The sequence below is a fragment of the Amblyomma maculatum genome, chromosome 3 (genome assembly GCF_055883805.1).
Source record: "Amblyomma maculatum isolate TAMU_Amacu chromosome 3, ASM5588380v1, whole genome shotgun sequence".
NCBI classification, from domain to species: Eukaryota; Metazoa; Arthropoda; class Arachnida; order Ixodida; family Ixodidae; genus Amblyomma; species Amblyomma maculatum.
The window spans coordinates 73,626,742-73,698,830 of record NC_139346.1 but is presented as its reverse complement, the minus strand read 5'-3'; positions in this window follow the sequence as shown (position 1 = coordinate 73,698,830).

Genomic DNA, 72,089 nt, shown 5'->3' with positions numbered 1-72,089 from the left:
CTGGCTACAATGTGGATTGGCGTGCGAAAACCCCTTATGAGTGTTTTATACACGCATACAAGGAGTTCTATAAAATTTCTGATAAAGTATTTTAGTAATTCTATAAGATATGTTGTCCCTAGAGCATTCTTATTCCACCATGAACCACAGGCCGCAGCACAAAGCGGTATATTATATATTAACCAACTCTTAGCTACTGTTTTGGAGAAACAGATGGCTGATCGCGATTTCCGCTGGAAAGTAGTAGCAGCAAGAGGTTAGACATAATTAAAAATGAAATCAGGGGTTCGCATTTCTATATATTATTTCATGCATGCTAAAAGCCATTTCATGGAATTCTAGAGAAAGCATATAAACGCATTCGTAGCATGGCTGCAAAGCCGAATTTTGCTTTGACCAGCCCACTATTTGATGCTCGACTGGTATTCAAATGCCACGTTAATATACAGACACTTGGTTTCCTGAGCGCAGCGCGTGAGTCCTCGTTACACCGAATAGTTGTTGAAGAATGTTAAAAAACATGCTACGATTAGGGTCTTTTTCTTGCATGGTGGTGGCCAGGGAGGTTGGAATGACAATGTTTGCATATAAAAGCCTATTCCTCCGGACGTCATGAAATATAAAATGGGCTGCAAGCTGATGCGCCCAGTGGTTCATATGCATCTGTATTGCTTATCATGAAATGATAGAATTCCCTTCTCCAACATCGTAATGTTCCATCAACACATATCAACACTTAGCGGTTTGAAACCGCCTTGTATTTAGAGCTGTATTTTGCCCAAGTTTCAGAAGAGGTTGCACTGCAGCCATTTTCGGAGCACGCATATAAGTCACGAGAAAGTATGTGAGTCACCCCATGCACGCAATAAAATTTCATATGTCGCGCCATGTAACAACGCACATTCCTGCGTTCTTTGACGAAGTATTTCGTCTTGCTTCCTGATGATGATGTAGTAATTGCACTCTTGAGGAGTGATTATCAGTTGGTACTGGCAGAGGCTTTTGCGTCTTTGTAGTGTGTTCTGGCTAGGAAATGTGGATTTTATTGAATAAATGCATCAGGAGAAGCTAATAGTAGTTGTAATTGTGATAATTTTTGGTCATTTTGGTTGTTTCTTGCATGAAGCTGTAATACATTTGGAATCAGTACCTGGTAAAGCGCACCACTCAATTTATATGTAGATGAGCGACGCGTGGACAGGCAAAATAGTGATCAAATTCGGCCGACCTGCCCCCCTCCCCCCCCCCCCCTCCTGTTGCCTTGATGGCTCTTCTCAGAATATATGCATCGCATGGGGAGCTCTCTGGATTCTGTCCGGCGCATCGGAATTCGTGTCCGTTCGGAAGGCAGTGCTCGCTGCTGCAAACCCAAGATCCGGTTTTTTTGCCAGTGGCTGCGGAGCGCGAGAGAAAGGGCAATGTACTAGCCCATCTACTCACAGAGGCGCTCACTCGCGGATCCCTGAACCCTTCATTTACACTTGCCTTTTGGACGGGAAATACGTTCGTGCAATGCCTCTGGCCGACGGCCTCTTTTGCAATTCCAAAGTTAAATAGTTTTCGTTGTTTGTTTTAATGAACGCGTCCCCGTGTCGTCTCTGCATCTTCCACAAGATCAGCGGGCGAACGATTCAACTCAGCACATTCGGAGTTGTTCGTGGACTGTGGAAACGAAAAGCCTCACCTCGCACGTTCTGGGAGCGCCAGCGATCCTCAAACGTTTTGCCTGGAATAACCTATATGTGACTAACACATCTTTTTATCTCATTATTCGTTCGCAAAATACTACAATATATGGGACACTGTATTTTTTTCGGCAGGAATGGAGAATTAGAATGCTGGGACGAGTTCTTGATAACTTTTTGAGAACCGTAAAGCTTAACATGTGCGGAAAACAGCGAATGGTGAGAATTTCAATTTTTGTCTTTGGTAAGACCGATCCTCCGAGTACAGACCATCTCTGTCATGTCGTTTGCCATCCATTGTGTCAGGGAGCACGTCGGTCATCCATCGGAGATCGGAAGCACTTGCTCTTGAAAAGCAGCAGTCCAGATAAGCTAGTTCGCAACCAACTGATAGTCAATTTCGTCATAAGCCGCGGCATTGAAACCAAATATTTCGGACTTGTTGGAACCATGTTCTCTCTGCTTGAGCCCCCGCAATCGCTCAGAATATGTTTTTTTGCAATGTGGCGGCCCAAATGGCGAGCTTTTTCATTTGCATTTAATCTCTTAACAGAAGCACGTAGTGCTTACGTACTGTATATTTTTACATGACCAATCATAGGCGCACATGAATTGCTTCAGGTGTATAATTTATGTTTCCAGCTTATTCTGCCGAAGTTTTCTTTCCATGAGAAACCCATAACTGCGTTGACAGGAGGTTGTCGCATGTGATTTTTCCAATCCATTTTTTCTCCTGAGCTACGGCATGAGGAGCGACAGAGATTTGTGTTTAAGAAGGACTTTTTGTTGGGCTAGTTGGTGCAGCATTTTTAAAAAATGGACGAAGCGCTAACAACAGATTTACATGTCTTCTTTCATGTGAATGTGTTGTTAGTGCTTCGTCCAATTTTGAATAAAAAATTGTGTTTCCTTTAAATTATGCTGCACAAAACAAAGCTGCATTAAAATTCATGCGTTCCGCGGATTCAGGTGCTTCTGCGAGGGTGTTTTCATGAAATTAAAAAAAGAAACTGTTCAAAACAAGGCAGAACATTCTTCCTCTTCTCTCTCTATTTAGAGCAAATCGGTACCAGACGACTGTCTATTTTGATAATTAGCGTAGATATGAATTCCAAAAATACCAAGACGTCTACTGGTTTTTTCATTTCGCATGTATTCCTGCAATTTTCTTCCTGTTCACCATCAATTTTTATGACCCATATGTCGTTTTGTATGAGGAGATAAATAAGACCTTTATGTAATAAATTATGGAGATTTTAGAACTCGAAACAAGTCAAAGGTGGAAGAGCAGATGCCCTAAATTCGGCTGAGTTCCTCTACCATTAGAGTCCATCTGTTGTCAACGCGCTATTGCAAATTTCCAGCCGCCTACAATGCCACCTTGACAATATCAAACACAGCATACCAACCAGCGCAAGAATAACGAAATCGTGGCAATAGCTCTTAGCACCTTTTTATGAAAGAGCTTTACCACATTTTAAAATAATATTTGACTGCTTTATATGGTTGCAGCTTGTTACTCATTGTTAGAAATAACATGTATTGTCCCATTTCTTGCTTTTGTATTTCAACATTTCACCATATTTTCTGCATGGTTCAGTCATGCTTGTGTTTCTTTTTTTTTTTTTTTTGCAGATGCATCAGTGAAAGGAAGGAATGGCTGCTTCTGATTCCGAGGATTTCATCTTTAAATGGTTGCCGGATATGCACGCATGGGTACTTTTTTCGTCCCTGGAGAGCGTCTGAACTCCTTGGCGCCTCATCATGCACCTCCCTACATGACTCAAGCCACCTCCCAAGAGCTCATCCTCCATGCATTGCATTTTATAGATAGCGCATGTTCTCTTATAAGTTTTGGGTTACTTTGAATTGTCAGCAGCTGAATGACACAAGACAGGTATACAATTTAGTGCAACATTTTTTTTTTTTCTGAATCAATTTGCAACCTCTTTTTTGAATGTGTTGTTGCTTGAGAGTAAAAAGGTTTATTGCACTGGTTGCCACAAAAAGATAGAAATGACAGGTTTATCAGTGAGTGGGTGCTTAACTGTGTGCCCTCCTTACACTGTAAAATAGAAAACATTTGTCGCCTAATCATGCAGTATAAACTGCTGCAAGGCTTGTCAACGCCTACGAGATGCGCAGGTTTATGTTGGGTATTGAATGGGAAAGCCACTGATATGACACTATAAGGGAGACATTCTTTTCCCAACCTTGAAATGCCAGTGGATTAGGAAAAGCGTCATGATTGGGCTATGAATGTACATGCCAATAATAAACTAATATTGCGAGTGCCATAGTGGATTAATGATGAATCCGCGATGACATTAACGATTGTCCAATGTAGAGCCAATGTAAGTCTCTTATTTAAACACTGGTTGCTTGGGCCGTTTGGGCTCCTCCCTGTTCGTGCTGCATAAGCGATGAATGAGTGCTGCACAAGCGATACTAGAGTTAAATCATGCCACATTTCTTCACGCGGAACACAAAGGTCCCTTCTCGGATATTTGTGGGCAGATCCAATCTATTTATGGGCTCCAGGAGGAAGGGCCCATGTGATGCGAAATTAGGCAGCAAACCTTAAACCGTTGTGGGTCCTACAAAGGTCATAGTGTGTAAAGCAGGCTTGCCTACATGCTACCCCACTCGATCTCTTGTGAGTTACTTAAAGGCAGGACAAACATCACTGAAAGCTCAGTGGGAGCAAGCCCTCGTGAAGCCTTAGTGAGACCGGCCACGATAAACTGTTCTAGCGGCCATATCGGTCGTAATAGGGCTGAAAGACATGCGCGCCCACACGATTAGCAAACCGGTCCCTTGCAGGCAGTTTCAGTATGCTCGCATTGCTATGTGGCCCTTAAATAAAAACACAACACCCCGCCCAATTGATGCTACCTACACGAAAATGCTGCAGATTATTTTTAAAAATAGCTCTAGCCATGTAGGTCGTATATTTAACTTATGTCTGAACACACCGCAGTATGCGCTTACTACTGTGCACGCATTATTTCTACCCTGTACTTATATTAGACTTTGCAGTTAATTGGCATTATATTTATAGCAATGCTAAGCCTCTTAAGTTGGTTAGAAACATTTATTTGCATTGGTTAACGCTGTCACCTCAATTTCGCTAAAATAAAAGGAGATTGCAGATTAGTAAGTTGTAGCCATTGCTCCTTACGTGGTCACCCTGGACACCCTCCAGCTCTGTACATTAGCACTCAGAACACGCAAATGTCTGACCTAAGTGCAACCTGAATTCAATGAGACTACATTGAAGGCGATGGAAAGTATTCGGGTAATTTTGAATGGATTTACCTCTGTAGAACCTGCATCGGTGCCTCGCCTATATATGGAGGGGCTAGCCAAAATCAAAAGTACTATCCAGATGGGCTGCCCAAATCTATTCGAAATAGGACCATTGGGGGAAATTAGCTGGGCGTGCAAATCGGCACTGGCCCCAACTGAAACACACCGGGGCGTTTGTCGGTAGCTGAACTCGCTAGGGATTAAATGTCGAAGAAAATTGAACTCTGTTACTTCGGGAGGAAACATTGTTACAGTACTGAAAATGAAGTTGAAAAGACGAGGGCAGGATGAATATCACTCAGAGCTCAATATTGGCAGGCCCTCGTGAATTCCAAATGAGGTTGTCCTCCCGAAACTGTTCTAGCTCCTACATCGGCTGTAATCGTCAGGAAGACGATGCTGGGCTAAACTCTCGGGCAGGACGCGCAGCCGTTATCAGCCAAGCTATCAGACCTTTTCACAACTTCAGCGCTCCGGCAACAACTCGCGTTCGTAACTAATTGATGGCAGGTGCAGCGTACGCCTACCTATATGATGTGTCCTCAACCACCCACGCCTCCCACAGCTATCGCCTCGGTAAGTCTCCCTGCTGTTCCCGAGAGAATTCAGCAGACCACGGAGCAGTTCCCGACATCAGCGCGGGACTATCCGCCAACCACCACGAGCAGGATGTTACCGTTCCTATAGCCCCGTTCCTTTGCCTGTCTAGCAAGGGACGATGCTAGGTTTATCACTCGTTACGAGTGCCTGAGCCGCTATAACCGGCTTCAATCTAAGACTGAGCTATCGAATATAGTGTAAGTTTTAACACACCGCGCCTGGATGTAGTATGACAACCACGAACATTCACTCAGCACTTGAGAAAGATTTCTAGAAGACATAAAGGAATGTTTGGGTTATTTACTGGGAAAAAAAAGGCCGAGCAAGCACGCACAGAGGACAAAGGCAGCAGTTGAAATTTGAATGTGCTATATTGAGGAAATAACTAAATTTTGCAAGACCATAAACATGCTAATCACGGAGGAAGAAAAAGTAGACCCTCTGCACGCGCTTTGCGAAAGATGCCTAGTTCCACCTGATTATCAAGGACAAGTTGAGCGGCCTCCGGCATAATGTGACACTGTCGGATTTTTCAAACCATGAAATTCGCCGCATCACATCGATGTTTGGAAGCCAGGCAAATAGTTACTGTCGAAAAAGCTCCATCTCAACATCCCGTGCATCATCCATGAGGTATTTTTTAAGATGTCATAAAACGAACAGCTTGCCCGCCCCTCTGGCTCCGCAAACGACTTAAATTCTCCTACATACATGTGCTTACAGAACCATTGATGTTAAAGCATACATCGTTCAATGTCACTGATATCGCTTGGCGTAATTACCTCGAGAACACGCAACCAAGACATGACGACTTTCATCAAGAGTTATCTAACCATCGGTGTAGGGGCCTTCGCCTTTTGTCATGTTTAACGCACTGAATGCCGGACAGCTATGTCGCCCAGTAACCACTGTGTGGATATTCATCACGTCCTACCAAGCAGTAGACCGCCGACGCGTTTATTTTTATTGACCATTTCCCATGTGCTATTGGTGTTACGTCGCGGATACATTTTCCGCTATTGCAATCGCCACTCGGCTATCAGGTTCAGTTATCCCACGGCCTCAGTCAGACCAGCCTTCTATTCTACGTGGACACTTATCGGCCAGAGAATCCTATACGGAGTAGCCTTTTGCAGAACTAGGTTTTTTATAAGCATTGTGGTAGCTGCGATTATAATAATTAACCTTCCGGCTGAACAAAATTTATTAACATTGCATAACGTGACTGCTATGTTGCCGACAGAGGACATCCAGGCCATCCACTAATTTCCAATTCTCTGAAATCGGAGTTGCAACGCTTATCTTATTTTTTTCATTATTTTTTTAGCTCCTTAGTGAAAACAACTGTTCAACATTGATCATCCGCGTTTCTGCGAAAATATTGTTGCTGACGTAATACCTCACGCATCAATGAAAGAAAAACTTACTTTCTGAATTCCTCTTCTTTGTACTGGCAGGCGTACTTTTGGGCAACGGTGTTGATGTTTGTGAGAAATCCCCCAGGCGCAGCATCATCCCATTCGGGCAATTCACCGCCACACGCCTATATGAACAATCGACGCGTTAGTCTTCATCTAACCTCACCTACAACCAAGTCACATGTACGAAGGCGTTTTTACTAGCTATTTGAGGCGCTGTGCAAAGAGCTGCTGATTATTAGTGATCCCGTATCCGTCACCGGTGCCATGTTACGAAAGAAGCGAACTGGTGTTCAGCCACCGTATGTTACTTTCATCTACATTTTGATGGGCAAATGATAACAACTGATTTCTAATTCGATCCGTTTATACTCAGCACTACGGCCACCGAAAATATCTATGCCGCATTTTTAAGATCTTCGCAAAATTTCTCCAGCTTTGCGATTTGAACCCCGCTACCAAGGACCATCAGCGGCTCTCACTAAACAAAATGCCAGCAGATCAGATCGTAGAGAGAAATTGAATTATTCAATAAATCGAAGCGCGATATTCTAGCGGGACCAGGACAAAATTAGCTTCAACTGCGAAGTTTGCGAGAGCTGCTTGAGTTTGAAATCTGCACGACTTTAATCTGTAGAAGCATTTATGCGACTAGGTGGTTGCCAACGCCAATTTTTTCGTATTACAAAATTCGCTGCATCCTCAGTAATTCTGGCTACCTTTGGACTAACTGATTAGGGTAGGTTTGTTACTGCTCAATTGATATGCACGTGCCGTACAAATCGAACATGCTCTCCAATAGAGACGTTATCCACAGTTTGGAAGAAACCTCGCCAGTACTTCCATATAACTTCCATATAACGCTAAGCCGCTCAAGACTGTATTGCCTGAGCGGGAATGTTCGCATTTGTTACTGTTCTCAGCAATATCGTCGCGTAAAAGGCAGCATGACCACTGGCGAACAGCACCTGCGACCCCAATTTACCTTTCCCGTATCCGTCACCGGTGCCCCATGGAGAGGCACCCCTAATCGCACACAATATTATTTCTTTCAGAATGCCAACAGCGAGGACTCATATTTCATATTGGTAATTTCTCAGTTTCTGCAGTGACTGGCGATCTGCCTGCGAGGCAACACACGGTACCAAGGAATTCATTGACTTTCATGTACAGTTTTTGTCAAACGTTCAAAGCCCAGAACTTCTGCTTCTGTGCTACTCCGTGCGGCTTGTTAAGCATTTCCTGTGTTCCGAATATCTTGATGGTAAGAGGTTTTGTCCTACCCTCCCCATTGGGAAAGACCGCCACTAATGCTAAATCAGCGCCACTACACGGCTCAGAAGTAGACCCCATCGGCTGTACACTTTTGAGAAACGCTGTACCTGCACTGGCGTTGTCTGCTACCAAGGGTGATATAATGAGCAGCCGTCGACTCCTCTCGCCAATATCCCCCAATCCTGTCAGACCCTGCCGTACATCGTCGAGGACACGGCCATTAAAAAAATGAGAAAAACCCCTGGATTGTAAGCGCTTTGCGAAAAAAAATATATAAAACTGGGACGAAATACAGCGCCCAATGTTGCTTACATTTCCAAACGTGATACATAATACAGCTATGACGCAAGCCACATATATATTGTCCACGTAATAAATAAACTCACTTTCTATCAAATTGCTTGTTTACATTGCAGCTCCTCTCAATATATTGCACTTCTTTGAATTAGAACATTTCTATTACTAATAAAATCACTTACGCCGCAATATTCTTCCCCACCAAGGTATTGGCATCGACCACATACTATAAACGGTCTCTATTCGCATACAGCGCTTCGTTTATCCTACAGCCATATGAGAATTGGTAATTTTGTAAACGTTGACTTATTTCACGAAGGCAAACAAAATAGGACAAACATTTCGTCTGGACCGCTCGTACTTCAAGCAGGTAGAATTCATGAACGAATCTTTCCCTAGATAATCGCTTAAAAGCAAAGTATACTTACAAAGTAATCGTTGGAATGTTTAGCGACGTCGTGGAAGGTGAAGTAGTGCACAGCTGCAATGTCTCCGGTAATCTGCAAACGCGAGTGCAGAAGTGAAACAATAAGAAAAAGTTGTTTTAAAAGAATAATCGTGCAGGCAGTGCGCTATAAAAGCAGGCAGAACAACAACAGAAGCCGGTTAGTTTGCTTTAAGACACTTCTGCGTCATGACAGCATAATATGCAAATTTCTTGGTACACCACGTGAAAAATATGGCGATCCGATAGGTGGATGATAAGCTGAGTTGTGGAGGAATGACGTCTGTATGCGTGAACCCGTTCACAAAACTCGGCAACACCCAACTATTGAAGTGTACAATGTTCGTATGCTCAAATGAGAAAAAAATTGTAATCTAGAGCAAAGCGTAAATTCTGCCTTTAATAGGACGACACATCACGATTGCTGGCTCCTTTGAAAACTATGTACATGTCACTGCTACTGTAAAGCTACACATCCCAATTTAGCGCGAAAGGAAAAGAAGGTACATTTCATAAACAATTACTGCACAGATTAACAGCTCCCTTTCAGCGCTTTAACCGCGGCTTTAACGGCCGATCTCTGCAACCAAAGATGCGATATTGCTCATCTGTCTACTCCTGCCCAAAAAATCTCATATGCTTCCTCACAGACCCTGCCGGGCATTGTCATGGACTCACAGCCATTTAGGAAATTGAGTAAATCTAAGCACAGAGTGCTTTGCGAAAGAAATATGAAAAATGGAACGAAACGCAAAGCCTATTGTTGCGTTCTTTTCAACCGCTGAATAAATATTTGCATCGAAAAGGTGTCTTTGCGCATTAATTTGTTATTTTGTCTGTTATTTTGTCTGTTAGCCGTTGTCTTTCACGGGTATTCGGATGCACTCCCTATAATGAGTATCTTATACTGACGATTATCAGTGTGTTTAGTCCTCGTGCACACTGTATATTTGTCTTGAACAAGTGCACTATAGCCAAGGAACAGGATACACACTACGTAAAATCAGCTGGGGGTGGCCTGCTTGAGCTTCCTTTAGCACAGAGCAAAGAGGCCGTTTTTGCAATCATCTCCTGATAGTAGTGAGGTGCTTGTTTTCACACTGCGAAATATATCTAGACAATTTTTCATGGACTCCGCCAATTCCACTCACAGCCATTAACCTGGTAGACGGTTTACAGCACAATTGTTGTCACCGCTCAATTCCAAGTCAGCAAGCATTTATAATACGTTTGAGCAAATTGTGTTACTAATTCTTGCTCAAAAACTCAATATTTGGGCCTTGGCAGAGTAATAGAGTTTATGTCGATTACCGTTTCGTGATTATTCTAAACTTTATTTCGCCAGACAAATATACTGCACCATTCCAAGCCGATGCAGTGTTTTGGTACACAAGACAATGAAATCAGAGGTATCTATATCATCTCTTTTCGCTGTCTTCACTGCAATTTATAGCTGCATTTCATCACAATTAAGTATCTGTGTCGGTCAGACTGTTTTAATCGGCTCCTGCACATCGCGGGAAATTTAGCAAAGCAAAGCATTTATTTTTTAGATGTTATGGTAACTGGCGAGTAATTTGCTCAGACTCTCATTTGACGATTGCAAGATTTAAAAAATGGTATGGTATGGCAAAATGTATGGTAAAAATGTATGGTAAAATGAGCGTAAGTCAGTTGTCGAAGCGTTTGCGTCTAATAAGAATATGCGTAAGGTACTTCCGTAAAATGCGTAGGAGGAATGGCATAGCATTTGTTTACGTTCTCGTACTTTTTTGGGCGATATAAATTAGCCATCCCTAGCGTGCTGCCATTCATTTTTGCTAGCGGTGGATGTTCCCTCCTGCATTTACTCTTGTGATCCCTAAAAACTACAGACCCACGCAGAAGTGACGCTCGTGCGAACTCGTGGCTGCGTGTGTGAAGTCACACAGTGGCCCTCATTGGCAACAGATACCGGCTTCGGCTGAACATTGTGGAGCTACAACGGGCCCTCTAAACCGTTTATAAGATGCGAACAAATTTTGGTCACCTATTTGCGGGCGTGCGGGCGCAGCGCAACTTCTGATGGGCAATGCTGTTCGGTGCGTGGCGTGTGATGGTGCTCTACAATGACATCTCCAATGAAGCTAGACAGAGAGGCAAGAGCGTAACGTCAGACGGCGTGCTTCTGGAGCGCTGCTACGATACGGCCGCACTACTGAGTGTCCTCTTGGTGGCGTTAGCTGATTTGCGTGGCGGAGACATTGCCGGACAACGCTTGGGAAAGCGGTCCCCTTCCTGTTCATGCAACGAGAGCCTGTCGGTGACCTACATCGAGATGGATCCTGATGTAGTACTAGGTGTTGGTGGCTACTTATCGACAACAGTAGTTTAGTACTGCAATGCTTTTTCTTAGCATACCACTCAATTTCTGGTGATCCTACTCGCTTCTAGGCGCAGTTTTGTGTATATTGCTCCACAATACCCAGAGCATGGCTACAGGGATCGCGGGTGTCGAGGCGTGCCACTGCCCGTTTAGTCGAGAATATGACTCATGCCTCGTGTAGGTCGATCACAGCACCGTTTGCCTGCAGAAAGTCGAGCCCCAGAATCAAATCTCTCGAACATTCGCGCAAGACAACAAATTCCCCGACGTAGACGAAACCGCGGATGCCAATTCGGGCTGTGCACCTTCCGGCCGGGCTGATGAGGTGACCTCCAGCGGTGCGAATGCTGGGGCCCAACCATGGCGTCACAACTTTGCTCAATTCCTGGGCGAGGGCGTGGCTCATCACTGAATAGTCTGCACCGGTGTCAAGTAGAGCGATCGTGTTAGTTCCGTCAAGTGTCACGCACAAATCAGAAGTAGCGCGTCGGATACTGTCGCCACCCTGCCCCTGTGAGAAGTCAGCGTATCGGTGTATCGGCGGCGGAGGATCTTCAATGTTTCCGACAGCGGCGGCCCTGCCTCCGGAGACCGCTGGAATTAGTTTTCCCGGTGTGGACTGTGAGAACGCCGCTCAGTATTGCTGGCGTCTCTGCGAGGGCTTGGGGAACGGTACCGCAGCGGAGATGACCATCCTGAGTCATAGCGCCTGTATCTCCCAGGCCTCTGACTGGCCGACAGATGAGCTTCTATTTCGAGCGACCGTTCGCCGTTCCGTGGACAGGGCGCATCGGGTGCGAAGCCGCAAAGTCCCACTCGGCGATACGGACATGCACGGTAAAGGTGGCCGGCCTCCCCGCAGTGGTAGCAGATTGGCCTGTGGTCCCGCGTACGCCACACGTCCGACTTGCGAGGGCGTGTGACAGGCACCACAGCTTGAGCCGATGCGTCATACGGTCTAATGTGGCTAACCACCGGTGTCGGGTCAATAGGCCTACAGGCAGCTGCTTGGCGTGCAACGATCGCGTACGTTCGTTTGTCGTCGATCCGTGGAGGCATGGTAGCGACAGGATCGTAGGCAGCTGCCTGACGAACAACGGATGTGTGCGTGGGCATTTCATCGACGCGCTGCAGTACGTTGGTGACCGCGACTTCACGTGCAGCCTGGCGCACTTCATCTCTGACGACTTCGGTCAGTGATGTCACTGGCGCACTCTGAGGCAGACGGAAACGTTGGAGTTCCTCCCGAACAACCGACCGAATGAGGTCACGTAAGGCGTCCACACCTCCTCCATGGCACGACGAAAAAACATCTGGGGCCAGGCTGCTGACATCTCGGTTGTACTGCTGGGCCCGTTGTTGGAGCATCGTTTCCATGGTCGTTGCTTCCGCGAGGAATTCAGCAACGGTACGGGGTGGACTGCGAACGAGGCCCGCAAACAGCTCCTGCTTAACTCCACGCGTGAGGTGGCGAAGCTTCGTCTCCTCTTTCATATTGGGGTCTGCGCGCTGGAAAAGACGGGTCATGTCTTCACAGAACATGCGTACACTTTCATTTGGCCGCTGGTTTCTGGACTGAAGTGCAGCTTCAGCTTTCTCGCGGCGGTCGGCGTTTGGGAAGGTGGTCAGAAGTTCACGGCAAAATGCTTGCCGAGGTGGTAAGGGCGCCCTCGTGGTTTTCGAACCACGTACGCGCAGACTCTTCTAGGGCGAAGTAAACATTATTGAGCTTTCGCTCGTCACTCCAGCCGTTGTACCGAGCCACTCGCTCGAAGGTCGCCAGCCAATCCTCAGCGTCTTCGAAGACGTCGCCGTGAAAAGATGGTGGTGTTCGCGGCAGGTGGCAAAGGATCGGATCTGAGAGCCTGGGATCAGTGGCCATGTCGAGGTGGCTCGAGAGTTGCGGCTGCGTGATCCTCGTAGGGGTGGAAAGGGGCCCAACCTCAGGCGACTGTCCGCGGAGGCTGCGACTGAGTCGCTGGTGGACCGAAGTCAGATCCGTCGTGAAGCGTTTAAACGTGGGAAAGCGTACCCAGCACCTCCACCAGACTGTAACGGGTATTGAGCCAAACGTTCAGGCAGCGCCCTGAGCCTAGAAGACTGCTAAAGTCCGAGAGCGGTTCTAGCAGCGGTCTGAGCGCGGTTCCAGGCAACCAACTTCGTCGTCTACGCCAACTAGCAACCACTTCATCGTCTACGTCAACTAGCCACTGATTGTCTCCGCTTCGTCATCGACTATAGTTTGTATCACTGCCCCCCTCCTCTGTAGCATCGACTCGATGCGACGAGGTGCTACTAGGAAGAAGTCAGCGAAAGGGTGCACTAAAGTGTCACAAGGACCCAGCGGCCTTGACGAAAAGTTCAGTCATGTACGATCATGATAGGGCTTCAGCCGAACCACGTGCACAACTTCAGGACGCTGTGACCTTCGGGATGGAGCTGAAGCTACGGGAACAACGGCGTAGGTGACTTCACTGATACGGCGAACAATCTCGTAAGGGCCGAAGTATCGGCGCAGTAATTTTTCAGATAGGCCGCGATGACGAACAGGTGTCCAAACCCAGACGAGGTCGCCCGGTTCGTAAGTGACGATTCTTCGGCTGGGGTTATACCGAGCAGCGTCATTCGCCTGTTGTCGGTGGATTCAGAGGCGTGCTAGTTGCCGCGCTTCCTCAGCACGCTAAACAAAGATGTCGGCGTCAAGTTCGGCGTCAGAGCCGCAAGGACTAAATGGCATCATGGCATCCAACGGCGTGCTTACTTGGCGACCGAAGACAAGTTGGAACGGGGTCAGTCGCGTAGTCTCTTGAGTGGCGGTATTGTACGCGAAAGTTATATAGGGCAAAATCGCATCCCAGGTGCGATGTTCTGCATCCACATACATAGAAATCATGTCGGTGAGGGTGCGATTGAGGCGCTCCACCAGCCCGTTGGTCTGAGGGTGATACGCCGTCGCACGTCGATGGCTAGTGTGAGTCAGAGTCATGACCATCCGGATTAGGCGAGCCGTAAAAGCTGTTCCACGGACAGTGATTACCACGGCGGGGGCGCCATGACGTAGGACAATGTTATGAACGAAAAATTGAGCAACTTCGGCTGCAGTACCTTTAACAAAGGACGCGGTCTCTGCGTACCGTGTTAGGTAGTCTGTCGCGACGACTACCCAACGGTTGCCAGACGAGGACTTCGGAAAAGGACCGAGAAGATGCATGCCCACTTGATGGAAAGGGGTCTTCGGCGGAGCAATAGGCTGAAGAAATCCAGCGGGTTTCAATGGCGGAGACTTGCGACGTTGGCAGAGCGTACATAAGCCCGCACCGATGAGAGTAACCTGGGCCAGTAATACTTTTGACGAATTCGTGCAAGTGTACGGCTCACCCCCAGGTGGCCGGTGGTGGGTTCATCATGACAGGCCCTCATTATATCTCGGCGCAACTCGGGGGGCACAACAAGGAGAAACGTCTCTTCACTGTTAGCGAAATTTCGCTTGTAGAGCACGTTACCACGCAGAGTGAACGTTTGAAGCCCAAGATGAAAAACACGGGGAATACGGGCGTCGACGCCCTGCAGATAGTCGACGAGTGGCGCTAACTCTGGATTCATTCTCTGCAGCTGCGCCATTTGGGTTGTACTAATTGCCCCCAGAAAGGGAAAATCATCGGCCATTTCTTCTGGACATATGGTGATGGGCGAGCGCGACAGACAGTCAGCATCCTGATGCTTCCGTCCTGATTTGTATACGACTGTTACGTCATACTCTTGTAATCTAAGGGTCCATCTAGCCAATCGTCCTGAGGGGTCTCTGAGGCTCGCGAGCCAGCATAATGAATGGTGGTCGCTTATAACGCGGAAAGGTCGGCCGTAGAGGTATGGTCGGAACTTGGTGAGGGCCCATATTACCGCCAGACATTCTTTCTCAGTTGTTGAATAGTTGGTTTCGGAGCGGGTAAGTGTTCGGCTCGCGTAAGCGATGACCCGTTCTGCACCGTCTTGCCACTGAATTAGTACTGCACCAACCCCAACGTTGCTGGCATCAGTGTGAACGTCAGTGTCGGCGTTTTCGTCAAAATGGCCTAGTATCGGAGGATTCTGCAGGCGGCTGCGAAGCTCAAGGAAAGCGGCCTCTTGTTCACTTCCCGACAGGAACGGCGTGTCATCTCGAGTCAGTGTGGTTAGCGGTTCTGCGATGTGCGAAAAATCTCGTACAAAGCGTCTGTAATAGGAGCGCTAGCCTAAGAACCGTCGAACCCCTTTCTTCTCAGTAGGGTGCGGAAAACCAGAAACGGCAGCTGTCTTTTCAGGGTCCAGGCGAATAACTTTGCGCTGACCACGTGACCAAGAAAGCGAAGTTCCTCAAAGTCGAAGTGACATTTCTCCGGTTTGATTGTCAGATTGGCGTCTCGGAGAGCTTTTAACACAAGGCGTAACCTTTCTAGGTGTTGGTCGAAGGTGGTCGAAAATATGACGACATCGTCCAGGTAAACCAAACACGACTGCCACTTCAAACCGGACAGAACGGTGTCCATCATGCGTTGGAACGTGGCCGGTGCCGAACATAGGCCGAACGGTAGCACCTTAAACTCATACAAGCCATCAGGTGTCACGAAAGCAGTCTTCTCCCGGTCTCTCTCATCCACTTCTATTTGCCAGTACCCACTTTTTAGGTCTAGCGACGAGAAGTATCGTGCATCTCGCAGTCGATCGAGTGCGTCGTTTATGCGGGGAAGTGGGTAAACGTCCTTTTTAGTGACGAGATTAAGTTTTCTGTAATCGACACAGAACCGCAGAGTATTGTCCTTTTTTCTGACGAGAACAACCGGCGAAGCCCACGGGCTTGTAGACGGCTGAATGACATCGTCGGAAAGCATTTCGGTGACCTGTCTCTGAATCGCTGCTCGTTTCGTTGGAGAAAACGCGGTATGGGCGTTGGTAAACGGGGCGCGTGGTCTCGTCTGTTATTATACGGTGCTAGGCGACCGGAGTTCGGCCCACTTTGGAAGACGTTGCGAAGCAGTCTGCAAAATCTGCCAAGACAGCCAAAAGCAGATCCTTCTGAGCCGCTGATAACTCGGTGTTTATTTTGACGGGTGGCAGAACATGGCGAGGTCCAGTGCCATCTTGAAGGGCTTCTTCCACGGTGCGCAAATGTGGACACTCCGTGACGTCTTGGAGGAAGGAGATCACCGTGCCTTTGACGAGGTGCTGAAATTCGTTCGAAAAGTTGGTGAGCAGAACGGTAGTGCAGCCATCCCGTAGGTGCACGAGACCTCGGGCAACAATGAGACCCTTCTCCAGCAGCAGCGGAATATGACCCTCCGCCATGCCCTCAAAGTTATGAAATAGGTCATTCTGTACGCGCATTACGACACTGCACCATGGTGGGACCGTGAAAATATTATCGTTCGCTCTTTTGTTACTGTCTCTAAGCGGCACCTAGTACCTTTTTTCTTCTCCCGAAATAAAGCAGTGTTTTATCCCTTAGTCATGGTGTTTCTTTCGTCGGAGGATACTACAGCTCACGCAATGCGGGGCTGTCATCTGGCGCCTACAGTATATTTTATACTTACTTGGTTCGTCCCTCGAGTATAGTTTGACCTACAGAAGTCTGGAGAGATATCATGTCACAGTCTTCTAAGTTGTCATTTGAGACTCATCCCAGGTAGCACAGAATGTGGGGCCCCAGTAGGTCCGACGTAGGCAAGTGGGGCTGGGGCAACCATCATAAAACCTGCATCGGTCCCCGATGGGGCAAAAGTGGGCAAGCCCCATTTAGGCTTGCCCCTGCTCCTCCTGCATGGGTCCCATAGCAGCGTTTCTTGGGCTAATGCAGAGCACATTCCTGCATCCAGACCACAAGGGTCCCTTGCCGGATATTTGAGGGCAATTCAGCCTAAATGTGGGCTTTTTATGGGAAAGCCCTCATAGATCAGAAGTGAGACCGCCCCCATTAAATCTTTGTGGGAGCAACATCGGCCGTAGTGGGGCATGAAAACGGACATACCCGCATGCTGGCTCAATCGGCCCCTTGTAGGTTATTTGAGGGCAGGTGAAATATGAATAAGAGCTCGATTTGGGCAAGCCCTCGTGAAGCCCAAATGAGGCAGCCTTAGCTAAACCGCTTTAGGTCCCACATAGGCTGTAATGGGGCTGGAAGGCGGGCGCGCCCGCATGGTACCAAAATCGGTCCTTTGTGGGGACTCTGAATTAAGGCCCGTGCAACAGCAGGTGGGCTCTAGGTTCAAAACCAACGTCCAGCCCAATCGGGGCTGCCCACATAAAACTGTTTATATCCCACATGGGCCGTAATGAGGCTGGAAGGCGGGAGGGCCCGCATGATACCAAAATTGGTCCCTTGTGGGGAATTTGAAGGCACGTGCAACAGCAAGTGGGCTTTAGGTTCAAAACCAACACCCAGCCCAATTGGGGCTGCCCGCACAAAACCGTTGTAGGTCCCACATCGGCCGTAATGGGGCTAGAAGGCGTGCGTGCAATTGCGTAATCATTGTTTCCAACCTTTATTTGCATTAGACGTCGCCCTAAATTACTAATATAGATAATTTGTGTAACAGTTGTTGCCATGTTTAGTCGATTAGAAATTTACATGGCTTTAGTTCTCGCGCTCATGCAAATTGCGCTACAAATACTAAAACAAACTGATTGCTAACTGTTGCCTCTTATGTGGTTGCTTTGGACAGCCTGCAACTCGCAGCACAATATTACTGTTCAGAACACACATCTCCATAGCCCGAACAAGATGTACATGAAGTCATTTCGGCTAGATGAATGTTATGAATTATTGTAAAATTTAATAATGTGGCTGTTTAGAAAGTGCAGACATGTATAAAATATATACTTAATTATGTGCATAAATATTGATTGGGAAAACTTGGACTAGGGCTTTCCATCAATTTCCTACGTCGGACCCCTATGAGAATAATGGGGGCAAGTGCGGCTGGCGCTATAGAACCCGCATTGGTCCTATGTCATTACCTTTATCTGAGGGGCTGACTGAAATAAAAAAAAATTCCTTCAAAGCGGCTGCCCAAATGGGTCCAAAGTAGGACCTTCGCGGGGAGTTGGCGGGATGTGCCCTTTTAACAATGCCGGAAAAATGTGGGCAGCCCCGCAAGGGCTGCCTGCATCGGCCCCTAGTGGGGCCCATTGGGGCTTAGTCGACAGCCCCCTTCGGGCCTACGTCGGCCCCTCTTGAAGCACCCACATTGAGCCCACCGGGGCTGTCCTACATTGCCTACATCGGGCCCACCGGGGCCCACCCTTCAGAGCCCACTTTGTGTTACCTGGGGTGCGCTACATGCGTAGTCATCGGGAATAAAATGGACATTGAGTTTATACACAAAGTCTAGAGGGGAAGCTGCCCATTCAGTCAATTCATTCGCGTGTTGACCATGGGATTTCCACCATCATATTGTTTAATTGTTGCCATATTGTTTTATTGTTGTTTAATTGGTCCCAAACTTCTCAAAAACGGCGACATGATTCTTGTCATCGGGATGTCCGCTACTCTCCGGGATCTTCCGTTTTGCTCTGGACTCCCGCTCGTAAAGTTGAGCTGTGTGAGGTCTTGCCACGCTACGCAGGACCCTAGCGTATTTTACGGCCAGTCACTCATGTGACAAACGAGATCACCGCAACAGTCCGGTATGCCACGCACCGAGATTGTTCATGTCGCCCGAATGGAGCCATACTACACGTCCAGTAGTTCGACCTAGTGCGCACCGGGACTGTGCTTTTCGTGGGGAGCTAGTGTGACATATATGCCCTATATGTTACATATCAGCAGCATTGCCACAGAAAAAAACGAAGTGGTAGCAACGCCTGGTGCTAGGTCGACGCTGCTGTGTTTGTGTGCTGTATGCTGTGTCATCTCAAGCTAACCTTCTTGGACTAACCTTGCCACGTATCAATATATACTTGCTCAATGTGGCCGACGAACGAGGTTTGAACGTGGCAACATAGATCATGGGAAGACTGCGGCAAGTATTAAACTGGTGACTGCTGTATAGCAGCTGCTGTCAAGGTAAAATCGCTGCGTCTGGAGAATCTCTAATTGTATGTTGCGCCGGGTATCCACCGTAAACTCATTTAGATGACAAGCTCATTCATGCTTTTATCTTAAGGCCTGCTAGCCCTGTTATTGCTACGCGCTCTCGTTCATTTTGTCCGTCACGCACACCCGCTTTTTATCTGTCTGGCTTATCCTTGATGACCAGTGCTACGTACAACAAATATCAAGGGGTGACCGCCTGTCTTTACTGTTCACTTCATTTACCCACTGTTCTTTATGAATAACAGTTGAGAATGCTGCGAGCAGAGTGCCATGTTGAATCCGTGGCGCTGAAACACTTGTCCAGTTGTTACACTACGGAAATCAGCGTATTAAAACGTTCAGTTAGCTTGGTGTCATTTTTCTCAGAAATGGTTTTTTGCTCACGAGCATTGCAGCTCATAATGCACTAATAACGGTCGTTGCGGAAGGTAACACGCGTCGTCTGCTTACACGTGCGTGAGATGATCTCCCTGATATTTTTAGTATTTCCCTTGATGCATGAACACATGAGGTAACCATCATGATGGTTGAAAGTGCAAGCGGATATTTGCGATGAACTGATTATTTTTCTGAATGCTGTGGTCTTACAACTGCACGTTGAAGCGATGTTCCAAAACTGAAATTTCAAAGCGAAATTCAAATGGTACCTGCTCACGAACGCGGTTCACAATCGTCCTTATGCCCGAAACAATGTCTACAATGTCTGAAATGCGTTGTGAAACTTGAAAATATGTAAAGATTTGTAAAGTTTCGTTATTAAACAGATTTTTAAAAATTATTTCCTAACTGTGTTCATTTTTTAATTAGCGTGGTAAAACGATGGTGGCAACGCTGATGTATTGATGACGGCGGCACTACTTCTGGAAACTTCATTTCGGCCTCAGCTTAACTCCCTGGAAATAGTGGACACGAAAGCGATTATCACGTACATGAACAGATTCGATAAGCGTGGTTTTCCTAAAAACTATTAACCAAAAAAATTTTCAACAAACATGAAGCCTTTCAACCACCTCCCACATGTGATTCCTGGAGAGACCATAAGTCTTCAACTGGAAACACATAAATCATCTTTGACCTACGCGTGATAGATTATTGAAGAGCCTTTCAAACACTGCACTCATATTGAATGCAAATAGCTTCCAGGCTGCATTTAGAACACTAATGCTAGGGCGTAGAATTTTACCGTCTACATTATTTCATTTTTGAGCATTGTCCCTATTACCAGCTTTTCAATGTGCTGTGTGCCACAAGGAGTTTTTGCCGCAGCCTAGTTACTTCTAGTCTGCTCGCCCGGTTTTACGTTTTATTTCGCGGCGCTCTCAAGTCTGTTTGCCCCTCTTACCAGAATGCCCACATCGGCTACCTAGTAAGAAACCAAATTGATAGTTCAAAAACTTTGAACATTTTTTGGTTTCATCAACTCTAAGGCCCCTTTCTGTTTACAGAAATAGCGTGCTCCGTTTAATTTTGTCCGCACCGGTGCATACCACGCCGATAGTAGCGATTACGGATTTGAGTACACATCTCGAATACTTCCGCGTGACCAAGCGGCAAATCGGCAGGAAAATGCATGAGTATTAGGGAGAGCAGATGGCGTGTAAGTAAGAGAAGCCATTTTCGCCCACTGGAGTTATAGTTGGGTTAATAAAGGGATATTGCAAATTTTAAAGTGGGAAGCTTAGCGGGCACGGACGTGCCAAGTTGTAATTATCAAGAGGTTCTACAGGTAGTCATCAACGATGACTGTCCATGAATCATGCTTTCTTAGGCGGGCATACCACTGACGTACAGAGAAGGCGCCCCACATTCGTAATTGCAGGAGCTATCAAGATGGGCCGATAGCCGTAGGAGGCAGCGAGGCAAAGCATCAGCATTATTCTTCCGGTCAGGTTGGTAGATAACTTTTGTTTAATCGAAGACTCGCCGTGTGGCATCGAATGAGGCTGTCTTCTAACTTAAAGGACGTCATGCAGTCCATTTTCTACCAAGAACTGGAGCACGCTCCGGCTTTTTATAATGTTCATTAGCAACAAGTTTAAATGTTCCTCCTTTGTAGCCGACAGTCCAGCTTCTTTCAATCGTCTTATTGTTGATGGCTGCATTTCTGGGCGTGTCCATAAAAGGTGGCGAAGGTCCATCTCGGCAGCTGGCCTTGGACAGTTAGGGCATGTGCTCTGCACTGGATGTTGTTTTCGTGAAGTCGATGAGCCCATCGGGACAAGCGGTGGGATGGGTCCCTTAATGATGAAAGCCAGAAAAGGGAGCAATAATCTGTGACCTAGTCACTCTTATGGCTTTAGTGAGAATGCGGCTGGTATAGGCCACTGTGTATTCACTGATGGCACATGGGCGCTTAGGCCGATATCACTTCCGTCCAAGTGAACATCGATAAGGACTTGGACGTCGCAATGGCGCAAGATGGGTAGTGCTGCCAAGAGTTTGTACAAGGTGTAGGCGTCTTCGCATTTCGGAGTGCACAACGAAACATCTACGCTGCTGCTGAGGCGCTGCGTCAGAGCAGCGACAATGGAGGCCAAGGTCTATATGAGACTCACTCCTAAAATATTAGGAGAGGCCGAAAAAATGTCACTGCTTATAGATTGCAGTAGTTTCGGAAAGGCCGTCAGAGGAAGAAGTTAGCGCAGCTGGTGCAGATACCCAGCTTTGACATAATGTAATCTAAAACTGCCAGCTCGCTAGCAGCAATACGATGCTTTTGCAGGTTGAGCTTCAGGCCGGCGTTCGTTAGAGGAATCAATACCTCCTTGATCCGCGAAAAATTAGTCGCTGAGCGCTTGCTGTACGTAGAAAGAATCACAAGAACGGTATTTTCAGAGAACTTGCAGAATCGTGTCCACAATACACTCTTATGTACCAAAGCCATTGCAAGCGCCTAAAGGCTATGGCCGTAATCTAAAAGGACGTCAGAGGTGACAAATACGGCTTTAAGGCTATCAAAGGCTGCCATAGGAATCATCAAGTAAGGTGAGCGTAAATCGATTGCAGAAAAGCGCTGCTTTTCTCCGTCAAGAGAGCATCTATGCGCGGAGCAGGATCGACGTTTTTCCATCTTTTTAGGCCACAGTATTCCACACTGAAGCGAATAGAACTGTCTCCTTCAGCAGAATAGCGTGAGATGTCTACGGGATATTAGTCTCAATAATGCGATTTGCAAGCATAGTATGAACGTAGCCTTCAATAACGTAGTGCTCGGTGACAGACGCACGATTATGGTGGTGACAATGAGGTCAATGGCATTCTTTCTTCATGTTGTGGGTGGTATCTGATGTGCCGTTCAAGTAGGCTCATGAAAATTGAAAGACAAAAGGAAATCAAGAAGCATTGTGGAAATGTAGCGCCGTCATGCCCAGGACGACTGACATCATGCAGCAGAGGAAGACGTCTGTAGATAACGTGTCCAACGTCTCCGCAAGGATAGGCTTAGTGGGTGCATCAGAGTAAAGCGGCTGCTATGGGGTTACTTCTTGACCAGTGAGAACAGATGAATTGAGTTGGATGATGCCGAAGGATTCAGAGTTAGGCAGGCAGGGTGAAAATGACAACTGCCTGGACCAGGACGTCCACAGCACGTTTAGGCCAGATAATAGTGACAGCACATGGACATCACGGTGAAAAGCACAAGTGGGGAGCACAAGAACATAAGCGCACGTAGGATGGTCTATCGTCTCATCGACAATGACGATATTACAAAAAGCAACCTTCGGCGATGGCTTATCAATTACTCGATAAACTCCACTTCAGGTGGGAACACACTCGGTGATCACTTTATTACGCGGCAGAAAATCAACACATAAGATGAGGTCGTGAGAGCAGGAAGCCAAAATGACGAAATTATTACAATACATAACCTCCGAAATAATGCATCAAGCCATGCACACAGCTAACCTCTCTACAAGCTGGGCGCTTGCTGTGCGCAGAAAAAATCTGAAGGGAGGTATCAACACTTATCCAAAAGAAAGGCAGAGAGGACAGCATCGGTGCCGAGAGATGACAGTGCAGCAAAACCATCGACAGAATATTCAAGAAGATTTGATTGAGTTCATGAGGCCTTCGGCAGTTCGCTCGTTCCGCAGTTCTCGCCTAAGGAACAACAAGATTCAAGTTTCCTCTTCAGCAGGATCGGGATGTCATCAAGTAAGGACAGGAAGTGGCGACATGGTACGGTGGACGACGAGTAGATGAGACAGAAAAGCTAGAAAAGAAGAGAACTTTAAACGTTTTGGCCGGCACAGTGTACTGATCAGGGATGGCCAGCGGCCGAAAAACAAAAGTCTGGAATTCGGCTACGGCCATACCGGGCGAGATGGCAAGGAAGGCCACAGGAATAGCAGACGGGTCGATTATCCCACGTACAGTCGCGAGAAAAAGTGGTATACAACACGCAGCCGGTGTCGGTGCTCGGGAAAACTGCATACCAACACCATTTAGCAAGAGCTTTCTGTGAACGCGACAGTTGTGGCACGACCCCATTTAATTCACATGTATGCGTCGCAGTTGCTGTCCCCATGGCTTTCGCTGAATGGTTTTCGATGCAGTTTTTCCGCCATTAGTTTCGTTTTGTATACTATGTTTGCTCACGACTGTGTGCCAGGAACTGCCGGCTTGCCGGTGGGACTGAACGCGGTAGTGTATGAACGCAGCGTAGGGATTTTAAGCGTAGCGTACGCCGAAGCGCAGCAAGGTAGTCCCGCTAGGGCTACTGAGGGAGCGTACGTCAGTAAGGTGGTGACAGATGCTGGTGGTGTGTCTATGGTGTAGCGAGAAAGGCGTGGGTATTGGTTAGGTGTACAGCCGCCCACAAACTTGACACGAATGGGAGGACGCGTGGCCTGGACTGCAGTCAGTGCCGCGAAGCGATACTCATCGGAGAGAGATAATGCCCTCGGTACGTTTACTGCTGCTGACGATAGCTGGTGGACCGATCGCTTTGACTGCTCCTTCTCATGGCGACAGCGTGCTCATCATGGGGAATTTCTGCTCTTTTTATTTTCGCTGATGCGTCGTCCCACGTCGGGCAACGCTCTTTTGCTTATCGCGGGACCCCCGAACAGTCCGCTGATTTGCCCCGATTCGCGCCCGTTGCGAATTTGGTCCGAATACTGCGGACGTAACGACATTTGTTATGAGAAGTTGGTTGAGCTTCTAAATTATTTCCACATAAGTTCACAGGTATTTTAACCTGCCAAGGACATCAAAAACAAGCAGCTAGTACAGCCAGTAAAGTTTGACAGGAAATAAATTGCCGCATGATATGTAAATTCTTACCAATTCCCAACTATTCCACAATGCACATCGGTATGCATGCAGAACAATTTATCTTTGTGTGCTGTTTTTTTCTATTCCACTCTGAACATCCCACATTCCGAGAAGGCGTGGAAAAAAGAGTTGCGCGTTTCGTTAGCCAGAAAACATATGGATGCAATTATTTTAAATAATAATGAGATGTCATAATAAATAAAAGCACTAACTTGGCAGAAAAAATGTATGCATGCTGTTTAAGCTAAGTAGGAACACATTTGCTATTAGGCCAAAGTGTCAAGGAAGAAATTCTGCAGGAGTCTGCTGCCCTATGGTAGCGGCTATTGCATTTTGGATATGTTACATTTTTTACAGCCACCGTACCGTCACTCCCGGGTAATCTTTAGATCATAATTAGAAAATGACTCGCATGTTTGCCACATATGTTACGCTTTAGTTTTATGTATGTATGTATGTGGGCTGTTAGATACCACAGTAACGCAGGTTCTTAGTGACGTCTTAGTACAGAGGTCTTGTGATTTGGGCTACCCGGAAAAAGGAAGAAGGAACACAGGAACACAAGGAACAAGAAAACGTATTGTAACGACACTGCATTCGTTAGAATTCGTCACGGGAGAAACGCAAAGAATATTATCCGGACCATCTGGCACCAAACAACCTTAACATTGAAGGCGATGAGGCGTGAAGCCATGATTCTCTCAAACTACTAAGAGGAGTAAACAGCGTTGTAGTGCGAGCGATTAATACCGCTATAGACAGGGCGACAGGCAATTAAAACAAGCGGATGATGCCTGACCTTAGGTGGTGTGAAAATATGCGTTTCAGAATCTTTTACAAGAAATGCCTCGAAGAGTTCCCACAGATGAGCGTGCTGCCATAGTGCACATGGATCCAACGGTGAGCAAAAGCGTAATGGCCGCAAGAGTAACACGGTCTTTTTTTACGGTCAGCAGCATTATACAGGCGTTTGGATCAAGTAAGATTGGAAGACGCTCCGCGTGTAGCTCCGGAGCGCCTAAAAATGCCCGAAGATCTGATTGCTGCAGCTTCAGTGGGTGATCGATTCCTCACAGCGCGAAAAATCTGCGACGAGCTTAGCCTACATGTTATAGAGGAGACCCTACACGGAATGATCATTGACGCTGTAAATCAAAGCTTGACCAGCCGCTCCGCCGCCAGTGGATGCAGTTCGCAGTGGCCCACAAAGAATGGATGCCAGAAGGCCAGGTGTTCGTCGTGCAATGCGCTGAATCAACATTCTGCACACGATGGGATAGAGAGAGAGAGAGAGAGAGAAAGAGAGAACTTTATTGTCGACTCGTGTAGGCCGTAAGCCCGGATCAGGCTCGGCCTCACTTCACTAAATGTGTGACAGTCCATGTCGCTGCAGCATATTTGCGTCCCGCGTAATGGCGGTCTTCAGCCGATGGGGGTCCGTCGCGCGTAGTAACGCCTACCATTCCTCCCAGATGGAGACTCCAAGCCCGGCGAGGGATGATAAGCCGGACACTCCATCAGGATATGTGTTAGAATAGCGGTAGGATGAAAGCACAAGGAACAAGGTGAGGTGAAGGCACTTGGGTGCATCCAGGATAGTAGGTAGGGAGTGGGGAGAGTTTGCGTCGGCAAGCGGCAAGCGGCGCCATATGATTTGATGGTGGATAGTATGAGATGAGTGGGGTGGTGGGTAGAGCTGACGCTTAGCTGGATAGGCCTGTGTCCGCTCGCTGAAGTTATGCATGCGCTCGCTCGAGTCGTCCAGGCCAGAGTCCGCCGCCGCCCGGTTTATAAGTCCTCGGGCATAGACATTTCTGGCCTCATTTCCAGGATTTCCAAAGTGGGCAGGCAACCAGATCAGCCCCACTTGGCTAGATGGTCCGGGAGAAATCGATTCTAGCATAAAATTGCGGATTCATGGGCACCTGCACTGGTTTCATGGACAGCGCACGATGGGACCTGCGCCACAGAGTTTGGGCGCACAGACAACTACCGGTATGATTTTGATGCGTCCTTTTATACCGGTTGAGTAGGAAACAATGCTCGCTTTCCTTTTTTTTTCAGGAACGAGGGACGTATTTAATTGACGTGCGGTCAAGCGGGCGCTCAGCAGTGAACATCCGAGGTGCCGGGACCCATCCACGGGAATCGAGGTAGAATGACAGGGGAGGCATACATCGAGATCCTGGAAAATGCTGTGATGCCTGATGTGTTAGAAGGGCTGTTTCCTGAAAGCTTCTTCTGGTTTGAAGACGATTACGCTTCATTGCACACAGCTAAATGGGTGCAAGCCTTCCTCCTCAACAATGCCGTAATGCTGGTGTAATGCTCAAGCCGCAGCACTAGCCTCAACATCAAAATTTTGGGGGCACGATGAAAGCAAGGCTTTCCAGGCGTTTGGACTCCATTTCCACCGCTTCAGATCTTCCCTGGGCTACCGGTTAAGAAGAGTGGCAGTTTCTGCAGGCGGACATAGAAATAGGGGACACGCTATATCCAACACTACCGGAGCGTATGGAGACAGTGAAGAGTGTTTGTATGGGAGCCACTCAATTCTAGATTGAGGTTTATGAAATGCTCGCTGCTTTCGTTTTCGTTTTTTTGTTCATCTAGCCAGCAGCAAAAGTTCGTATCGGGTTCCTTTCCATCCTGAGGAGCCGGAGTATTTTCTTTCTGAAGAAAAGAGAGCATTCGTGCATATGTGCAGGCAAACATGTAAATAATTCATAGAGAAAGGCTCAAAAACACGATGTTAAGATGAATCTCAGTTCAAATGTTTTCTGCATAAGAATTCTCAATTTTATTATTGTCCGAAGATTTGGCATATACGGTCTTTACTTGGACGTGCACCAGAAAGTTGAAAACATTTGGTTACATCGAGATAATTTGAATCAAACCTGCAAGGAGCGCGAGTTGCAGCTGCCTAGCACTCAATTTTCGGTTCTCTCAATACGAAAACTGCAAAGACTGTTGCCAAGACCATGGAGGTCGCAGAAACCTGCCACGTTACGAGTGTCCTTTCCACACGGTGATCAGTCACAGTGACAAAAGCAGTCAAAGCGAGCTGCGACCAGCTGTTGCCAGCCACCGGAGACGTACCGAGAGTATTATCTCGCACCTTTCACTATCGCTTCGTGGCACTGACAGTAGTTCATGTTATCTTAGTTTCGTCGACCGGTATATTATATTTTCACACTTCATGTTATTTTTTCAGTGTACGTTTCTCCCAGCCGATTTGGTAGGAATCTTATTCTATAATGTTATATTAATGGACGTCTTCACAAGCTATTAAGGATTTCATGTTTAATGTTCTGTGTGTCGTTGTGCCTTGATTTGTTTTGTATGCGTGATACTTTTTATTGCTATTTCTTTTTCCCATTTTATCGCAGACGTAGGTAACCACTGTGTAGATTTTTTTCTAGGCTGTAGTGTGCTTATAATATTTGATTTAAATTTATATTTTTTTTATTTTTCTTGCCACATAGCGTTAAACAGACTGTGACAAAGCGAGACACAAGAGACGGGCGCTAACTTACAACTGAACGTTTATTGCATGAAAGAAGTTCAGTTGTAAGTTAGCGCCCGTCCCGAGTGTCACGCTATGTCCCTGTCTGTTTAGCTCTATGTGGCAAGACAACCGTTACCAACTCGTCCAAGCTTCCATCCTGGTATATTTTTTATGTATTGGCTAATCCTTATGTACAATCTTTATGTTCCTGTTCTCTCTTTCGGAGTTTCTGGCTACCCACGAACGTTTTCTGCTGTGCCTCCTTCTTTCCTGGACCTCTTTATTTTTTGTTTGTTTCCTTGTCCGTTTTCATTTCATCGAACTACTTGTTGCAAATAGTTGTGTTCTTTGTTTACTTTTGTATCTTTAAGGTATTGTGTATATATATTGATATATATATATATATATATATATATATTACTCTAAATTATGTATTTTTATTATAAGCGTTTAGCTCGTTTATCTTAAATTGTGTTAAGTATGGCAAAACTTTGCTGGTCCGGGCTCTCTCTCTCTCTCTGGTTGTTTGACATCTTTATTTGACGTATTCTGAGAGGTCAAAACGTAGTCAGGGCCACTCATTCCTTCATTCGTGGTAAATATGTGGGCGGCTGTACAATGGCTGATGCCGCCTGATAAATTGGCGCTGTTGCCAATTCGGTCAATTCGAATATAGCCTTAGCTACTGATTTAGCGATAGTCTTTTGAACGGGAGTAAGATTCCGGCACATCTCAGATTTCGTGGGGCGAGGCGAGAATTGGAGAGCAGCTTCATGGAAGAAGTCTTTAGGCTACTGCAGTAGCGACAAGCTGTCAGATGCAATGGAGGGGCCAATAAGTGGTTCCACGGACGTGGGAGGCTGTGGAGTGAGGAACCGCTACCTCAAGCAAGCAGTATAGTAACTCTAGCACCGAATCACTGCCTAGGCAAGAGTATCAGTTCCTGCCATAGTACATCTTAGAGGCTTCACATTTCATTGCCCTTATGACATGCTTTGTCTTATTAGCCTTGAATATCTGCACGTTGGCGGAACACAGTTTACTCCCATTTTCAATGACTAATCAGACTCGTCAAAACAGTGTGATCGATCGCGCAAACTTTGTTTGGCGCGTAGCTTGCATACAGCAAGTTTACCGAACACTGAGGTTCGGATCGTGCTAAAACCTCACGTCAACATATCAACTTCGTTGTTAGTATAAAAGAGGTTCTGAATACCGGTCAAATAATAAATAAAGTTGCTTAAATTTGAGGCCTCATTATGTTTCTTGGTGCTCACACAGGTTGCAATTCCCTCGCCAGAATCTGTCGGCAGTGCCGATGAGAAGAGCGGGTTTTCGCTGCTGCTGGGAGACTGAACAAGGACCGGCGGGGACATCGACACGGCCAGTGGATGTTTCTGTTCAGCAATAGTAGCTACAGGAAGCGTATGGGTGGGAAATTGCACAGTTGAGCGATGTCATCCCTTGTCTCCACCAAACATAGATGACGGTTTATTTGCCGAGGTTGAAATTGGTAGCAAACGCGGTTTGTAGCAGTCCCTGCTGGGGCAGCCCGCGATTCTCTCCCTGAGCGACACAAATGCAGCTTTTCAGAAAAGGAATTCTTCTACAGCGTCTGCAGAAAAGGCATTTTTTGTTCACTCTAAGCTTATCGCCATAGAGTCCCAGTTGCATAGAGTACGTTTGTAACCTTCACAAAAGCGGTAATCACTTGATTTTGGGCTGAATGCACGTTCTTCGCGCGTCGCACGAACTTTATTCCTGGGAGAGTCGACTGAATAAGGAATAAGAGGATAAATTATCAGGAATCATCCGAACTTTCTGAGCCAACTGTTCGCGACTACACCTTATGATTACATGCGAAATGTTTGCGTGTCGTGGCGCCCTGCTCACCTGCTCAGTGAAATCCGTAGTAGTCTTGCTATAGGCACCAGACGTGGGATGTCAACGCGTTGCATTCCGGAAGGATGAGTGTTGGTAGCGAGGAGCAATATCTGAACGCTGCACGCATTTTGGATGCTAACATGCAGCGTGCAGAAAAGAAGCTGAACACTCTCAAAATGCTGCGAGCGAACTGGCTGCTAACCAAGATGCTCACGTCCAGAAGAACGAACAACGTGAGAAACTTCGAGAGAAATTTCAAACAAATATCAGCATCTTTAAGCGCGAATAAATATCCGTACATATTATTGTTCGCCCTTAACAGCCCCTGTCTTTCTTCGGCTGACTGGAATGTAGCGTAGGTTTCGGGCACCTTTCGCCGTTAGAGAGCGCCCTGTACCTCCGCTTCAGAGAAGTTAATTCTTCGCTGTTGAGATATTATACAGCGATGCCGGTCAACAATGCAGAAGTAGCGATAACGGTTCATGCTGTCCTACTTGCCCTGACATCCTAGTGCAGATACCATTAGCTCGTGTGTTATCGCCTTCGGAAGTTTGCCCGTGAAGTGCCGAGCTGCGGATCTACTCTTTGGCAGGATTCATAGTACTGACTGCGAATGTTTGTGAAGCAGAGACGTAAAGGCTTCAGAATATTATTAGTCTGAATATTATAGTGTTACTGTATTGTATGGAATGTTATACTCTAATACGAGTGGCAATAATAAACAAGTCGGAAAGGCTTCAGAAAAATATGTGAGTATGCCTAGATAAATTCATCGCCCCTTGCCTACGAAGCACCTTTGAAATTCACTAATCGCCGATACTGAATAACATACTATGGTTGTCAGCGCGGATAAAATGTCCTGAGAAATTTCAAGCAAATATCAGCATCTCTAAGCGCAAATAAATGTCCGTACATATCATTATTCGCCCTTAACAGCCACTGCTTTTCTTCCGCTGACTGGAATATAGCGTAGGTTTCGTGCACCTTTCGCAGTTCAAGAACGCCTCGTACCTCCGCCGCAGAGAAGTTAATTCTTCACAGGTCCGATGTTATACTCCGATGCCGGTTCACAATACAGAAGAAGTAGCGATAATGGTTATATAGACCGATCTTAAGCTTAGGAGCAAAAAATATATTACGTACGAGTGGCAATGATAAACAAGAAAAGTTCATATCTACGCGGCACACTTGTTGTAAAAGCACTTCGATACAACACTACCACAAAATGGTGCTCAAAGTGACCTCGCAGGCTGCATACATCCATACTGTCAGAGTATATCATATTTAAGTACCTGAAGCAAGATTTACTTTGAGACAAGGCTGAAATCAATGGCAGCTTGTTTAATCTGCACAGCTTGTTTAGTCTGAATATTATAGTGTTACTGTATTGTATGGAATCTTATATTCTGACATTCCATGCAATACAGTGACACTATATTATTAAGACTAAAAGTTGTGTAGGTCACGCGCAATATAGGAAATAAAGATGCGCGTACTTACGTCAGCAAATTTGGTTCTGGCATTCACTAACTGGCCCACTAAAAGAGAGACGCTTTTCCGGTCGGTTGGATCAGCTGTGGTGAACTTTTCCACTGTTGCCACGGTCTAGAAAAGCAGTTTACACAAAACACGCATTATAATTTTCAGCTTCACACTGCATGTTATCACACAGTTAATTGCAGGCACCACACTTGACAAGAGGGACTAAGGAATTTCGCGCACAGGCCTACAGGCGTTAGTGTGAAGTGCACATGCAGCACACTCTTTCAATAATGTTCACGAAACTCTGGCTGGAGTTTGGGTCGCGAACGACAGCATCCGCTAGAAGCTCGTCGCAATTCAGGTGCAGTGAGCAGAGGTCAACCAGGGTATAGTGCTGTAGAAGAAATCGTCCATAGGAGAGATTTGTAAGCATTTTTTACAACGAAGCTCGTGTTTTGTATTCATATGCTCCGCAATAAAATAAAGTCTGCTGTCGAGAAGCGCTAACGTAATTGTAGTCAAGGAATTAGAGCCGGCGAAAATGGCATTCATGTGAATGAAACCTTGTGCTTCGTTAGGGCTCTATTTTTTGCAGCTTGACCTTATGAATGCCTCTCGGAACGTTCATAGTAAAGCTTCAGTAATCTATATTACATTTCCTTGACCTCCGTTCGTTCTGTGCCCTACTCACAGCTTATACAAATGACAAATACAGTGTCTGAGCGAAACGTATTCATAAGAGTACTTATTCAAAGCACTTTAGCATCGACGGTAAACAAATACATTTAATATATAGGCGACTGAATGATGTATTTGTTAATAAATAACATTACTTCGCGGAAATTTCTACATATGCCGCCCATCAATGTGTGAACCAGCTGTACAGATAAAACAAGATATCAAGTACAGATAGCCGAAATGCTTCGGACAATTTTCCGCCTTCCCTTCAAACCAAATATAGACCGCCATATATACAGGCGTATTACTCATACAGTGTAGTCTCTGCGTCCTCTAGCTTTCCGCCATTGTTTGCAAAATATTTTAGTAGTCGTTATGTGCATCACAAGAACTTGCAACTAGAGTAATTCTCCCGGAAGAGATGAGGTAGGGGGGTCAATAATGGTTTTCACATTACGGGTTTGTTCATAATGCACAATAAAACTTCCTAAAATGAAAATATTTTCGAGAACAATTAGGTTACCGTCAAACTAAAACGCATTGAGATTAAATGCTCTAGCTAGACGCACTTCTCTGGTTTTCTAAAGCTGCTCGCTGCAAGAATGTTCTAGCTTAATAAAAGAAAAGAAAATAAGTTTATTCTTAGATTAGTGTACAGTTGCCAAAGGTGGTCACTGCTAAATATCGATGCTTCTATACCTTTATATGCGTTCTATTCCACACGCTCCGCAAGTAGCCAGTTTGTGCAATGCTGTCCTTTAGGCTCGTTTTCTTTGTTTATATATTGGATTCTATACAACTTCCGTTGCGGCTGCCCAACCTCTTCTCTGTGGTGCGGTTGCCGATGCGCAAAATTTTTAACACGTTTTTTCACATTCGCGGCATCTCTTTTACACTCACATCGCACAGCATACGGACGCCTATTCGTTTCGCATCCATGGAAACAAAGCCGCCGGCACTCGGAACAAGAGAAGATAATTTGCACTGTAGGTTGGTTGGTTGATTGTACAACTTTTAAGTCCATCGAAAATGGGCGTCCTCTTCCCCGCCCCCGGAACGCGTGCCAGAGAAGACGGGGAGTCGTGCACCCGCGGATTAGAGGCTGGCAGGTAGCCCTTGGCTTGTTGCGGCCTCTTCCGCCAGATGGGCGGTGCGGTGCTGGATCGCAGGGTCCGCGCTTTGCAGCAGGGTGGGTATCCCAGGCTACTCTACGTGTAATATTTTGTCCTATCCCTGGAGATTGTGGGCACTCCCAAATTATATCGTCGAGAGTCCCTCTCGCCCCACAGTGTTTGCACAGATCATTGTCCCTAAGGTCTGGTAGCGTGTGAAACGCCCAGACTGGGTTCATGAACGTATTAGTTTGTAGCCGCCTCCACGCGACACCTTCTCTATTATTTAGTCTAACATCTGGCGGGGTGCCAGTCTACGTCCCAATTTATAATGGTCGATGATTTTCCCGTAATTTTGCAGACGCTCGTCGTATGCCCAGCGTTCGGGGGGCTCGACGGCTATCCGGAAGTAGAGAGCTCGGGCTAGCTCTTGAGCCGCCTCGTTACCAGGGACGGCAGCGTGAGCGGCTGTCCAAATTAACTGAATTCTCCTATTCAGCGTTCTTTGGATGAGGATTTTGGCCACCCCCGGCGCTATCCTCCCCTTCCCAAAGTTTTGAATGGCAGTTTTGCTGTCGCTAATTTTGAACTTGGCTTCCGTTTCTACGCAAGCTAGCGCTATCGCAACTTCCTCTGTGGTCTCTATGTTGCGGCCTCTGATGGCTGCCGCGGATACCGGCGCCCCTCGGCCATCGACTACCGAAGCTACCGCCGCACCTGTTCTGCCACTTGCCGCACTTCCTTCGCTCCCATGTTTTTGAACCGTCGCTCTTGAGCTTCGGCTCGTTTGGCCCTTCTTTCGACAATAAATTCTGGATGCATATTTCTAGTGAAGGGGGGGACTACCAAGGCATTCCTGATTTCACTATTATTTGTGACTTTTTTTTAACTCCTCTGTCTGGGTTGAGGCCTACTTTTGCAAGGTTTACCCCGCCTGTCTCGGTCGTGCTTAGTTTCTCTAATTGGGAGACTCGTACTGCCTCCGCCAATTCTGCCCACGTGTTATGCACCCCGAGTTTGAGCAGTCGTTAGCTCGAGGTACCCATGGGCAGTCCTAGCGCCTTCTTAACGAATCTTCGAATCAGGCAGTCTAACTTCTCTTTTTCGCCGGCCTTGATGTCCAGGTAGGGCGTGGCGTAACTGATTCTGCTTATTATGTACGCCTGGATTAGTTTTAGTAAATTTCTCTCCTTGAGGCCTCTTCCTTTACTGGCGACCCTCCTAAAGAGCCTGAGGGTTTGCATCATGTAACTTTCTAATTTCTTCAGGACCTCTACTTATGGCCGTGGGATTGAATGACCATCCCCAAAATCCTGATCTGATCTACTTTTGGCACCGGTTTGCCCTCCACCTGGATATTAAACTTCCCGCTATTCTTGCAGCGGAGGTACTTTGTGTTATAAACAAACAATTCAGATTTATGCGGGGAGCACTAAAGTTCCCTTTTAGCCGCGTAATCGACAATGATGTCGGTCGCTGCCTGCAGGCGTTGCTCCGTACTCGCTCCGCTCCCATGGTTAATCCAGAGGTTGACATCGTCCGCATACATGCTAAATTTTAGCCCCTTGAGTTGGTTAAGTTTACCCGGGAGGCCTCTCATTGCCACGTTGACTAGTAAAAGCGATAGCACTGAGCCCTGCGGTGTGCCTTTGCTTCCTAACTCTATCGTCGGAAATTCTAAATTTTGAAATATTATGCAGGCTTTTCTGCCCGATAAGAAGTCGTTTGTGTAGTTGTATGTTCTCTCCCCTACTCCGAGCACTTCGAGCCCTTCGAGGATAGCCTCGTGCCTGACATTGTCGAATGCCTTGGTGCGTTCTAGACCCAGGATCGCTTTGGCGTCTCTCGATTGCGAGTCTATGATCACATGCTTTAGTCAGAGCATTACGTCCTGCGTGCACAAGTGTGGTCGGAAACCGACCATCTCGTGCGGCCACAGGTTGTTTTGCTCAATGAAGCACGTTAATCTCGTTTGTATTACGTGCAACAGCAACTTCCTTACGCGCACCAGCCCTAGCGTTATTAGCAAAATCTATATAAGGGCGCGCGATGTACCGTGTGCAGCCGCAACGCTTAAGCTGTCACATTTGACTTCTGCAGCGCTCTCGAATTTTTTTCTCATCGCACCAGCGCTCTCTCGCTATGACGCATCGCGCCGCCGCCTTCTCCCATGATGTCGCTTTGTTGCTAAGAAGCGCTATAACGTCAGCGGCGGCGGTCTCTATGGCAACCGCATTGGCACGTTAGTACTAGACTAGACAAGTTGCTCACGCGCCTGGCTAATGAAGAAAAATTACCGGCGTGGCTTTGTCTGCTAACGCGCTTGGCTGGAGCTCGGAGTGGTAGGAGTTAGATTTACCTTGGAGCACTCTTTTTGTAGCGACAGGTACACAAGGCTAGTCAGCAGAGCATTTCAGGTGGTCCGCTCTCGTCAATCCTAGGCATGCGTGGTAACTATGGCAACTAGCTGGGCAGAGTCGCAGGTTTTCACCTCATGCCGTCGCCTGGCCGATCTACGCGCACCGCCGTGCGTAACATAACAAAGCTATGCGCCTCACTACGCCTGCGCGATGACCCAAGTCGCTTGCCTTCGCCTCACCTGTTTCCGCGCAGTACCACGCATGACGTCATTCATTAGCTACGCTTCTCACTGTGCATGCGCTAAGGTCTTATCGGCTCTGCCGCAGCGTAGATATAAGCCGTGAAGCCGCCGCTCCTCTTGGGAGAAGACGCGGCTTGTGGCTGAGTGTATAACAAGCGGCATATTCACCACCTGCGAAAACCTGCTTCTACCAACCTCAAAGTCACCGCCTAGCGAGGGGCTGCCCGTCTACGTAATAATGAAGAGCGGAGAGAAAGCGCATGTCAGAGACGTCCGAGATACATGAGGAGCGTTTCGCTGCGCGTCGGAGTGAAAAGGCGGAACGAAAGTTGCGAGTGTCTAGGGTCGTAACCGCGTTGCGGGTACAAGACAGTCTCGTTGACAGTGGAATTGTCATACATGGGTACGTGGATCTCTATAGGACAGACAAACTGTGAATATAGGCGGGACGTTCGTTCGGTCTTGAGCTTTCGTTATGTATATCTGGCCTACCTGAGCTAAGACACTGCCATTTTTTGTTAAAGCAGTTCTTTTTTGAACTTTTCACTGTGTGCTTTTTTCCATTGTTTCAGACATTTCCAAAACAACATATGTCCCCAACCTTATGTAATGCCTTTGGGCCCTTAAGGAATCAATACCTTAAATTAAATTCAATAAAGGTTAAATCGTGGGGCGCTCGAGGAAGCGCCGCAGCAAGGAGTTTGTGGTATTCCATGAAAGCTCTGCGAAGTGTGGCACTAATAGCAAACGGACCGCCAGGCGAGTCGATGGTTGTAAAAGGCTTCAGCCTTGATTGGAATCATTATCAGCCGGTCTATACCCACTGCAGGGCAAAGGCATCTCCTCCAATTGACCCGGTCCTGAGCTAGATGCATCCACGCCACTCCACAGCTCTCTGTGTTGTTCCTAACTTAAGTAGAACTCTTTTCGTTTACCTCCGCGTTTGAGTCCCATAAGCGAGAACCGGTAAGATGAAACTGTTATACACTTCCCTTTAGCGATATCGGTAAACATCTAGTCAACGTTTAAGTACCTTCCAGATGCGTTCCATGCGAATCTTATTATTCTAGTTATTTCCCTTTCGTGGTACGGATCTGCGGTCACTAACTGCCCTAAGCAGACATATATTAGCCTACAACTGCCAGCGCTTCGCTACCTATATTAACTACCGTTCCTTTCCCAAGCTGTTCAACATTGCCTTGGTCTTCTGAATATAATTTTTAAGGCCTACCTTCCTGCTTTTTCAGTCTAGATTATTATTCATTAGTTGCAATTGGCCTCCTAATTTACGTAACAAGGCAATGTCATCAGTGATTCGAAGATTACTGAGATATTCTCCATCGACCCTGATTCCGAACTCCTCCCGATCGTGTCTTTGAATACACATTCCAAGGAAGCGTTAAATAGCACTGGTGAGATCGTGTCTGATTGCCTAGCACATTTCGTAATTGGAATTTCATCTTTTTATGCAGAACCATGGTTGCTGTGCAGTCACTATAGATCTCTTCCAGTACTTTCACGTATACCTCGCCCACACCCTGATATTGCAAAGTCTGCATGACCGCTGAGGCTTCGACCGAGTCAAGTGCTTTCTCGTAGTTATGTATAGTACGTGGCTGGTTATATTCCGAACACTTTTTTGTTATGAATGTACTGCCCTTTCCGAAAATCTGCTTGATCCTAGGTTGTCATGATTCTATTAGCGATTACCTTAGTAAATAATCTTTCACGTCTTTAGCTTCCCCTTAGTATTGATTTAAACTAATGTGAGCGTTCTTCCACGACGGTTGTACATTTAATGTTATCGTAATAATAAAGCGCGGAGAGGAAGCGCGTGGCGGACGAAATTGGAATAAGGTTTAGCTAATAACTGGAGACACGCACATGCAAAGCTCGAGGGTTCACAGGAAGCGAAATGAGCAGTATCTATCCCCCTTTTTTCTGTACACACCCACACCGCGCTGTAAAGGAAATGAGGAGAGAAACAATCCTGGGAGAGCCTACTCCATGGCTGCGACACTGAGCTTCTGCTCCACCTTGTCCGACTCGCTGAAGAGACCGCCGGAAACCAAGATTTGTTGGCTAGAATCTAAAGCTGTGCCTTCGGCTTTCTAGCCTAGTGCCGATGGGGGGAAATAGCCGGAGTGAATGGCTATGTGATAATTTCGACCACCTGGGATCTTTAACTTGCACCGACGTCGCACAGCACATGGACGACTGTCCGTTTCGCCTGCATCGAAACGCAATCGCCGGTGGTCGGGTTTGAACCCGGGTACTGCGGCACAGTGAGATAGAAAATGATAGAAAATATTTATTTCGTACGAAAGGGCATGAGCCGGCGCATATAGTGAATGCCACCATGTTCTTGGTCTTCGTCTCTAGGAGGTGAAGTAGAGAACGTTTATTGTCTGGCAGAAATTGGCACCTCCCCCCATAGGCACTAGGCTGGGAAGGCAGTATGCACAGCTTCAGATTCTAGCCGTAAAATCTTCAAGGCAGTGCAGAAGCTCACTGTAGGTGCTATGCAGCAGGCTCTCCCAGGATTCTTCGGAGTAAATATTAAATGACCGGCCATAAGAACCTGTTTATACACAGAATATATGGTCAAGAGACTTAACTCGCAGTGTTTACACTCGCATGATCGTATATCCGGGAACATTTGGTACAAGAGAATCCGTTGCGGTTTCTTGCATGTTTCAAGTCGTCTCCACACAATGGCCGCCGTATTTAACAGTAACGAAGCGGAGAATGCATAGTAAATTGTGTAGAAATCAGGGTTGCTGCCGCAGGAGTATGGCATCTCTTCAGCCGAGCATTAGAGAGCAGCATGTTTCGCCGCACTAGAGGAGGAAGCCTTTTTAAAGCGGGGGAATGGAGAAAATTAGTGGGGACGAATAGAAAACCGACCTCGTCACAGTGTGGGCACGAAGAATTCCCTTTCGGATGGCAGCGAACAATATTGGCCGCAGGAGTGTCGCATATCGTGAAGCCCGCACAGTGGTCGTGCATCTTAACCACTGCCCCACTGCACCGGGGTTAAGGGGACACGATACCTAGCTTTCAGCTCGAGCTTTTCTTTTTCCACCCGCCCGCGGTGGTGCAGTCGTTAACATGCCCGAATACTATGCTAGAGTATACTGGTGCGATTCCGACACCGGAGGCGTCCTTGTGCTGCACGATTTAAGGGCACATGAGTGATCCCTAAGATGGTCGAAATTAATTCGCAGCCCTCCCTTAGGTAATCTCTGTCTTTTTCCGCTTTCTATCCTACAAACATCCCTCTCATTGCGGCGCTGTTTAGATGTCCACAGAAAAAGGGTAATAGATACGGCGCCTTTACTCAGTTGTGAATCAGTGTTATTTGCCTTAGGGCATGCAAGGCGTCCAAAGAGAAAGAGTGCCAGTAATGCGCATTTCCTGCAAACCTATTACTAATCGTGGTTTGGTTTGTTGTGTGGAAATTTCGACCACTTGGGGTTCTTTAACGTGCACTGACATCGCACAGCACACAGACGTCTTGCTTTTCACCTCCATCGAAAAGCGGCTGCCGAGAAAGAAAAACCATAAGTAATGCGAAAGCATTAGCGTTTAATGTCTTCAAAACATGTCATCAAAATGTTCCACTGTATATAACGTCACCTGTTCGTAATGTTTGCTCTCATGGACAGTCAGCGTGTAAGGAAGTTGAAATGTAGCGATATTAGGCATTAGTGCTTAATGATGATAACAAAAATATAGCTTGCTTATTGATAATTACTATTCCTACATAAAATAAAATAGCAATAACCTTAAATAAAGAACAAAATTTATAATCACACGGCATCAAAACGTTCTCCCAATGCCGTTCCTACAGCAGCCTATAGGTTTTACAGAAATAAGGTTCTAGTTAGAAGACTGATAGAATACCCACCGGGAACTTCTTCGGAGTTTATAAGAATCTGGGGTATGGTAATATTCTTAAAAACGTCAAAAGCAGAAACGTTTATGGTATGCATTATCTATAACAGATATTCACGGTATGCATATCCTGAGTTGTCCCTAGGAAATCGCTACAAGAAACATGAGGACGATTAAGCTTCGCCTTGAAGAGTTCAAAGCGATATATTTTCCATCCCAATGCTTTGAAGACGACGGATGGATGTAGGTGGAAGGCATTGAATCGGGTGGCGCCTCGCCCTATTTGTTGCGGCAACGCCGTACGATCGAAGGAATCTACCAGTGTGCGCCGCAACACAGGTAAGCAACGCGGAAATGTTATTTACTACTGAATTAACTATTATTTTCGTATATATTTTGTTTCTAATGGTACACCTAAACATAAGGCGACAGTCATGAGGCAAATCGTACACTAGGTGTGCTTTTATCGGGAGGAAGGAATCCGATTCTCTGGCGGACTGTTTGCGTGCTCGCCTCGCACTACAAAGGAACAATGTTCGACTTCGCGGAAGTCTGCAAAACTCTTATTGTTTCTTTGTTTCTGATTTTCTTGTTACAACTACAACGCCGATATTGATCTTTGTGCAGCACTCAGCCCTTAAAGCAATCACGGTAAAATGATTTCGACAAAGCCGATATAATTTTGAAAACATTTAAAGGTCTACGTGATTCAGCTTACATTCAGCTTACCTATTACAGATTACAATTTAAGCGGTTATTCTTTTCTTCAAATATCTATCATATGCATGTGGCAGCTTCCCGTTTCATGGCACAAGAGTGCGGCGCAAAACAAGGGCGCAGCAGCAAAAACGAGAACACTCACGGAGGTTATTTGTTCTACGCTGAAATCTTGCATCACTGTTGAACAACTACTCCGATCCTTAACTTTATATCCTCTGTCAGTTGCGCGAGAATTTAATTTTAGAACAATGGTACTGATTCAATAAATACCGCTAGATGTTTAAAGGGAAGGTAACAGAAAACACGCGTGATCCAATCCTTATGAAGCTGTAGTGATTAACAAGTGCGCTCGCGTTATGATGGGTTCTCGCCTGCCCGGGGACCGTTTGTGGCTCGCCTGGCCCTACTGCGAGCCAGCGCACATTGCCCACTGACCCTATGTAAAATCTTCGCCTGAAGAAGGGCGGTGCTTTGTTTTTCTTGCCTCGTTTTTAATAGCTTCCAGGCGATCCTTGTCGTAGATGGAGATGAAGTGCAACATCGCCGGCTTCAGGTAGTTTTCGATGAATGTGCCGCAACGGTAGGGCTTGACGGGCAGTACATTGGATCCCCAATGGTACTTGTTGGCGAACTTGAAAAAAGGAGCAAGCCTAGGATCGTCTTCGTCAGCAAATAGCGAGAAAGCTAGTAGAAACTTCAAAGTGGCCAAGTTCAAGGATTTACTCTTTCTGAAAAGAGCATGGAAGGAACAGGTTTCTGTATTGCGATCTGGAACGAGCGGAAAGTTCGTTTTTACGCGGTTCTCTACAAATGCCTAATAGCTTGAAGATTGCAAAAAAGAGGAAATGCTTGTGAACGAACACACGAGCGTCAGCATGAATGTGACGCCACTCTATGGCTATTTGCATGCTTAAGCTCAGTTTTATCTGCTAAGGTGAGAGGGACCAATCGGACATCACTACAGCTGGACATTTTCCAGGGCATGACAAATAGCATTTCCCTTTTTCCCAAGGACAAACACCCCAAAGAATGATTAGGGTTATTGCTAACAAGGGACAATTGTGCTGGCGCAATTTTTCATATTGCATGACTTGCTCTAGTACATCTTGGCCACGGCGTTCTACGTAGCAGTGCTCAATAAAATGACATGTGATTGCATCAGTTCGATTAAAGGCAATATTACAGAGTTAAAACTCCACGACAACTTATATTAGGACTGTTGCTGGATACCTCGCACTCTGGTCAGGAATTGCATCCTCTGCACACCGGCTTATCCTACGGCCATCAGTGTGTGTTCCTTGCACATAGGTCCCGAATAATCATGGGCTTTGTGAGCCTGTGCGTATTCCAGATGTGTTGTTAAGTTTTATCTGCGCAGGGCGCAGGAGGAAAGTAAAAATTGGCATTATATTTAGCTAAATGATGATGCAAATCCACAGGTGAAGAACCTTGTGTTTCGAGTAAACGAAACGCTTGCAGTTACAACTATATCTCCAATACGACTGATTAAATGTCGCTGAGCAATCTGAGGGACATAAATATTTTGACGGTATCTTTCCTTCGTAATATAATCTGTACTTCTTCAAACATATACGATCGTGTTAATCTGTGATAATCTGTGAAACGTCTCAGGTAACACGACATTGTACAATGCAGTCATCTGAGGAATGTTAGTCGCCATGGTGGTGCATCCTCTGCTAACCGGTTCATCATTAAATAGGCCTAATTTATAGACAGAGGATGCACAATCGACTAGGAAAGGCGAAATTGCACTAATGTATTTGTTTAGCATATCCCAAAAGTGAAATGCGGAATTGTAGTATAGTAAGTTTTAAGAGATTAAATTTCTCAAATATATGGACCATCAGGAAAGCATCCTTCCTGATGACGCACTCCTGCCCAAAGCCAATGCGCAAAAGTGACAACATATTCCGCTGAGGAAAGATTGGCGCTTGCTGTTTATACTTCCCATATAGACTGAGCGAGTTGGCAACTGCGTAATTTCTTACTTATCATAAAGGTACATCACCTGCTTCAGAAAGCCATTCTACATGAATGTGAAAGCTTCCTGAAGGCTAATAGCGGTCCTGAGACATTACAGCAGCAAGAAGTGAGATTCAGTGCATTTTTAGGACCAGCGAACACAAGCACCTTGGCTTGCGTGGATGACATACCACTGCAATATAGCATGCGTAAATATTAGTGTGAAAATCATTACAAATTATTTCTAATTATGAACATACCCGCTGTCAAATGCCGCAAGTGCTGCCCCTACGGTTGGATACCTTCCATAGAACTTCTCAGTGTAGGTCTCGCCATACACTTCTTCCACGATTTTTGCCAGGTCAAGCTGTGGGTGGTAAAAAACGCTGGTGAATAAAATTCTACATGCAAGGAAACGGGGGCGTATGCTTTTTTTCCCAACAGCTGCCTGTTAGTGTGCAAGCACTAACAATAGCACACCGACTAAACGCATCTAAAATCATCATTTTTTCTTTGGTTAAAAAATGGGTATCCAAATTGCACACGGTAGTTTTACGCACGTGAGAAATGTGTTCCGCGTTAAAGTGCTTTTTTTTTTCAATTTAATATCGCTGAAACATAAATCACAAAACCACCTCACTCAAGAACTGCAAGATGCAGGCTGACATTTTGCGGTCAGTCATGGCGATTCGGGATTAATATTTTTTTTTTCTCAGTGAACCTTGAGGCCTTAGTGAAAATGTCTGCTAAAACGCAAACACAATGTTGACATACAAAAGTTTACTTTCTCATTTGTTTAAAAACCTCAGGAACCAGAAGTCTAATAGTAATAAGTGAGAAATTTTTTTAACGATGACTGAGCACAAGCACGTGACAGCAATCCTGATACGATGACACCAGGCTTGGACGACGAACGCAAAATTTTTATTAAAAACTCGCAGGCCCATTATAGGCCCGAACGGCATGACAACGCAGCACGTCACAAAGCAGCGTCACGCTAACACATTTCGTCTCCCCCATAGGCTCTACTTAAATGGGCTATAAACACCTGGCGGTACAGTTTCAATATGCTCAGTATGTGAAAGACTGTCGACCAAGACGATCTTCCCGCAAGACGTCTTGAAATGTGGCATTTGGAAGCAGAGTTATTTGCAATCAAGATTTGAATATCTGTGCTTTCATAGCTTTCCTCCTTCCATGCTTTTAGCACGCGCTAAGGCTAGAGTTCCTCCATGGCCTCGCCCATTGACACGTCACAAATGACGGTTTTGCGCTTTTACTTTTTGGCTTAGCGCCGCACACCGCAACTTCCGTAATCAACCACACTCAAACACCACACACAAAAAAAATGCAACACCGCCCCTCGGAATGCGACATGAGACCTTTTTTTTTACCGCTGCCATCATCTCGTGAATTCAACTGATCACTAACGCTTTCGTTTCGCATCGCGCAGTTTGCAAAAGAAGCGAGACGAAGGTGCCCCGCGCTGTTACCGGGGGCATGCAATCAATAAATTTTAGGGTGCTCTCTACAAAATAGACCAAAATAGTCCTTGCCACTTTCAGTTTTCAAAAAAGAAAACAGGTTCACTAAATCGAAATTGATCATAGAATTTATTTCGTTATTTCGAGTTACTGAAACCATTGGAATCTATGGACGCCTTAGGGGAAATTACGAGATCTCTGTTAAATCGGATTTCGGTAAATCGAGTTTTGGCTATGCATCTTTTTCTGCTTGTTTGGAGTGTGGGGAAAGTAACGTGGCGAATGGATTTTGAAAACTCGAAGCACTATTTCTTGAGGCTCCTAGCCGTGCTGTTGTGACCACGACGGGCTTTGTTTTGAGGCTTCGTTATGCTGGAGGAGAGAAAACTAAGGAAATACTTTCACTTGCTTTTACTGTATTTCGCGCCATTTAGAAACCTAAAAAAAGTTTGTCGCGTTGGTAATCACGTGCACGCATTCTCTTCCGGTCAATATTTTCCTTTGATGAGCGAACTGCACGAAAGAACGTCATTCTCACACCTCAAACATACGTCGCTCATTTCCGCCATAAGCGCGGCCCTTTTCTTGTTTCACGCTGCGAACTACTTGTTCGTTACTTTGCGATTCCTAGCCACTTTGTTGGTAGCTTAGTACCAGCTGACAGAGTGGAGTCATTAGTTGACATTATGATGCTGGAATGGAGTTTTAAAGTGCAACAAAGGATCACGTTCGTAAACCTTAGATACCGCGCCCTTGCTGAAGTTCCTGACCGCAAGAGGGTGAAGCTTCAGCGGGAGGTAAAATGCAAGCAGAGGAACAATTGCTTCATCTGCACCCTTTGTGATAGCAAAACTTTCTTTGGGGAATCATATGTCATCAGGGAGCATTCATATCGACCAGTCGCTACTGACAAATAGTTTTCAGGAAATTGCAATCTGTGCTCAAATTTCCGGCATTGGCTTTGGCGTTACAATCGTGAAAACCGTTGCGGTAGCAAGTGGCCGCACTTATGTGGATTCGCCTTAATAAGCAGGAAATTCCGCACTTGCAATAGCGAGAAATATTGGCTCATTTTTTTTCTCTCGAACTCAACGAAGCGTCGCTATCGAAGACAAGGTATCGCAGGACCCCCCCCCCCCCCCCCCCCCCACCGAGTTCTCGATATTCATATCCTTTTTCACTGTGCAAACACTCCAAACGGGAGAAAAGCAAGTCTTCGAAATCATTTTATCTACGGGACCTGCCTACTGGGATTCAACGCGCAAGGTATTAAAAAGAAGAGTAAAAAAGTAGTATTGAATGACTAGCAGAGCGCTCGAAAGGCACGAAATCGCACGCCGCACATGCTAAGGCAGATGCAATGGCAGCGAAACTTGCGTAGACCCCATGGGGACCGAGTGAGTAAAGCAGGAGCTTGTTTGAACCATCACGCCTCCTGAGAACGGTTCAAAATACTATAGTGCTGATAAACTAACAAATAAGCGTGACGTCACAGTGAAGTATGTTTGGCACAGATTTCGAATCTTTCTTCTCGTAGACGCGAAAGACAAGGCCAATGACGACGAAGACTGGACGATGCTCTGCCAAGTCGAAAAAATTTAACCCCGTAACTGTTCTGGCAAAACAACTGACAGCCAATTTAAGGTAACTCTTGGTGTTGAAAAGGGTCTATTCTTAGCTGACTTCAACGCTCGGTCCCCGTCGTCGTTGATCTGGAATTCTTGTGCGAGTGATGTAAACGCATGCAGCTTTACACCGCTATTTACATCCACATTCATTCTTCAGGCATGCATTGACCTGACGAGTGACGAATGTGTCGTAGTGCTCACACATCACAAAAAAATTTAAAAAAAAAACACGAAGGCAGAATAGTGGATTGGAGAAGCAACAGCAGTTTAATGCCAGCTCTTGGACGTGATCAAGCAGTAACATGGTGCAGTAAATTGAACTGAACAGTACGGCGAAGCTTGAAGATGAAAACGACACATAACAAAGCGTGTGCTATTAACACATCTTTTTCGTGTGTATAGTTATTTACAAGATAAACTGAGCAGAGCCGAGGACAGTCCACAGGGAAATAAACGCGCCGAATTCTCTCCACCACTATTAATGACAACACTCTGTACGAATACACTGTTACATGAAAGCGCATTGTATTTGGTGGAATGATCTGTTTACACATAGTAGTCAGCCTGCACAAATCATTCCAAGGCAATAAGATTCCCATCAACCCAAATATTACGCTAATAAATATATGCATGCCACAAAACAACTGTTCACTAACTGCAATAAAGCATCGGACATCTAAATAGAATAAAGTACCTAGCCTTTATGCCTGTGTGCTGCCTTTGCATGAGCAGCCACGTAACAAAATTTAGCCTAACTCATGTGAAGAAAAACATTTCATCACTGCCCACCGCCAATAATGTTCTACTTTTTCATCAACGATGGAACAAAGAAATGGTTTGACCAATATTGTCTTGAGAAACAAATATCTCAATAAAAGCCTTATACAGGGATTCAGCCTTATACAGGGAAGCGGTAGCGGTAGCGGTAGAACATCCGCCTCGCATGCAAGAGGACCGGGGTTCAAATCCCGGTGCCGCGCAATTCTCCACCGGATGACAAAAAAAAAAAAAATCCGCGTGTCGATGGAATTGCATATACAGGTTTGGGGTGCGACCTGATGCTGGTGAACACCTCCGGCAACGCACTCCCTCACCAGAACAGGAGTTGGCCACCCTGGTGCAGTAATCGGCCACAACCTCCTATGATAAGCTCCATAAAACCTCGGCCCTCAGTCACCAGCGGCTGCGGAACAACTGACCACGGCGGCGGTCAGACCTGTGACGCAGCAGGGGGTGCTAAGAAAGCCTGGCTCCGCTGGACAGGCCGTCATTGGAAACTGACCCTGCCAACGTTTAATGCTAGAACCCTAGCTAGTGAAGCTAGTTTAGCAGTGCTGTTAGAGGAACTAGAGGGCATGAAATGGGATGTCATAGGGCTTAGTGAGGTTAGGAGGCCGAATGAGGCATATACTGTACTGAAGGATGGGCATGTACTGTGTTATCGAGGTTTACCAGAGAGGCGACAACTAGGAGTAGGTTTCCTTGTCAATAAGTATATAGCGGGTAATATACATGAATTCTATAGTATTAATGAGAGGGTTGCAGGCATCGTAATTAGGCTTAATAAGCGGTATAAACTGAAGGTTGTACAGGCCTATGCACCTACATGTAGTTATGATGACCAGGCAGTTGAAAGCTTCTATGAAGATGTAGAATCGGCAATGCGAAAAGTAAAGACGCAGTATACTGTACTAATGGGCGACTTCAATGCCAAGGTAGGGAAAAAACAGGCAGGAGGCAAGGCAGTAGGTGACTATGGCATTGGTTCTAGGAATAGCAGGGGGGAGTTACTAGTTGAGTTTGCAGAGCGCAATAACTTACGAATCATGAATACCTTCTTTAGCAAACGGAAGAACCGAAAATGGACATGGAAAAGTCCTAACGGAGAGACTTAAAATGAAATCGACTTCATAATGTGTTCAACCCCCGCCATTGTGCAGGATGTAGAGGTAATCGGGAAAGTTCGATGTAGTGACCACAGGATGGTGAGGTCCCGAATTAGCCTAAATCTCAAGAAGGAACGAAATATATTAGTAAGAAAGAAACCCATCAACGAATTAGCGGTGAGGGGGAGGGCAGAAGAGTTCAGGATCTCGCTACAGAATAGGTATTCAGCTCTAACTGAGGATGGCGACATTACCCTAGAGGCAAGGAACAATAATTTCAGAGATATCATTACTGAGTGCGCGGTAGAAGTAGGCGGTAGGATAGCTAGAGAGGATACCGGTAAGCTGTCTAAGGAGACGAAAGATTTGATTAAGAAACGGCAGAGTATGAAAGCTTCCAATCCAACAGACCAGATCGAATTGGCCGAGATATCAAAGCTAATCAATAAGCGCAAGGTGGCCGATATAAGGAAGTATAACATGGAGAAAATTGAGCATGCTGTAAAGAACGGGGGAAGCCTTAAAGCGGTAAAGAAGAAATTGGGCATAGGCAAAAACCAGATGTATGCGATAAAGGACAAGGCGGGCAACGTCATCACTAATATGGACAAGATAGTCAAAGTAGCCGAGGAGTTCTATACAGATCTCTACAGCAGCCAAAGTAGTCAGGACCGTAATGAGATTGGCGGTAGGGAAAAACAGTCAGACGTTCCACCAGTGACGAAGGACGAGGTCAAGAAAGCACTAGAAACTATGAAAAGGGGGAAATCAGCTGGAGAGGATCAGATAACTACAGATTTGCTGAAGGACGGGGGGGATATCGTGCTAGAAAAACTGGCCACCCTGTATACGCAGTGCCTGGTGTCGTCGACGGTACCGGAAGCATGGAAGAATGCAAACATTATCCTCATTCACAAGAAAGGGGACTCTAAGGACCTTAAAAATTACAGACCAATCAGCTTACTGTCTGTTACGTATAAGGTATTTACTAAAGTAATCGCTAATAGAATCAGCACAACCTTAGACTGCAATCAAGCAAAGGATCAAGCAGGGTTTCGGAAACGGTACTCTACTATCGATCATATCCATACCATCAATCAGGTGATAGAAAAATGCGCGGAATATAACCAGCCCTTATACATAGCATTCATTGATTACGAAAAAGCATTTGACTCAGTTGAAACCTCGGCGGTGATGCAGGCATTGCGAAATCAGGGGGTAGAGGAGCCGTACGTGAAAGTGCTGGAAGATATATATAGTGGCTGCACAGCAACCATAGTTCTGCATAAAGAAAGTAACAAAATTCCCATAAAGAAAGGTGTTAGGCAAGGAGACACAATCTCCCCAGTACTATTCACAGCTTGTTTAGAGGAAGTATTCAGAGACTTGGAATGGGAGCAGTTAGGGATAAGGCTAGATGGAGAATACCTCAGTAATCTGCGATTTGCTGATGGCATTGCCTTGCTAAGCAACTCGGGAGATGAACTGCAAATAATTATTGATGACCTAGACAGGAAAAGTAGAAAGGTAGGCTTGAAAATCAATATGCAGAAGACTAAGGTAATGTTCAACAGCCTCGGGAAGGAACAGGAGTTTACATTAGGTAGCGAAATACTGGAAGTAGTAGGCAAATATATCTACTTAGGACAGGTAGTAACCGCAGATCCGGACCATGAAAAGGAAATAACAAGAAGAATAAGATTGGGATGGAGCGCATTTGGCAAGCACTTGCAGATTATGACTAGCAGCTTACCGGTATCGCTCAAGAGGAAAGTATACAACAGTTGCATCTTGCCTGTACTCACCTATGGGGCTGAAACGTGGAGGCTAACCAAGAGAGTTCTACTTAAGTTGAGGACAACCCAGAGGGCTATGGAACGAAAAATGGTAGGGGTAACATTAAGAGATAGAAAGCGTGCAGAGTGGGTCAGAGAAATAACTCAAGTTAACGACATTCTAGTGCAAATTAAGAAGAAGAAATGGACATGGGCAGGACATGTAGTGCGAAGAGAAGATAACCGATGGTCGCTGAGGGTAACAAACTGGATTCCAAGGGAAGAAAAGCGTAGCAGGGGGCGGCAGAAAGTTAGGTGGGCGGATGAGATTAAGAAGTTCGCAGGGGTCAAGTGGATGCAGCTAGCACAGAACCGGGTTAAGTGGAGAGATATGGGAGAGGCCTTCGCCCTGCAGTGGGTATAATCAGGCTGATAATGATGATGATGATGATGATGACAGGGATTCACACGCACCAAAATAAGAAAAAAGCTTTTCCCGTGAGGTTCGAATGCCTCCAGCCATGAACACCAGCGCTTTGCGGCATTCACATGAGCGCCGGAATCCTTCTCTATACAATTCAATCCTGTTCTTTATTGTTCTATTCGAGTACTATTTAAAAAATTCTGCATTCCAGTGCCAGATGAGTAAATGTATTCATTCAATGTATTATAAAGCGTAACGAAAACGAGAACTGAGGAACGCCAGTGAGGAATTCCCAGCATGCTACTCGGCTCGCAGAGGCGCGAGATGTCACCGCCATCTCGGCAGCGATATGTATCAATAACATTTCTTTTGAACATATTCTTTTAATGCAGCCACGTAAATCACGTAAAATTATGTTCCATGGGCCTACCCATTATTAAAAAATCCTGGAGCGAATTCCTGCAGTTAATGCTGGTTACTGCGTCGCAATAACCGAAATGAGCAATAAAGCTAACAGAAGGAAGGCTGTGCAGAATGCCACAGGCGCCCAGAAAAGAACTTCAATGCTTGCTTGCTCACCTTCAGAGTTTAAATTCCAAAGCGACGCGTTTATAAGCCGTTTGAGCAGTGCATGCAGCTACTTGCACCGACGGAACGTCTCTCCGAAGAAGCGATGACGCAACACAGTTCGAGAAGCTTTGCACGATACGAGCTTTACCGAAACCAACAAAACGACGTGCGCTTACTTCTCACACAGAAATTACGTTCATGTTGTGCTCCGCTTCCAAATGGGAAGTAGAAGACGTGAGGATATGCTTCCTTTATATGTTTGCAACACAACTCAGATACCGCTGAATCGCCATCTTCCCACACGCAAACACATCGCGTTCTGGAAGGTTCCAACTTGCGCCGGGTTTACAAGAGCAAGAGAGACAGCTAAAATATAAACTGCACTATAGTTACTGTACAATACCTATGCCACGTTCTTTTAAAGAAATTTAATCAACATAGGAACGTAAAAAATGCTATTGTGTTATTGTTTTTAGCTTAGTAGTTCCAATCTTTACAACCCTATTAGAAGATATCCTTCCAAACAATTGGTGTCGCTGGTAATGGTTTTCCGTCCCCGTTTGGTACAAGGTAACAAAGGACGATTCCTAGTACCTCCAAGAAGAATGAAGCGGCTGGGCTAAAGCCAAAAGGACGCTCAGTTGTGGATGTGTCATGAAGCGACCGGAAAGTCCGATGTTGCAAGGCCACATGGAATGTAAGATCTATGCCGCAAGGTAAACTGGATGTCGTCAAGCGAGAAAGGGACAGATTTAACATTGATAGCTTGGGTATCAGCGAGCTCAAGTGGAACGGAATGAGATAATTTAATTCCGGCGACCGTTATGTATTTTATTGTGGGCACGAATCCAGGAGAAGGAGTGGGTTCGCTCTCATAGTAAACAAACGAATGGGCAAAGCAGTGCTAGGGTACAGCCCCGAAACGACCGAATGATTTCACTTCTGATCAAAGGTCACCCTTTCAGCATAACAGTTATCCAAGTCTATGCACCGACCACTACAACTTAGGAAGCTGACGTTGAGATTTTATGCTGACCTGCAATGCCTTTTAGACCGCACTCCATCATAAGACGTCCTCTTTCTCATAGGAGACTGGAATGCTCAGGTGGGGAGTGAAGAAATATCCGGAATTAAAGGCAAATTCTGTCTTGGTGAGCCAAATTAGGCTGGGCAGGGGCTAGTTGTCAAGAAAACAACCTGACCTCATTTTCAACAGCACAAGAGGCGCCTGTACACATGGTCTTCACCGGACGGTCTGTTCAGGAGCCAGAATGATTATATTCTTTGCCAGCAGAGATGGAGAAGCGCTGTACAAGCAGTAAAAACAAGGCCTGGGGCCAATTGTGGCACCGATCATAAGCTTCTTGTTGCCAAATTTAAACTTCGATTGAGGAAAACTCAGAAAACTAGAAGGCATTTCAGGTATGATCTGGATCAAATTCCATCAGAATATGCTGTGGAAGTTAGGAATTGATTTCAAGAATTAGATATACAAGACAGAGAGCCTGAAGAGATATGGACTGATGTTTGTGACATAATGCAAGAAGTTGCTACTAAGGTAGTCCCATAGCAAACGAAATGCAAGAAAGCAAAATCGTAATCTGAAGAGGCTTTGCAAACAGCTGAGGAAAGGAGGATGGCAAAAGATATGGGGGAAAGAGAAAGATACAAGGTTCTCAATGCGGATTTTCAGAAAATAGCAGGGAGAGATAAGAATGCCTTTATGAACATACAGTGCCAAGCAGTTGAGGACAACAGCCAATTGAGGAACATAAGAGCTCTGTATAAGACAATCAAAGATATCAAAGGAAGCTTCTGTGATAAGCTGGGCGTGATAAAGGACAAACGAGGAAGGCACCTCACTAAAGCCTCAGAGATAAAGAGGTGGCAGAAATACAGAGAACTGTACAAGAAGGACCAGGATGTGCAAATCCAACATAAGGCGGTTTTGATTACTGATATCGAGCCGGCCATCCTGAAGTTGAACGGACCTTAGCCAGCCTTGCTAAGAACAAAGCTAGCGGAATTTATAGCATTCCAGCTGAGTTGCTTCAAAACCTCAACCATGACGCTACTAACGTTCTGTATAGATTATGTCAGCAAATTTGGAGAACCCTGCAGTGGCCACATGATTGGAGGAGATCAGTTACATCCCCGTTCCAAAGAAAGGTAGTGCCAAAGATTGTTCCAACTACCGCATGATCGCGCTTATTTCGCATGCTAGCAAGGTGATGTTGAAAATACTCCAAGGTAGGCTGCAGCAATATGTGGATCGGGAGCTTCAGGACGCAAGATCCCGATCAAGCTGAGTTTCGCAAGGGCAAAGGAAATAGAAACCAGGGCCGGCTTGCACGATAAAGTTGGAGCTAAGTCCAGACTTAAACGGTCCAGACTTAAACAAACCGCACGCTTCGGTTCGGCTCGTGGATCACCAGAGTGGCTTCCCTGAACGCCCTCAGCAACCACTTGGGGTATTTTTCCTCGTAACACAATCTTAAGCCGCAAAAAGCAATGGTACGGATTTTACAGAGTGCAAAATTGACCGAATGTTTACATCTTACCGCGAGGACAGGGCCAGCGCATCTCTGTATTTTCTAATTTCTCGACTTAGGTACCGGGCGTCCCTGTGTCTTAACTAAGACGGCCTAGAGTCGTAATCGTACAAGCGACTTATTCAAGTCAAGACTAAAGCCCAGTCTTGGCTCCAGTCTTAAGTAGCCATGCTAGCGGCCTATCCTTAAGACTCCCGTTAAGTCTGGACTTAGCTAAGACAGTTTTAAGATCGTTTGTGCAAGCGGGCCCTGATTGCCAACCTTCGCTGGATCATGGAAAATGCAAGAGAGTTACAGAAACCCATTTACTTCTGCTTTATTGATTATGCGAAAGCATTTGACTGCGTAGATCACAGCAGATTGTGGCAAGCTCTCCAAGAGATGCTAGTTCCAATTCACCTCATCTGTCTCCATGCCCAGTCAGAACTGGGCATGGTCTTACTCATTGTTTTCCGATTGAGAAAGGAGTGAGACAAGGCTGCATACTGTCGCCCTGCCTATTTAACCTATATGCTGAGTGCACCATGAAGAAGGCCGGTCTGTATGAGTCTTCAGCTGGAGGGAAGATTGCTGGAAAACGCACTCAACAACCTTAGACATGCGAATACCACAGAACGTGGAGTGGAACTCAAGATACTTCTGATGCGCATACAAGGAGGGAGAAGTTTGGGCTTAAACTGAACATTAAAAAGACAAAGGCCGTGGCGTCTTGCCCTGTCAAGTCCTGGAGCATCAGGGGACAAGAAGTGGAAGCTGTGACAGATTTTCTTTTCTTGGGCTCCAAGATTACCCCGGAAGGAGGCTGCAGCCACGAAATTAGGAGACGCCTGCTTCTGGGAAAGAGAGCCATGGCTAGCCTTGACCGCCTAGAAAAGAGCAGAGACATTAGACTGCCAACCAAGATTCGCATAACTCGTGCTATGGTCTTTCCAGTTGTCATGTGGATGCGAGAGTTGTACTGTGAAGAAGGTTGACCGCTGAAGAATTGACCCGTTTGAATTGTGGTTCTGGCGGAGACTCTTGAGAGTTCCTTGGACGGCCAGAAGACCAAATCTGTTGATATTGTCTACCATAAACCCTGACTGCTCATTGGAGCGTCAGATTAAAGTTAAAGCTCAGCTACTTTGGTCATCTGATGAGAAGAGAGGAGACGCTGGAGAAAGATTTGATGTTGGGAAAGGCTGGGGGTCACCGGAGAAGGGGTATGCAGCGAACGCGATTGTTAGATGGCATCCTCGAGGCGCTGCAGATGAAGTTATGTGATGTTAGGAAGATAGAGACCGGAAAGCGTGGCGTGATATGGTCCATAGGATCATGAAGAGTCGGACACGACTGAAATGAATTGAACGCCACCATGGGATGGACCTTGCACGTGCTACCCGCTTGGATTTTATCATCTCAAGAAAGATAGCGAGGAAACATGCTTACCTCAGGAAACCTACACTGGCAGCCGGTGAGCAGCGGCCACCGGCGGCGACCGCACCGCCGCAGCTTGGCCCTGCGCCTGGTCCACAGGGTGGCTAGGTTGCTCAGTTAGATTTTCCAAAGACGGTACAGGTGAAAAAGGTATATATATTATATATATATATATATATATATATATATATATATATATATATATATATATATATATATATATATATATATATATATATATATAACGAAGTGTACGCTTTATTAAAAGAAACATTTATTGGACTCGATGTTTCGACCAGAAAGCTACGTCGAGTCCAGTATATGTTTCTTAAATGAAGCGTACACTTCGCTCTATAGTTTTTTAATGCGGCCTAGTATGTTAAATGTTCTCGCATCCATATATATATATATATATATATGTGGATGCGAGGAAACCTCCATATATATGTATATATATATATATATGGAGGTCAGCGGTATAGCTCCAAGCAACAAAAGCTGACGGCTTGCTGTAGCCCGAGAAAAGGTCGTGAAGAGGCTGCAGCATTGCAGCACAACGAGGAATTAAGCGCCGATAATAGTTGGCGAGGCCAAGAAATTCGTGTAGTTGGCGGGTGGAAGTGGGCCGGGGAAATTGAGTGATGGCGGTGACGCGCGCCGGTAATTGGGGCGGATGCCATGGGCGTTCACGCTATGGCCGAGAAAGTCCAGCTCTGCAACGACAAACTCGCTTTTCTGTCCTTTGACCACAAGACCAAAGCAGCTGAGCCTGGCGAGGACTTGACGCAGATGGAGGTTGTGAGCCTCTGCCGTAGGGCTGAAGACAAGAATGTCATCAACATAGGCAAAGCAGCACGTCTAAACGCGTAGGATAAGGCCAGCAAAGCGTTGAAAAGTGTGCTCCGCATTGCGAAGAACGAAAGGCATCCTCAAATATTCAAACATGCCGAAAAGCTTGCTAATAGCGGTCTACAGGATATCCGAGGGCTCTACAGGAATCTGGTGATATGCCTTCACGAGATCAACCTTGCTTAGGATTGTGCAGCCATAAAAGGCCGATGTGAAATCCTGGATATGTGGAATCGGGAAGCGGTCAGGGACTGTGGCCTTAGCCCGTCAATCGCCGCACGCGCGCCGGTCGCCGTTCTTTTTGGGTATCATGTGGAGGGGTGATGCCCAAGGACTGCAGGAGGAACGGATGAAGCCAAGCTCCAGTATGTGCTCGAAATTTTTTTTGGCAACAGCGAGGCGATCCGGTGCGAGGCGACGAGCGCGAGCAAACGCAGGAGGCCCAGTCGTCACAATATGGTGAGTCACGCTGTGCGCAACCGGTGCTTGAAGGGACGGGGGTCAGGAAACGTCCAGAAACTCGACGAAGACGCTGGGACAAAGGTCGGGAATTGTGCTGGGCATCTGGAGGAGCCGGAACAGTGGATCGCGGCAAACGACGCATTGGACGTCTAGACTCGTTTCGGAATAAAGTATGCGCCTTAGCCTCATGTTAACTAGGAGCCTGTAGTGCCATAGAAAATCGGCGCCGATGATTGGCGAGCGCACGTCCGCGATGAAAAATACCCAGCGAAAGGTACAGCGGAATACGGTGCCGAAAGTCACCGACCTCTGGCCGTATGTCCGTATGTCCGTATGGTCCATCCGTTGACTGCGCTGAGAGTTGGAAAGTCTGAAGGACGGCGTGACTGGTGACTGGATCGTTGGTTGAGAACACCGATTGCCTTCAGTGTTCGGCCGGACCATTTCCCGCGAAGGAGCAGGGCTAACGGCATTAGCGTGCGTGAGAGCCATAACGGCGGTGGTACCAGCAAAAGGTCTTGGAGGGCGGAGAACGGTTACCAGGAGCACTGGGACTGGTACGGCGAGGTGGAGATTAGGAACGCGGTCGCCAATCACTAAGGGCTGCAACTTCAGCTGTAAGCGGCGCTACTAGCCAAGGGAGCTCCTCATTAGCATGGGTGATGTGGGCATAGTGATCGTCAGCAGCTGCGGTGGGCAACTGAGCGGCAAGAAGGACGATACATTGTTTCCACGGAGGGAGAACCGGCGTCCATGATCTTATCTGCCAGCGTAGCGAGGGATTCTAGTGTCTGAGATGAAGACACGCTCAGGATCATGCGCACCTGTGGTGGTACGCTGCAGGAAGAGTTCCCGCAGGAGTGCGCTGTCGTGTGAAGTAGCAGAGTCTCAAACCAGGGCGGTGATGCGACGCAACAGCTCGGTAGGCTTGCGATCACCGAGCTCTTCTAGGGTAAGGAGCTCCTGCAGACGACACGGCTCCGTTTCAGAAGTTCGCTGGATCAGCGTCGCCCGGAGATGATCGTAAGGGCGATCGGCAGGCGGACGTCGCGAACAATCACCGCAGTAGTAGGCGTGAGCGCACCAATGACGTTGTCGAACATGGTCACCTGTGAAGTGATGCGGTGCCGACGGAACAAGGCCTCAATGGGGAGGAACCAAAGTTCCGAGTCCGATGACCAGAAGTCACGGAGCTTGACAGCGGAGACCGCAGATTCATGACATGGTGTCGCTTGAGGTGACGGAGAAGGTACATGAGTGGGGTATTCCGTGGCCATGGCTTACACAATTGAAGGTAGGCCGGATCTCGAGCTCCGGGCGCTTGTAGGCCTAGCGAAGCGGCTGATGCAAGCGCAGGACAGAAGCAGAGAGAGAAGACGCGAAGGCCGGAGTCACCAAATTTGTGGAGATCAACCATAGACACTCGTCATCAGGTCACCACAAATATATATTTGGCAGGACCCGCTGTGGCAGGCAGCAACGGGACAGCGAACCGCCGGCATTCAGTCCTGTTGCCAAGTAGAACGAACTGCGCGTGCTTGGTAAGCATGCTGAGGCTGTCGTCCTCTTCTTCGCAAAGACGAAGATGGCATGCCACAATAGCATCCAGGCCCTAGTCACAGCTTACGAAAAACACTATAGCAAACATTCCCCTATCCCGAGAGCAATCATGACACTCGCCATGTTAGTATTGGAACTAAATGTATTCGAATTTAATAATATCTATTATCCTCCAAACGACCGGCACGGCCATGGGAACTAAAATGAGATCAAATTACGCCAATATAATTATGTATCGTATTGAGTCAAATTTCCTTTCCTCAAGCCGGCCTTTGACAAGTGAGGCCTAGACGACATATTCATGATATAGGCAAGCATAGCAAGCAACCTAAACCAGTTTATTGCAGCATTCAACAACGCCCATACAGCTATATCTTTCACACACACTTACTCCAGGCACGAAATAAACGAAAGGGGGCACACCACTCACTAATGTCTATGAAAAACCCACTGACGGACAACAATACCTTCATTTTAACAGCTGCCATCCACAACACTGCAAAACATTTATCCCCTACTCCCAAGCCCTTAGATTTAGGCGCAATTGCTCACGCCCTGAGGACTTGAAGGAAAACGCCAACCACCTGCGGATGGTCCTTATGAACCAACACTATCCGGCTCCATAATTAACGACGCTATTAATAAGGTTACCAATCTAAGTCGAGAAGAGCGAAGATTATGTCAGGAAACGTCAAATTGCATCTCAGAATCCTCACCCCTCAAACCTGATGCTAACTTTCACAAATAACACCCCTGACATCAACAAAATTTTGAAGAAGCAGTTTATTATTATTGAGCAGAGTGACTGATTTTCCAAATTTTTCCAAATCCTCCACTTCTAGCCTACAGACGTCCAAAAATGATACAAAATTACGTAGTCCACACTAAAGTAAATAAACGACCACCTGCAGCTTGTCTACCTTATGGAAAAAGTCGATGCCAGTTGTGCAAACACATGCAGACAAAACAGGCTAACACCACATGTTCCGCTTTCAAACATGGCATTAAATAAATATTTAGCTGCTACTCGTGCAATGTTTTATACCTACTGGAATGTGGCCACTGCCAGATGCAATACATAGGTCAAACCCACACTCCCTTCAGAATCAGATTCAATAGCCATCGCGCACACACCAAGTCACTACCTAACCTTCCGCTATCCAAACAGACTAATCAAACAGGTAATGAATTTGAAATACTAAAAGTTACTCTACTATAAAATTAATTTCAGAACTAACCGTTAGCGTGAGCAACGTGAGTCGTATTTTATTCATAAATTTAACACAGTGGATTGTGGCATAAATGAGCATCCAGGAATCCTTTATGCCCTTCGGGGTCACTGACCCATCGAGCATTTCAAGTACCAGATTCACTGTCAAAATGACCTTAGATCTGTGCACCTGTGTTTACTATTTCTCTTTACAAAGAGATACCGTCGGCGCTGTCCTCTGAGGTCATACCTAAAGTGTTTTGTCCACTGGGCTCTCCATTCCTTCACTCCCATTATCCACCCCCCCCCCCTCCATGTTTTTCTTCTTTTTCTTCCCCCTTTTTTCCTTTGTCTGCTAATCTGCTTGCCCCATTTTTTCTGGACGAAAATGAAACCTTGGGCGCCCCCCCCCCCCCCTTTTTTCATAGTTACCCGCACTTTCTTGCTTTTTCTGGCCGCCCTAACTCATGTTTTGTCTTTTCCCTCTTTTCTCGCATTCATCAGGCCCCCATGGTGGTCTCTATTGCTTGTTTTTTGTTCTTTTATGTGTGTGTGTTCCTTCTTTCCTGCGTCCGTACAATTTTTAAACCTTTAAAATTGAAACTCAGGCATTGTAAGCACAGTCTTGAGAAAGACCGGACCTCTGTCAAAACGTCGACGACGAATAAATGAAGTGTTAAGCATGTTCGCTATTTATTTCCCCTGCAGCTAAGAACGCCTTTTTTGCAAGTATATATGTGTGCCAGCTAACTTGAACCAAGGGTTACAAAATAATATATTTGAGGTAGGTCAGTGAAACCAGTTGCATACAACTGCCAGCCTCCTTGCGCACTAGAAGCACTTCTTTGTCTTGCAATTACCTAATTTTGTGAATTGCGTTAATTTTTATAATTTAATGAATATCGACTTTAGACCAAACATGTTAATGGAAAAGTTGGAGAGCGCCTTCAGACACCCCCATTCCAGTTCTTGCGATAACGAAAGTGACACGTATATGTTTTTCCCGGGCCCAAAAGAAAGCCCGCAAAATACAAATAAAACCACTTGACTAGCCCATTCGCGCGCCATGGTTGTGGTGCTCTCAGTCGTGGTTTAAGTGACCAAAATCAGCTGCGGCCGTGTCTCCACGGCCCCGTTAAAGTGGCAGGCCGATATGCCAGCGATGGCTTCTTCGCCCGCGTCAGAGAGGCGGCCCACGTGACCAGAGGTGGGCATTTGACCTCAAACTCAAAAAATATGTGGCGACCTCACTCAACCTCAACCTCATCAACTGAGGTTGAGGTCCGCAAGGCGACCTCACCTCACTTTTCAGGTGACCATTGGCGACCTCACTCAACCTCACCTCAAACTCAAAATGTGAGGTTGAGGTCGGGCGCTCGACCTCAAAAAAAAAAAAAAGAATCATTAAATTAAACCGTAACTTGAAGCAAATATACATTTCTCGGTAATTCTGGGGTATATAGGCTAGCCAGAATTTTGGCGTATGAAGGCTGCATTTTACTCCTAATTTTATACAACAATTAATATCCCGGATAAAAGCAGAAAAACTCCGGACACTACATGCTCAACTCTGCACTAAAGTGGCAATACTCTCTCCCTCCTCGCCTACCCTTTTGTGGTCGGTCTCAATATAAGGCCTACATAGGTACCACATTACTACGCATAGGCCCATAATGAAATACAAAGAGTTTATCCCATCTGACCCACGTGAATAAGATTCGTATTAGAAATAAAACAAGCCAGTTCTTACTATAAACTGAAAAGACAAATGCTGTTGACCCTAATGACGACGACAACATTGACGATATGCTCTTTTTCTTTTCTTGCGACATAGCGCTAAACAGACAGGCACACAGCGAGACACACGGGACGGGCGCCTTTTTTTTAGCCCCCGTCCCGTATGTCTGGCTGTGTCCCTGTCTGTTTAGCGCTATGAGGCAAGAAAACCGACACCAACTCGCCCAAGCTTCTATCATTGCTCCTTTTCTTAATTGGAAAAAAAAATGATGATTGCCGAGCTTTTTTTTTAATACACTGTACATTGTCTTGCGACAGAATACATTAAATTAGGAAAAAATAGGAATACAGTCGTGCCTCGTTAGTATGGACGCTTTGGTTTCCGACCAAAACTGTCCATAAAGCGAGACATCCATAATAACGGGTCATGAATAAAAACGAAACGTATATAATTGAGAAAAAAATATATAATTAATGGATGCTGTTTTAATTAATTTAGGTATTTAAACACAGCCGAGATGTCGATGCTCCTCTTCTCCATGAATCCGTCGACCCGAAACGTCATGTTTGTTCTTAAGCCTTGTCAGCCATCCTCTTGAGTAGCTCAAGTCAGCAACGCCTATACAGAGCGTAGAGTAATATTTCTTAGTAAACATCCTCCTGTTTTACTGAACAAAAATTCCGTAAGTCACCACAGGTAAAACCTATCAAGACGGAGGAAAAGAAGCATCCATAATGTTGCCGAGACAGCGAGCCTTCTCTTGAAGCATTTCGTCGCTCACGACAGCACCATTCGCGTGCAAATTCCCGAACCACATTAACAAGGACGGCTCCATTTCTTCGAACTGTGCTGGGCGCTGTCAGACTGTGGCTTTCGCTGCGATGCCGACGTTGAGCCATTTATCGGAGTCCTGTAATATATATAGATAGTATACCGTCGACCTGGCGAGGCTGAGGCCTAGTTGAACTTGGTTCCAGTCTTTCACGGCTTGGATTGACTGAGATGACTTTTGCCGCTTGTATTCACAGATTTCCCGCTTCACGCCTAAGTTCAGCTCCGTTCCTTTGTGTTTAACTCCCGCCATGCCAAAAGTCAGACTAAAGTTGAGGGTTACATATCTAATAAATGTTTTTCACCACCACCACCAAGCTGAAGTACAGTTTAGAATGACGGCTAGCCGACTACGAAGAGCTCGGACCATGTCAAAAGCCGACATGCGGATCGCTGTGGTGCAAAATGTAGCAGTTCGACAGCGCAACAGTGACGAAAACCAGGAGCATATTGTAACGTAACGTTACAGAGAAGGCGCTCTGGCACTCTGGCACCGAAGAACACCAACAGCCAGTCAAGGCAGCACAAAAGCGCAGCACCGTATTGCTTCGTCGTCTTTTCCGAATCGCCCGTTCAAACCTTCGTCGTCTTTGAATGGCATGTGTCATTGCCCCCCATCTTGGCAGCATCGCCTCGATGCTGCAAATGCTGCTTGATGCGATGAGCTGACAGATAGTATGCTAGGTTGGTATGGGATACCACAGCACAAAACGGGGCGCCATCAGTCTCAAGATTAGTCAGCGGGGCGATCGTGGTAGGGTTTCATCCGGACGACGTGCACAACATCAGTGAACTTGCGTCGTCTGCGGCTTGAGGGATCTTGGGTCGCGGATTCAACTTCATAAGTAACGTCGCTGAGGCGGCGGAGGACACGGTATGGGCCGAAGTACCGACGCAGCAATTTTTCAGAGAGCCCACGATGACGAACGGGCGTCCAAATCCAGACATAGTCTCCAGGCTCGTAGGCAGCGAAGCGCCGTCCCTTGTTGTAACGGTCAGCGTCAAGTTGCTGTTGTAGGTATATGCGCTGTCTTGCCAGCTGCCGCGCTTCTTCCGCACGCTGAGTAAAACTAGCAATGTCCAGGTCAAGCTCATGTTCGTCGTCGGTGTATACGGGCAGCATTGTATCCAGTGGAGTGGTCACTCGACGGCCGAAGACAAGTTCGAAGGGTGTGAGCCGCGTCGTCTCCTGAAGTGCCGTATTGTATGCGAACGTGGCATATGGGAGGATTTGATCCCAGGTCTTATGCTCTATATCCACGTACATAGACAGCATGTCGGCCAGAGTTCTGTTTAGCCGTTCCACCAAGCCATTAGTTTGCGGGTGGTATGCCGTGGCCCGTCTATGGCTAGTATGTGTAAGGTTCAGTACAGCCTTAGTCAGGCGGGCCGTAAAAGCTGCCCCGCGGTCGGTAATGATAACAGCCGGAGCGCCATGACGCAACACGATGTCGTGGACAAAAAACTCTGCTACTTCGGTGGCAGTTCCATTTGTGAGCGACGCGGTTTCAGCATATCGGATCAAGTAGTCTGTCGCGACAACAATCCAACGCTTTCCATTAGTTGACTTCGGGAAAGGACCAAGAAGGTCCATTCCCACTTGTTGGAATGGAGTTTGCGGTGGAGCGATCGGCTGAAGAAATCCAGCTGGTTTCACGGGTGGAGTCTTTCGGCGTTGACAATCACGGCAGGTTTTTACGTAAGATCGCACTGAAGGTAATAATTTCGGCCAATAGTATTTCTCCCGAATTCTTGCAAGCGTACGACTAACTCCCAAGTGGCCGGCGGACGGTTCGTCGTGACAAGCGCTCAAGATGTCAGGCCGTAGGTGCGTAGGTACTACGAGTAGAAATGTCTCTCTTGATCTTTCAAAATTGCGCTTGTAGAGAACTCCACTTCGTAGAGCGTATGACTGCAAGCCATGACGAAAAACAAGCGGTACTCTACCACCGCGTCCTTCCAGATAATCGATGAGCAGCGCCAGCTCCGGGTCCTTGCGTTGAAGGTCAGCCATGTGGGATTGAGTAATGGCGCCAATAAAGGGAAACTCGTCGGCGTTTTCTACTGCGGTGGAGTCCAATGGCGCGCGTGACAAGCAATCCGCATCTTGGTGTTTATGTCCCGACTTATAGACAACAGTAACGTCATACTCTTGAAGACGGAGGCTCCAACGAGCTAAGCGTCCAGACGGGTCTTTAAGGCTTGCCAGCCAGCACAAGGAATGATGGTCGCTGACAATACGGAAGGGTCGTCCGTACAAATATGGTCGAAACTTGCTGATGGCCCAGATTACCGCAAGGCACTCCTTCTCCGTTGTCGAATAGTTCGCCTCTGATCGTGAGAGTGTTCGGCTCGCGTAGGCGAGAACCCGTTCTACTCCGCCTTGCCACTGAATGAGTACCGCGCCGAGGCCAACGTTGCTGGCATCAGTATGTACGTCTGTTGCGGCGCCTTCATCGAAATGGGCGAGAATTGGGGGTTTGTGTAGGCGGCTTCTAAGCTCCTGGAAGGCTTGCTCTTGATCGTCTCCCCACAGGAAGGGTATGTCATCTCTGGTTAGTGCTGTCAGTGGTTCAGCTATCTTAGAAAAATCTTTGACGAAGCGTCGATAGTACGAACAAAGACCTAGAAATCGTCGAAGTGCCTTTTTGTCGGTGGGACGTGGAAAATTTGAAACTGCGGTAGTCTTCTCGGGATCAGGGAGAACGCCCTGTGCACTGACAACATGGCCGAGGAAGCGTAGTTCTTTGAAAGCAAAGTGGCATTTCTCAGGCTTGATCGTTATTTGCGCGCCTTTGAGTGCTTGAAGCACGATGCGCAACCTGTCCAAGTGTTGCTCGAAAGTAGGCGAGAAAATAACAACATCATCTAAGTACACCAAGCACGATTGCCACTTGAGACCTGATAAAACCGTGTCCATCATACGTTGGAACGTGGCCGGTGCAGAGCAAAGACCAAACGGAAGCACCTTAAACTCGTATAGGCCGTCGGGCGTCACAAATGCAGTCTTCTCTCTGTCTCTCTGATCCACTTCGATTTACCAGTATCCGCTTTTGAGGTCTAATGAGGAGAAGTACCTGGCATCGCGTAGTCGGTCGAGGGCATCATCAATCCTGGGCAGCGGATAGACGTCCTTTTTGGTCACGTTATTTAACTTTCGGTAATCGAAAGAGAATCTCAAGGTGCCATCTTTCTTTTTGACAAGGACCACTGGCGACGCCCATGGGCTCGTCGAAGGCTGGACGTCGAAGGCTGGGCTGAAGGAAGGGCGTCCAGGACGGGACGCCCGGTCCTGGTTGCGTGCTCGTCGCCTTTCTTTTGTGTCTCTACTTCGTGAGTGTGTCAACCCTGACCGAAAAGCGTTAACGGCTTCATGGAACACACTTTGTGTTCTGGGATAGAAAAACTTCAGTTCCCACCCCCAATTTTGGCGCTTGTCTTTCTTCCTATTATTTCTTTCTTGCGCTTTTACCGGCCTCTCTTCTGTTCACATTCAGCAGAATTTATTGCAACCACATGTTGCTGTTTTCCCGACTGCGGCCTGTCGTTCTCCCGGCTCCCTCCTTTTGGGGTATCTCTTAGTTAGCTGAGCCTCTGTTTGCTGTGGACGATCCCTGCCATCCACCCTCCTTTTCTCCTCCTCCTCCCTTCCTTTCCGCTCTTACGCACCCCCCCCCCCCCTCCCTCCCCTCCTAAAACTACGACACGCCCGCTTTGGTTCTTTCCAACTCCACAGGACTCGTTCAGGCATCCGACCGTATCGGCTGTCGCATAGGTTCCCGGCCTGCGCACCCTTCTTTAACTTGCGTTCGGACTCTCCTGCATTTTTCAAACGATGTCCATATTCACGAGACAAAAATACATGGGCCGAATAGGCTGTTGGCATCCATCCCCTGTCCATTGTTCAGAGAGCGAGTTTCTATATTAACGAGGCATAAATACATTGAAAAATCTTCGCCCCCAGAAAAACTGTCCATAATTCGGGTCCTCCATATTAACGGATGTCATATTAACGGGGCACAAATTTTCCATAATAGCCACTCATGAAACAACTTGTGAAGACTAAATCCCCAACAAAACAAACAAAAAAGGAAAAGACAGCAGACACTAATTAATCATAAAACTCGGCCAACGCCGAATAAACCTTCAGAAAATTTCGAAGAGGAATGCTGTTTATCTTATGAGGTCCCAACCGGCCAATCCTGGGCGTTAGTTTATAATTCTGTGATCCCGTGGCGTATTGCAAGAATTGGCGAAATTGCTTCTTCGAACACCACGCTTACATTAAAAAATTACAAGGGTCGGAACTGCTAGGAAAGAGGGTGAAACGTAACCACTTTGCTGTCGCGAACATCGGCTCGCCCGTCAAATTTCGCTGGAGCAAAATGTCCAACTCCCTACCGCCCAAAAAAAAAAAAAAATAAACGATATAAATACTTGTACGTCCGAACTGAATACTGGATGCCATTTCTCAACAATTTTGAGACGAGCTTTTTTGTGGTATTCACTTGTTTTCCTTTGAGGACTGAACTCATAAATTGCACGGTGGTGTCTCCGAAGCTGCTTCGCCGCATGCACCGTACATGAATCTAGTGAAACCGTTTCCCCGTTAGTGCCGTATAGTTACAGCCCATAAACGTAAAATAAAGACAAGAACAACCGAAAGGAGACGAGCAAGCAGCCCGGAGGGACCGCGCTCCTCCCTTCGCCGTCCGTCTCCATGGCATCTGGTTTTGCTCATACAGTGAATGCCGAACTGTCACCAATACACACCAAAAGGCAGTGGCGTATGTGTGCCAGCTCCGCTTTCAGAGACTAGATCACGCTTTCCAATACTTGCAAAAGAAAAAGAAAAAAACTAAATGACCGCGCCGGTAAGTGGAAAGGAGGGTTATGATATGGGCCTCTGAAAAGATGCCAAAGAAATAGCCTAATGTGAGGGAAGAAGCCTGTTCTCTTTTCGGCAGTGTACGAACTTAATTGACATACAAAAAAATATATATAAAGAAATACCGTGTTGACGAAAGTAATAACAAATGTCGCACACTAAAAACAGAAGAGAACTGCGCTTCCCAGAGCGTATAGAAGGTTTGAGACATCGACTTAGTACTGCATTCCTCAGTGCTAGCATGTAATTGGTTTCATTCTTTCGAGCCTCGAAAAAAAAGACACACGTGAGACTTCTTTATCGCAATTCATGGAATCGGGGTTTCTGAAGAATAACTACGACTTTCGAATTCACAATTTTGGCTTAAGGTAAATATTTAGGAAGGTATACATACTTACGTAAGTAGATAATTAAGTAATTGCAAAACAAAAAATTGCTTGTGGTGCACAAGGAGGCTGGCAGTTGTATGCAACTGGTTTCACTGTCCTACCTCAAATATATTATTTTGTTATTCTCGGTATATATATATATATATATATATATATATATATATATATATATATATATATATATATATATACATATATATCTATATATACATATATATATATCGGGTTTCCCAGCTAACTTGAATCAGGGGTTACAAAATATATTTGAGGTAGGTCAGTGAAAATTAGTTGCATACAACTACCAGCCTGCTTGCGCACTGCAGGCAATTTTTTTTTCGCAATTACTTAATTGGCTAATCCTGGTAATTTTTCTAATATAATAAATATTCAGCTTAGACCAAAAATGTGAATTGGAAAGTTGCAGAGCACCTTCAGAAACCCCCATTCTCTTAATTGCGATAAAGAAAGTCTCACGTGTATCTTTTTCCGGGCTCAAAAGAAAGCCCGCGAAATACAAATAATACCACGTTACTAGCGCATTTGAGCGCCGCGATTGTGGTGCTCTCAGTCGTGGTTTGAGCGAACGAAATTAGGTGCGGCCGTGACCCGATTGTGCCGTTGCAGCGGCAGGCAGAAATGTTGGCGATGGTTGGAGCGAGCTCGAGCTCGCCCGTCGCCACCACGATCTTGGCCAGGCCTACGCACCGCAGCAGCCTACATCACGACAGGCGGATGACGATAAAGCACCGGCAAATGAAGTTGCAGCGCTATTTTTACTCGAGTCACAGGATGTCATCTCGTACCTTTACCCAAGCCTGTATGTGCAGATTCAGTGGCTCATAGCTTATCGCTCATCCGGTTGTCGTGACGTTCGCTGACGGGAGAGAAGCAGGCCTTGTTATAATCTCCGTGGGATCGGCTCGCCGATCTCGCCGCTACTTGCACCGTCACGTGGGCCGGCTGTCTGACGTGGGCGAAGAACCCATTGCAGGCATATCGGCCTGCCGCTTTAACCGGTCCGAGACACGGCTTCGCTCAAATCACACTTGAGAGCACCACAATCGCGACGCACAAATGCACTAGTCACGTGGTATTATTTGTATTTCGCGGGCTTTCTTTTTAGCCCAGAAAAAAAGATACACGTGAGACTTTCTTTATCGCAATTAATGGAATGGGGGTTTCTGAAGGCGCTTGCCAATTTTCCTATTCACATTTTTGGTCTAAAGTCGATATTTATTAAATTAGAAAAATTAACATAGTTAGCTAATTAAGTAATTGCAAAACAAAAAAATTGATTGTGGTGGGCAAGGAGGCTGGCCGTTGAATGCAATTGGTTTCACTGACCTACCTCACATAACACTATTGAAGGTAATACGTAACCAACGTTACTGACACGAAACAAGTGCACCCGAGTCAGACGGCATCTGAGCGCGCGCACACGTCTTCATTCTCCTACATTAAACTCCTACCACCTAGTCCGTAACGTTCGCTCCCCTTACGCAAACGAAGCACTATGAGCGAGTCAGGTGTTGTAACGACTATGTCACTTCCTCAGGCGGGCGAAATGCGTAACCTCAGTGTTCGCCGAACTTCGTCCTTGTAGTTTAGTTCGCAGAGTCGCTGTAATATCACGTAGGGGCCAGTATAGCGCGCCAGCAATTTCTGGTACAAGCCGCGCTTCCTTATAGGTTTAAAAAGGCAGACTAGGCCACCGGGGAGATAGATGATTTGGCAATGGTGCTCGTCATAGCGAGCGTTTGATCTGTCTTGTGACGACAAAGTCCGCAATAGGGCTATCCGCCGCACTTCTTCAGCCAGGCAGAGTTTCCGCTAAGCACGGGTTGTCGTCTGTGGAAAACGGGAGGATAGTATCGACGGTGTGTCGGGGGGAGCGGGCGTAAAGGAGGAAGAACGGACTGTATCCTATGGTCTCATGTCTGGCAGTGTTGAATGCGTATGTGATGGTTCGAGAGAACACAATCCCAGTTTTTATTGTCCGAAGCGACGTACATCGCAAGTATAATGGTTAGAGTTCTATTGCGGCGTTCTGTTTAACTATTTGTCTGGGGGTGGTAAGGGGTCGAATGCGTGAAATCAGATGCACATAAACGCAGTTCTGTTACATCGGCAGTAAACTGACTGCCTCTGTCACTTATCACAACGCTCGGGGTACCATGTCGCAGGATGACTGAATGCAGCATAAAAAGAAACACTTGGCGGGCTGTAGGGGCGGCCGTCTCACAAGAGCGAGTACCATGATCCACACATACAACAATCCAACAATTGCCTTTTTGCGACTTTGGGAAAGGACCCAAAAGGTCAACTCCGACTTTCTCAAAACGAGCCTTGGGCGGTACTACAGGGTTAAGCATTCCGGGGGTTACACCAGTACGACGTTCGTGACTTTAACACTCAGGACAGCTGGCCACATACTTGTCAATCGTGTGGCGCATCCGCGGCCAGTAGAATCGCTCCTGAGTGCGGTACAAAGTTCTCGCCAATCCCAAGTGTCCGGAAGCTGGATTCTCTTGCATGGCGTGTAAAATAGACAGACGGAGGCTTTCAGGAAGTACCAGCAGGAGCCATTGGCCAGTGTCTGAGTGACCCTTCTTGTATAGCAGGCCATCAAGTACACAAAACTTCGGAGTGTGGTTTAGATACCCCGCCCCTCCACCAAATGTAACACTCTTGATGTTACTACGTAATCTAACGTTACTCACGCAAAACAAGTGCGCCCGAGCCAAACGGCACCTGAACGCGCATAAACGTCTTCGTCCTCCTACAGTAAACTCTTCTTCATCCATCGGGTCTGCAACAATATATATATATATATATATATATATATATATATATATATATATATATATATATATATATATATATATATATATATATATATATATTACTCAAGCGATATGATTCCTATACGCGTGCTTGCAGAATTGACTTGAAGGCCCCTTCTATTCAGAGAAGTCGCGGCAAAATTACCGACAGTGCGAGTTTACGCACAGTATGAGTGAGTTTACGTGTCACGAAGAGTCGGACACTACTGAACGCCTGAACTGAACTGAATGAGTTTACATAACACGCCACGAAAGAAAAGGCGAACGACGACAAAGCCAGAACGATGCTGTGATGGACATAACGCATTGCAAATTCTATGATGCATGAAATTCTATGATGGGTTAGGAAGCCTAACACTTCAACGCAGAATTCCACAGTCAAATCTGATGTAAAGTGGGCTGAATAGTTACGGTGTCCATTTTGTCACCTTATTCGAGCGTTGCTCCGCCTCCATCATCGGGGGCCTCGCCATTCGACCAAAATTTACAAATTTTAATCCCCCCGAAGTATACGCCAGCATGACGCCATTTCACATCGCATGATTTGTGGCGTCATAGCTCGCAGGTACGCCACGGAACTCGGAGCCTACTGTGCTTGCGCATTAAACGTAATAATCGTGCGGTTGTTGCTCTCAGAGCATTCTGAAAAACATACGCGGAGTGTTCAATAACTGTAGGTGCTCTAGTGTACACAATAAGCTCACACCGCAGTCGAGCTTATTAGAAGTTGCCTTAAATGGTTCCTAGCACCAATCCGCTCTTCGAACAGCCATGAATCTGTGAAGGAGCATCGGCATTCCTTGTCCACATGGTAGCCTTGCAGTCAACGAGTCTTCAGACTGTCACATCGTCAGTACAACACTGCAGTCTATTTGCCTTCCCCGCACCTGTGCGTGAACTGGTTAGGTTTCTCTGCATAAACCGGAGTCTCTTATAAGTTAACCTTAGGATGCCGGGCAACGGCTTTGTAAACACTGTATATTTATTCGGAGTAAATAAATAATGCGTTTGTATCCTTCTTCAACGCAGATTTTGTTGTTGACCTCTCTTTCCAACTCTAGCTTGTAAATTGTGGAAGCTTGGCACCGAACCATCCCTTTTTCTCGTAAACAGAATGCACACACACGGACATAGGACAAGGAACAGTGCACATTACAAGGCTGTACAAAATTTTCCACATATCTTGAAATCTAAAATACCAGCCCATTATAATTCTGGTTTAAGATCTACTTTTCCGACGAAGATTCCACTCGGAAAAAGAGCCCAACGCCTGATTTTGAAGGAGTATTTCATAACTTCATTTTCAGAATATTATCTGAGGCGAATCACCCAATTCGCAATTTTTCTCCAACACCATTTTGTCATCTAGTATCTGGGTTTTGGCAGTTATTCATGCAAATCGAAAGCCTCTCATGTCACACGGAAACAGGTGCCCCATACACTCCAAAGGTGCCTGAAAGTGCTCTCCCCTATTTTTAACGACCACAAACTAATTTAGGTCTGCTATATTCGACAGCTGAAGCGGAATCTTTTGTCATGCCTCGTCGAAATGCGTCGTCTTCTCAGAGACGTTACATGCTTGATTCCTCAGAATAAAGAACTGAGTGCCCTAAAATAGCACAGCGTATTGCTGGAGGTTTGTAACCATTATGTGCATCAAAAGCCTGCCAATACGATGAGCGCAAATAAGTAAACTGATTTTTGGCGACGTTTCAAGAAGCAGTAGAGATAACAAGTAGTCTCCATGCACGCCAACGTTTTCTCATGAGGTGGCAACGGCAAAAAAGGCTGCGAAATGGTGCAATACTTCAGAAGAAGCCTATTCAGAAACACTTCACTTTGACACATAAAAATCAGCAACCAAGCCCGGTGCTTTCAGAAGAACTTACCGAACTAGGTTTGAAATTCGACAGCACGGACTTGACTGGAAATTCCGCATTGGCGTCCTTTGGCGACATTGCCTGAAAAATAAAAGAAAGCTTCAGACACACTTGAAGAGTACACTGCAGACACGGATATTTTCTATGGCAAGTGAGTGTGAATAGAAGAAGGCATCAATGCGAAGATATTCAGCCAAAAGCGGATATAGACGAGGAGGTTTGTGACTAGTAGCCTCTTATATTTATTCGGAGTAAATAAATAATGCGTTTTTATCCTTCTTCAACGCAGATTTTGTTGTTGACCTTTCATTCCAACTCTAGCTTGTAAATTGTGGAAGCTTGGCACCGAACCATCCCTTTTTCTCGTAAACAGAATGCACACACACGGACATAGTACAAGGAACAGTGCACATTACAAGGCTGTACAAAATTTTCCACATATCTTGAAATCTAAAATACCAGCCCATTATAATTCTGGTTTAAGATCTACTTTTCCGACGAAGATGCCACTCGGAAAAAGAGCCCAACGCCTGATTTTGAAGGAGTATTTCATAACTTCATTTTCAGAATATTATCCGAGGCGAATCACCCAATTCGCAATTTTTCTCCAACACCATTTTGTCATCTAGTATCTAGTAGCTTCAGCACTTCTGATGACCAAAACTATTTTGTATTAAGGCGAAAGTCCTTGTAGGATCATGAGTGTGCGTCCGTCCATCCGCAGACAGTGTCATACTCAACTTGTCAAGTAATTGACGGTAGAGGTCTGCTTCACCCTTAAGAAAAAATTTATCCTTTCCCGGGAATCGAACTCAAACCCCTCCTATTACTAGCTGAGAGCGTTATTAGACTAAGCCACGACGGCCACTTGAGTAACACCTCAGTTCTTGTCTAGCGTTCCTGGCGTCTTAATGGCCGCTGTCTCCATGGCGCAACCCAGCAACAAGCTGACGTTATGGGAAAGGGCGGCGTTGGCGAGTGAAACCGCTAAGAGAGCGCGGTCGCGCAATTTCAAGTTCAAGACAACTTTACTGCCGCTCCCTCAGCAAGACCCTAGAGAGACGTCTTTCGCAAAAGCGTCCCGGGCCAGGCGGATCAC